Raw genomic sequence first — 72089 nt, 5'->3', positions numbered from 1 at the left:
AGTTGATCATTGCATATCTCTTGAAGCACAGCTGTAAAACATCTTTGACAAATGCCAAGTACTTTAAAATAAGCTTAGAAATAAACCAAAACAAGGTTCCTTGATTTCCCAGGGGCAGATATGGGTTGACATAACAACTAACCTTATTTATCCTAATAAACTGTTCAGAAAATCCTGCCCACTTATTGAAGAGCACCACTATAAATCCAGTTGCCTAAACCAGAAACTTGGTATTAGTTTCAACTTTTATTTTTTTTCAATTCCTTTGTCCAATCTCTTATAAAGCATTTTAGATTCTACTTTCATATGTAGTATGTTGAAATATATACATTTCTTTGCCCCACCAGTATACAATCTTATTTCAGGCTACTAATACTCTCCCAAATTATACAGTCTCAAAGTAATTTATCCTCTAACCCAACTCCTGATACCCAGTAATCCTTTTAATACATTTCAGCTCAACTGATCTTTTAAGGGTCCAGTCTGGTCATATAATTTCCCCACTTAGTATCTTTCAAGGAATTGCTATTGCCAGAGGGTACATTTCTAATTATTTAGACCACTTATCAAAACTCTTATGAATTAGCCTGTTTTCCTTATCAACCTCAATTCACTGTTTGCCCTTCAACTTTATGTAGTTTCTTGAATATGCCATCTTCTCCCATGTCGCTGAGCATTTGCATATTCTGCCTAAAGTTCTGTCCATGAGGTTACTCTCTCTTCCTACTTATTTTCACTTTATACTTTGATTTTCTTGGATAACTCCCATAAATTCCTAAAAGGTAGTTATGTGCCTTATGTTGCATCATCACAGAATATGGATCTGTTGACTAAAAAATTATAGTCACAACATGAAAATACAGAGTTACTTTATTTGATGGTAATGTTTAGGACTCCAAGCTCGGGAGACAGTATCTCAGTAGCGCTGAGAAAACTGCTCCAAGGAGGAGGGGGTGTGGGTGGGGGGGGGTGGTCAGGCTATACACAAGGTTGCAACAAAGGTACCAGGATGTCTGAACATCAAAGATCAGATGTCAAGTTAAGGAATTTCACATTCTATATGTGGGAAGATGCAAGCCTCTGGGCTCACTGAATTCTTTCCTTTGTGTGTATGTCAGCTGCCTGGGGCCAAATCCTGTTTCCTTGTTCACCTTAAGGAGTGGCAGATGGCTGCTTCTTGAATCCCTGCCCCCCCCCCCCCCACCCTGCTTGCAATCACCAATCACCTGATTTGGGGGACGTGGCAGGAGTGGCATCTGCTGGATTGCAGTTTTGGGACCTCTCATTCACATTTGGAGGCCAGAAATCACTGATGGCTGTGACATTTCTTATTTATTGATATGGTAGTAGATATTTTCATTTCACAGTCCTTCACCATGATCACAAATTCGACCGTATTTGGGAGACATTTGATGACCTTTCTTTTTTATTTTTTATTCCAAGGCACTGGGAGACTTATCCCAGATCAGGCAAGGTTCTCATTGATATGTCACTCCAGGTGTTAATTTTCAGATTAGGCCTATTGATAATAAAAGATTCTCTGAATCCTCAAGCTTCTAACTTAACACAATCCAGGAGAAATTTCCCTTGTTGCTTCTTCCCATATCTGGAATCACACTGTTACAATTATTCTACATTATATATACTACATTATATATATGATCTATTTTTCAAGATGTTTAGCTATCATTAATTTGACCAGAAGCCTGGTTATACATCATGTAATACAAAAGGCAACAATCTTATAAAATAAAAAGATTACAAATAATACAGCTAATAACAACATAATTAAGGTTACAAATAGGGATTTAAGCCATGAGCTTTCAGGACCAAACCATCTTTCTAAAAGATCACCAAGGCTGGGAAATGGATCATCAAAGGCAGCAATCTGATTTTTCATGTGACTCATTAAATGTGTTTCATCTGGTGTGTAAACACAATGTTCAGTTTGAATTATAGCACAAGTACCCCTTTGAGTTGCTGTAAGGATATCAAGGGCCATATGATTTTATAATACAGCTTTTCTCATCATAAAGACCACAAAATTTAGTAGGCTAATAACCTGGTTGCTATCACTTAACGCTTTTTAAGTGAATTTTGTTATGACTTCAGTGTGAGAAATAACATTTTCCAATCCTACTAAAGGTACAAAAATAGCTTCTAAGTAATCATACCAGTTAAATACAGATCTCTTGGTCCATCAGGCTTGTATTGATGGTAAATATGCTGGAGTCACTTCTAAATTTGTATGCAAGTGGCCTGGGGCCCAAGAAAATCTTAAAGTATACCTTCCAAGCCAGTCTGGTGGAAGTGAAGGCCATAAATTAAACCCACAAAGCCACTGAGTCCCGTTAGGTGCCTGTCATCCAATATATTTCTGGACATCTGACCCAATCTGTTTCAACCATCCCATGACTGAGGCAATATCCTTTCTAATAGTCTAGAGACATTTTTTTTTTTTTTTTTTTTTGTCTGAAATTTTTTTTGTTGTTCTGATTGAGCTTGAATAACCTTAAGTGAAAATTCATATTCATGGCCAGGGTCAGAATAAGTATGTTTGATAGGCCAAGTGGGTTCCATCTAGTGATATCAGGAGTAGCCCAGACAGCTATAATTCCTTTCTTTTAAAATAAACTTTCTCAGAACCAACCAATCAGAGCCTTGGAAGGGAGAAACCCACTAAGGTAAACCAGATACTGGATGCAGGTAATTGACCACAAACCCAATAATTTGATGAATTTCTAAAATTTGTATGAGATCACGCCCATGATAGGAAAACATTTGATTTGTATAAGAGTCCAAGAAACTAAGAAAATGTTATGAAAAATCATACGTGTTAGGTGCAGAATTTTGGGACTGCTGTGTACTTCTGCTGTCTGATTCTTATCCTGGTTTTGGTGTTTCCTTATTATCAGAGAGTTGCTTTAAGGTGAGTTTGAGCTCAGCAGTTCTCCCTATAGACCAGAATGGTACATGAGCCATTTTTAAGTGGGAAATATGAATCCGAGATTAAATTCCCTTCATTTTACTGCTCATGAGCTACTCAGAAGAATCTGATAAGACCCTTTCCATTTAGGTTGGAAGGAGTCCTTTAAATGATGTCTTTTCCAATGTACATTGTTAGTCATGGGAAATCTGATTTTCATTTGAGGATAGATTATTGTGATAATCTTCAGAAACAAGTTTAGAATGCCTTGTCAATAATTTGATTAAACACTTTCAATAAGATGATATAGCTCCCTTAAGTAATATCAGATCATATAGTGCTTCAACCAATCTCATTGGTCTCCCTGTAATAATATCAAAGGGAAATAAGTGATGTTTGCCCACGGAATGGATCTGAGATTTAAGAGAAGCAATGGAAGGGATTTAGGGCAAGGTAAGGAATAAGCATCCATAATTTTAGCCAATTTTATTTTAATTGTTCCATTCGTCCTTTCCACAAACTCAGAAGATTGGGGGTGATAGGCACAATGGAAATGTTGCATAATTGTCTAACATTTATAAATTTCCTAAATAATTTGTCCAGTAAAGTGGGACCTTTATCACTATGTAGATAGAAGGAGATTTCCCAGATGGAAATTACTCTTTCTAAAAGCAACTTCCCTATCTATTGTGCCATGATCCTTCTGCATGCTTAAAGATTTGAGTACAAAGTAATTAGGAAACTTGCATATTTCTGCAACATGTAACACTTTAGTATAATTGCTAGAATTATGACTGATAACATTAAATCAGGACATATCAGATGTTAGGGATTCCATATAAATTTTGGATATCTGTAATTATATTTATCTATATATTACAACCTAAAATTTGCTTTTAATCACTTGATAACATTTTTGAAGTAAAAATATTAAGCAAACTTAACTTAACATTTATTTCTGAGGTTCCTCAGAGATGTTTCTTCAAAGCATCCATCCCAGTGTCAGGTGGAGACTAAAAAACTTAGATTTTGATATTTGGAAATGTTATTAGAAATATCAAAAAGATTCTAAAACACAGGATCATAGATCGCTGAAGCAACACCTATTCACTTAACCAATGTCACAAAGAAAATAAATATAGATCATTTAAGGGCACAGAAACTCACAGAATCTGTTATTAAAAGGGGAACTTCAGTTCAGTTCAGTTGCTCAGTCATGTCTGACTCTTTGAGATCCCACAGACTGCAGCACGCCAGGCCTTCCTGTCCATCACCAACCTCTGGAGCTTGCTCAAACTCATATCCGTCAAGTTAGTGATGCCATCCAATCATCTCATCCTCAGTCAGGCCCTTCTCCTCCTGCCTTCATCCTTCCCAACATCAGTGTCTTTTCCAGTGAGTCAGTTCTTCGCATCAGGTGGGCAAAGGATTGGAGCTTCAGCATCAGCATCAGTCCTTCCAATGAACATCCAGGACTGATCTCCTTTAGGATTGACTTGTTTGATATCTTTTAAAGTCCAAGGGACTCCCAGGAATCTTATCCAACACCACAGTTCAAAAGCATCAATCCTTCAGTGCTCAGCTTTCTTTATGGTTCAGCTCTCACATCCGTACATGACTACAGGAAAAACCATAGATTTGATAGGATTGGACCTTTGTTGGCAAACTAATGTCTCTGCTTTTTAATATGTTGTCTAGGTTGGTCATAACTTCTCTTCCAGGTAGCAAGCATCTTTTAATTTCATGGCTCCAGTCACCATCTGCAGTGATTTTAGAGCCCAAGAAAATAGTTTCTCACTGTTTCCATTGTTTTCCCATCTATTTGCCATGAAGTGATGGCACCAGATGCCATGATCTTTGTTTTATGAAAGTTGAGTTCTAAGCCAGCTTTTTCACTCTCCTCTTTCACTTTCATCAAGAGGCTCTTCTGTTCTTCACTTTCTGTCATACGGGCGGTGTCTGAGCTTATTGATATTTCTCCTGGCAATCTTGATTCTAGCTTGTGATTCATCCAGCCCAGCATTCCTCATGATGTAAGTTAAATAATCAGAGTGACAATATACAGTAAATATACAAATTGATGTACTCCTTTCCCAAGTTGGAACCAGTCTGTTGTTCCATGTGCAGTTCTTACAGTTGCTTCTTGACCTGCATACAGATTTCCCAGGAAGCAGGTCAGGTGGTTTGATATTCCCATCTCTTGAAGAATTTTCCACAGTTTGTTGTGATCCACACTGTCAAAGGCTTTGGTGTAGTTAATAAAGCGAAAGTAGATGTTTTTCTGGAACTCTCTTGCTTTTTCAATGATCCAACACATGTTGGCAATTTGATCTCTGGTTCCTCTGCCTTTTCTAAATCCAGCTTGAACATTTGGAAGTTCTCAGTTCATGTGCTGTTGAATCCTTGCTTGGAGAATTTTGAGCATTACTTTGTTAGCATGTGAGATGAGTACAAATGTGCAGTAGTTTGAACATTCTTTGTCATTGCCTCTCTTTCAGATTGGAATGAAAACTGACCTTTTCCAGTCCTGTGGCCACTGTGAAGTTTTCCAAAACATGTATTTCTGCTTTATTGACTATGCCAAAGCCTTTGACTGTGTGGAACACAAAAAACTGTGGAAAATTCTGAAAGAGATGGGAATACCAGACCACCTGATCTGCCTCTTGAGAAATTTGTATGCAGGTCAGGAAGTAACAGTTAGAACTGGACATGGAACAACAGACTGGTTCCAAATAGGAAAAGGAGTTCTTCAAGGCTGTACATTGTCACCCTGTTTATTTAACTTATATGCAGAGCACATCATGAGAAACGCTGGACTGGAAGAAACACAAACTGGAATCAAGATTGCCGGGAGAGACGTCAATAACCTCAGATATGCAGATGACACCACCCTTATGGCAGAAAGTGAAGAGGAACTCAAAAACCTCTTGATGAAAGTGAAAGTGAGGAGTGAAAAAGTTGGCTTAAAGCTCAACATTCAGAAAACGAAGATCATGGCATCCTGTCCCACCACTTCATGGGAAATAGATGGGGAAACAGTGGAAACAGTGTCAGACTTTATTTTTCTGGGGTCCCAAATCACTGCAGATGGTGACTGCAGCCATGAAATTAAAAGACGCTTACTCCTTGGAAGGAAAGTTATGACCAACCTAGATAGCATATTCAAAAACAGAGACATTATTTTGCCAACAAAGGTTCGTCTAGTCAAGGCTATGGTTTTTCCTGTGGTCATGTATGGATGTGAGAGTTGGACTGTGAAGAAGGCTGAGCACCGAAGAATTGATGCTTTTGAACTGTGGTGTTGGAGAAGACTCTTGAGAGTCCCTTGGACTGCAAGGAGATCCAACCAGTCCATTCTGAAGGAGATCAGCCCTGGGATTTCTTTGGAAGGAATGATGCTAAAGCTGAAACTCCAGTACTTTGGCCACCTCATGCGAAGAGTTGACTCATTGGAAAAGACTCTGATGCTGGGAGGTATTGGGGGCAGGAGGAGAAGGGGACGACAGAGGATGAGATGGCTGAATGGCATCACTGACTGGATGAACGTGAGTCTCAGTGAACTCCAGGAGTTGGTGATGGACAGGGAGGCCTGGTGTGCTGCAATTCATGGGGTCGCAAAGAGTTGGACACGACTGAGCGGCTGATCTGATCTGATCTGAGTGCAGCATTTTAACAGCATCATCTTTGAGGACTTGAAATAGCTCAGCTGGAATTCCATCACCTCCACTAGCTTTGCTCATAGTGACACTTCCTAAGGCCCATCTGCCTTCAGACTCAAGGATGCCTGGCTCGAGGTGAGTGATCACACCATAGTGGTTTTCTGGGTTGTTAAGATCTTTTTTGTATAGCTGTTTTGTATATTCTTGCCACCTCTTCTTAACATCTTCTGCTTCTGTTAGGTCCATACCATTTCTGTCCTTTATTGTACCCATCTTTCCATGAAATATTCCCTTGGTAGCTCTAATTTTCATGAAGAGATCTCTAGTCTTTCCCATTCTATTGTTTTCCTCTATTTCTTTGCATTGGCCCCTTAGGAAGGCTTTCTTACCTCTCCTTGCTTTTCTTTGGAACTCTGCATTCAGATGGGTTTATCTTTCTTTTCTCCTTTACCTTTAGCATCCTTCTTTTCACAGTTATTTTTGTAAGGCTTCCTCAGACAACCATTTTGCCTTTTTGCAAAGGAGCATTTAGACAAAATAAAATTTCCAATCTTGCATTAGCTTACTTAACAAAGTTAACTTCAATCTAAATTTAGTTAATCCTGACTGTGTATTGCAGACCTAGAAAAATATGTGCAATCTAAAAGTTGAAAGTTTGATTTTATTTGGTGGAAATTTTAGGACTTGACCCCAGGAGACAGTATCTCAGGTGATCCCGAGAAAGCAGGGGTAGAGCAAGGCTATATACAAGATTTCAGTGAGGGACAGGTCATCTGAATATTAAAAGGTTTAGTGCTAATTAAGAGAAAACTAAATCTCTTTTATAAAGAGATTTAGCCATCTTCTATGTATGAGAAGATGCAAGCTTCTGGGCTTGCTGCAATCATTTCTTTCATATGCATCTAGTTATTTGGGGCCAATCCTGCTTTCTTTAATGTTCACATACTAATTTCTTATTTCCTTTAAGAGATGGAAAATGTGGCTGATGGCCCCTTCTCATATCACCCACCCCCCAGCATCTCAGCTCTTACTGGGGAGGAAGTAGGTGATGGCTTCCAAAGAGCTGACTTTGTTTCACCTGGGCTCAGAAATTTGCATTTGGAAAAGTCTTGTTTACTGGAAGACTTTAGAGCAGAACACATTTCATTTCATAGTATAAAACTTTTTCCTTAGTGTTCCTCTTCATAATCTCTCATTACTTTTTGTATCCAGCCTTTCATTTTTCCTCTAAATAAAATTAACCAACTTATTTGTTCTCACTAAAATGTAATTTCATTTCTCATATCTCCTTTACTAAAAACATACATTTTATTTCCTACGGTATCCTGAAAAGTTGCTGTATTATTTCTAATAGCTTTAATTGCATGTTTAAATTAGAATCCTCAACTGTTAAAACTTTAATTTTAATAAAACTAAGAAGCAAGCGATTATGAACTGTCTTTACATTGGCATTTTATAAATTAGTGAGCTTAAACATCAGTAATAATTTTTAAAATCATTTGTCATCTTATAGAGAACATTTTAGGTGATACCAAACAGTTTCATTGGGCTTCCCAGGTGGCACTAATGGTAAAGAACTCACCTGCCAATGCAGGAAATGTAAAAGTCACTTGTTTGATCCCTGTCAGGAAGAGCCCCTGGAGAAGGAAATGGCAATCTACTCCAGTATTCTTGTCTGGATAATTCCATGGACAGAGGAGCCTGGAAGGCTCCATGGGATCACAAAGACTCAGACATGATTGAAGCAACTGAGCATGCATTCAGACATTTTCATTAACATTCTCAAAATGCCCTTTTTTTTTTTTTTTTTTTTAGTAATTGATGTTTCAGTATCTTCTAAATAAACTTTCATCACTTAGTTTAAATGGGCACAGCTTTAGAATCCTAAATTTTCAAACATCTGGAAAGGTCATTTTGACAACTACAAAGTGCCACTTGCCAAGAGTGTTGCCAGCTCCTGAACAACAAAGGCATTTGCCATCAGCCTCTGCAGAGATTGAAACCTGTGCTACCGCAGCTGTTGACCTTCAACATGCCCTGAGGGAATTCAAGTGGAGTGAGTCACTCTGTGCTCCAGGGAATCTGGTGGTACAGGTCTTCAGATAGATATTTTCAGAAACTGATTTCATGATCTCAATCTTTGCATCTCTTCATACCTCGAAAAACACTAAGTCCTTTCATGATGACATCAGATCCTCATGACTAGCAGAAAACCTTTTATAAAGTAAACACTTGATTGCATTGAACCCCCGCTTCACCAAAATCTTATATATTGACTTTCTCCCCACCCCCTACCTCTTTGGTGCAATCTCTCAGAACTATCTGAGGTGCTGTCTCCCAGGTTACAGTCCTCATTTTGCTTCAAATAAAACTTAACTAGAAATTCTCAAGTTGTGCATCTCTTTTATTTGACAGTTGTGGTGACCCTGAAGGGACCCAGAGTGGACTTATCTCCTTTGCCTGAACCCTACAAGCAACCAGAGCTTTGGTACCAGCAGCAGCCCCTTGCACCCATCTGCCTCCTTGAAGAGTGTAGATTAATTTGTGTAAGTCTTTCCTGGTTCTCAAATCTCCCATATTCATTGAGATTCTGAGTTTTATTTGGCAGTGGAGCAGATTACCTGCTCCTTTCCAGTTGGAAAGACTCAGTGGGAGCAGGTGAAATATTAGGGGCATACCCACACATGGTCTAAACACTCAGTGGGACTTGATTGAAAGATACAAAGAAATTCCCACACAGTCAAAAGATACTTGGTAGGGGTGCTAGCTGAAGATAACCAGGGAAACACCCACACAGTGGAAATGTACTGAGGGGGGTTCAATTGAAAGAAACTGAGGGATACCCGTGGCTCAGTTGAAAAGATACTGTGGCTACTCCACTGTAGGGGACTGAGTAGTCTTGGTTGAGTGGTTAGGTAAGAGGCTGATCTGACACATTTTTCTTCAATTTGTCTGTCTTCATAGAATTTGTTAGGATAAAAGTGAGGAAAATACATGAGAGCTTTGCTCCAAAGAAAAGGAACAAGACTCCTTCCAGCCAGTTATGGCTTTCTCAGGTGATTGAGAAACCTATGGCAGTGGTGGAGGCCTGATTCTCCTACTTTGCAGTGGTCCCATAGGGAAACCCACTCAATTAAAACACTAGCTCATTTGGGGGTCACAGTATGAATTGGCCATTCAGCAACCTGAGCAGCCACAGAGGTCTTAGATTGCCAGAGGCAGAATTGGAGACATGTAAGAGGAGCTGAAATGATTCTGGGGTGACTCTTGGAGGAGTTAAGCTCACAAGCAGCACATAGGCCCACCAAACAGTTTCACTGGTGATTGCTAATCCCTGAAAAATTCAACTTAAAGTGGGAAACAGAATCTCAAAAACAGAAATGAAGGATGTCAGAAAGCCAACCTCTGACTAACACTCTAGCCGATCCAGTACAATACATATATAGCTCATACTTGCAAGTACTTTAATTAATTGGAGAAATTATACTAAATGAGATCTCAACAAAGTGCTCAAACTGAGGTTCTTTTGATATTCCAAAATTGATATTTTTTCACGCACAGTTAGAAAAAGCCTGCTGTAAGGTCAAACAGACTGAATGGAATGCTTACTTTGGTATCTAGAAAGTTCTAAAAGAGTAAACAGTAGAGTAACTTCTTTCAGGAAATCAACAAGAAATTGCTTGAAAGTATATCAAAACTAAAAAAAAGGCCACTAGCACTGACTCTGCCAGGCCATAGGTCTAGTGGAAATGGAAAGTCACATTTGCTATTTAGTCCATCTGGCATTTTATTTCTGGGTATCACTTTGCCATCTTTTGGGGGTGTTCTTGCCACTTGGCTTTTGATTTCTGGTCATCTCTTTGCCTTTTGTTTTATTTGGAGTATGATGCCCAGCTGGTGAGGTTCTGGTTTGGATTGGTATTGTTGGTTTGGTTTGCATGCACAGGCATCTGGTACAAAATGCTAGAGCTAATGTGGGAATTTTTCCCTCTGAGGTTCCAATGCCCCACCTGGGAACCCCTTGGAAAAAATTTTTTTTGACTGGTCAAACTGTAGCTATGATCCAATGCCAAGAAAAATGGCCTAAAAACTTTAGATCTTTATTGACATAGGATAGGAAAATGGACTAAAGTTCCCTTATGTTCAGGACTTCCTCCTGTAATTAACAGGCTGAGGCTAATCAAACTAAGACCCCCCACTTCCCAAGAGGGACAATCCCTGCTGGGACCAAACTGCCCTTGTTATCAGAGCCAGTTTGAGCACTATCTGGTCTAAATTTTGGCAATAAAACTAGGACCACAGAAAAATTTTGACAATGTGGTCACAATATTCTTTAGACTGCAGAGAGAGCTTGAAGAAAAAATTATCTCTTTAAGAATTCTTGCCCTGAGGAAATAACTCCCCCTATACCTTTACACCCGGAGAAGGTAATGGCAACCCACTCCAGTACTCTTGCCTTGAAAATACCATGGGCAGAGGAGCCTGGTAGGCTGCAGTCCATGGGGTCGCTAGGAGTCGGACACGACTGAGCGACTTCACTTTCACTTTTCACTTTCATGCATTAGAAAAGGAAACGGAAACCCACTCCAGTGTTCTTGCCTGGAAAATCCAAGGGACGCAGGAGCCTGATGGGCTGCTGTCTATGGGATCGCAGAGTCAGAAACAACTGAAGCGACTTAGCAGCAGCAGCAGCATACCTTTACACCAGCGCTCTCTGGATCACTTATCTAGACACATCTCTAATTCCTGGAAAAAAAAGAAAGAAAGAAAGAAAGAAAGGGAGAAGAGACAAAGCCTTTTGAAATCTTGTTCCAACCATTCTTTACTACTAGTGAGTTTTGTATTGTGACATCTGGTTTATAACTAAGTTTGGAAAACAAAGCTATAGGATTTCTTTTGTGTCTATGTATGTCTCAGTGTGTGACTTTGTTTTCTGGATAATATTGCTGATTGCTGAGATTAGTTTCTAATCTAATTGGCCTTAAAAAAAAAAAAGTAAGTGCTTACAAATCAAATAATTCTAAATACCAGAGAAATTAACCTAAATAATTTCAGGTTCATGTGAACTAGGAAATGTTCAGTATTAAGTATTAAATACGTGATATTAATGTTTGCTTGTTGACCTAACTAATATAGACCTAAGAGTAATTAACATTAAGAAAAATATTTTTATTGTACCTAGGCTTAATATGTTAAATATTATCATATCTGCTACAAGTTTGTGAGCAAGGAAATTATGTGTGTGAAGAAACTTCTAAAAATTTAAATGAGATATGAGTTTTTAGATAAATTCTATTAAGAATGCTTTAGGAATGTCTGTCTAAAATAGTCTCTCCATTTTGGGGTAACCTGAATTTCTAAGGGTTGTACTAAACTAAGTGTTGGAAGTCTATTGAATAGCTAAGTCATTTCCAAATAAGATTTTGAGACCTTTATTACTAATTGAACACTAATTTCCTCTTACAGAGAAACTAAAGAGATTTGGGACTAAAAAATAAATAATGTTTGGTGCCATTTTAAAATTTTCTCTCCAAGAAAGCAAAGGTTTTAGAAATTATCACTGGTATTTATGCTCACCAATCTATAAAATGTTAAAAGACAGTTCTTTGTTGCTTAAGGAAAGTAGGAAGTGCTTTTTTTTTTTTTTGGTAAGAAAAAAAAAAGTTATGAGGAATGGGATTGAATTTTGTAAAGGGAAAGGAGGTAAACTTGACTTATAGGTGACTTTTTAGGATGAAAAAACACAGTAATGGGTATAGAAGCTGAAAAGAAGTTTTGTGGATAATGAACCATGAGAAAAGAGTTCTGTATGTTAGATACAAAACTTAACATAAATTTAATTAAGTTTACCTTTTAAATAAAGTAAGTTGGTGCAAAAACTTGAATTTAGCTTTTCTCTCTGCTAAGGACACCTTTTCTTCAGAGGTTGAACTGCCTTTGATAATAGATTTAAGTTTCTCTATCTCTTAAAGGAATTGTTCTGAAATCCTTTGGCTTTCACTTTGGCTAAGTGAATAGCTGTTTCACAATGACCTATTATCCTATCTGACTGAGTGTTCTAAACCTTTTTGATATTTGTTGACAAAACTTCCCAAATCATTCTAATGAAGAGCTTGATTTCTAGCTAACTTTGGGATGCTTCAGAGGGTCCTTGAAACATCACAAAGAGATATTACACTAGTTAGGTTCATTTTGTATACAGAAATACATGGTAAGTATTATCAACTGAGTAGTAAGTCTTGGGTTATATTGTATGGTAAATGTTCCTAATATAGTTATCCTAGAAAATATGTGGAACTTCTGATATGTTTGGATAAAATGTTATCAGTCATAATTCTAGTTGCAATCTCAAAATATTGTCATAGCACTAACCAAATTTTGCAAAAATGCTTCCTCTTCAAGAAGGTTTATAGAAAGGATTTTTGGATAAATACCGGTTTCTGAACTGAGTGAGGATTCTAACGGAAAAGCTTATGGCTTCACAAAGGTTAACAAAAGGACTGAATGAACTGGTGAAATGCTTACCACTTTCATGTTTTCTATCTGAAAAATTGCCAGTTTGAATCTGTGTCTTCCAGGTGTAAGAAAAACCTTCCCCTCAAACTAATTATGACAGTAATTTTATAAAATTATATTTTATAAACAAATTGAAACATTTATCTTTTCTATCTGAACCCTCCAGAGATTGGAAACTCTTAGTTTCCAGTAACTGTATCAGATAAATTAGGAAAGTTATCTCACTAATAGGTATAGAAATCTCAAGGAATTTTGGAGACCTTGAGAAGGGAGGGATTCACATCTTAATTTGGTTATATTTGGTTAAAATGATGGTGATTTTAGGCAGAAAAAAAATGTTTCAATGAATGTTAAATCCTAGTTTGTTAATGGAGGCCTGTATCTACTGTGATGCATTCCCTTGATAGATCTTTGCTGTTAGAGTATATTATGTAAAATTTAATTAAATTTTTAATGACGCTCTAGGTTTATTTCTGAAGCTTATCTCAGTAATCTATCAGTGGATAAAGATCAAATGTTTCAATCTACAACCAAGACTGGAAAAAGACATAATTTAAGAAAATGTCTCCAATCTGGATGGAAGCACCTGTCAGCTACTCTTAACTGACACACGCACAGCGAAAATGAAAGGATATTGACTCTTGGACTAACTCCCACTTCCAAAGGCCCCCTAAGCTGGCCCCAAAGGCCCTTAAGCTGGCCCCAAAGGCCCCTAAGTCTATAGAGAGGCCTGCTGGCTCAAACTCAGATTAAAACAATGCTCAAACAGAGGAAACTGCACTATAGTAGGGTGAGAAAAAGATGACATCAGAAGTAAGACAGCTTGCCCAAGATGCTGATGTGATTTGTATGATCATTCATAATGTTTTCTTGAGTCCTTGGACCTATTCCTATCAATCAAATGTTTTCTATCATGAACATGATTCTAAGTTACTTTAAAACTCAATCCAATTGTTGAATTATGGCAAATTACCTGTGTTTAGTACTTCTGGTTCACCTTGATGGATTTCTGTCCTCCAGGGCTCTGATTGGATAACCCATAGGAAATTTATTTTAGATGAGAGTACAGTTCTGTTCTGTCTATTCCTGATATCACTAGATGGTATCCTCTCACCTGGCCAATTAATAATACCTGCTCTGATGCTGGCCATAGATTTAAGTTTTCTCTTAGGGTTATTCAAATTCAATCAGAGTGACAAACTAAGTCTTAGTCAAAAAAACTAACCTCTCATCTATTAAGAGGAAAACTCCCACAGTTATGGGATGGATCTTTATGGTTAGCACCAGGCTTTGGTTGTTAAAGTTTAAAAGCTCCTGTACGTTGAGAACAATTAAATCATATTAAAAATGATAAACCTGGTAATATTATAAGACAAGGTTGGGTTCTGTATGAACTATGCCTATTATTACCCTTAGAGAGAGTGATTGATATAGAACTCAGTGGATTTGTGGCACTAATATATGGCTTTGACATCTACAGGGGTGGATACTAAAGTGTAGCCTGGGATTCCCATGAATTTAAGGTCATACACACTAACAATTTAGAGGTAACCCCAACCAATCCACCACTGATATGATCCCAATGTGTCAAAACATCTGTACTCTACTAGTATGACAACTTAGCAGCTATTTTTTTTGTGTGCGCATATGCCTTCAATGGGATTGGAGGAGGTAATTGGCTACATTGAAGACTTAACAACTTTCATAAGCTTTAAATGATAATAACTGAGCTATTAGTCTATTGAATTCTAAGATCTCTTTGATGAGAAAGGCAGTGCTACACAACTACAAGGCCCTTGACAACTTGCAGCATCTCAGGGAGTTATCTGTGCTATAATTCAAACTGATTGCTATATTTTCATACCTGATAAATCCTTTAATGTAACACATTTGATGAACCGTATGAAAAATCAGACTTTTGCTTTAAGTGACCATTCCCTAGTCTTGACAATCTTTTAAAAAAACTGGTTTGGTGTGGGAGGCTCATGGATAAAATATTTACTTTTAATTCCACTAATGTTATTAACTATACTATTTGTATTTTGCCTGTTTCACAAGATTATTGTTTCTTGTATTACCAAGTGTATGATTGAGCCTCCAATGAAAATAATTATGACTAGACTTGAAGCAGTTGATCAAATGTATAGCTTGATATGGGATCAATTATTGTAATAGTGTAACTCTAGATATTGGAAGATGCAACAAGAGGGAATACTTTCCTGGACCATAACTAGAAGACAGGTGTCCAGAGATCTTTGATTATGAAGACCTAGCCCAGTAATATCACATTGAGTGGCCTATCAGCAAAAACCTTCTTAGAAATGGGAATGAGCCTTTCCAGCAACACGGGACAAAATGGTCATGAAAGTATGCCCCCAAAATATGGTCAGATTTATGACCACAAGGGGGCCATACTACAAATGGCACTTACCTAGAGCATTGCAAATGACTGAACAGCAAAGTCATTTGCCATCCACCTCCATTTGCCATCCACCTCCATTTGCCATCCACCTCTACGGAGATTGAACCCCATTCTGCTATAGCTATTAACCTTCAACAACCCCTGATGGAGTTCAGGGTGGAATGAGGAACTCTGTGCTCAACGGAATCTAGTGAGGCAGGATTTTAGATAATTGGATATTTTTAGGAACAGATTATATGATTTCAATCCTTGCATCTCCTCATATCTAGTTCAGTTCAGTTCAGTTCAGTCACTCAGTCATGTCCAACTCTTGGCAGCCCCATGAATTGCAGCACTCCAGACCTCCCTGTCCATCACAAACTCCCAGAGTTTACCCAAACTCATGTCCATCGAGTCGGTGATGCCATCCAGCCATCTCATCCTCTGTCGTCCCCTTCTCCTCCTGCCCCCAACCCCTCCCAGCATCAGAGTCTTTTCCAACGAGTCAACTCTTCACATGAGGTGGCCAAAGTATTGGAGTTTCAGCTTCAGCATCAGTCCTTCCAATGAACACCCAGGACTGATCTCCTTTAGGATGAACTGGTTGGATCTCCTTGCAGTCCAAGGGACTCTCAAGAGTCTTATTCAACACCACAGTTCAAAAGCATCAATTTTTCAGCACTCAGCTTTCTTCACAGTCCAACTCTCACATCCATACATGACCACGGGAAAAACCATAACCTTGACTAGACAGACTTTTGTTGGCAAAGTAATATCTCTGCTTTTTAATATGCTATGTAGGTTGGTCATAACTTTCCTTCCAAGAAGTAAGTGTCTTTTAATTTCATGGCTGCAATCACCATCTGCAGTCATTTTGGAGCCCATAAAAATAAAGTCTGACACTGTTTCCCCATCTATTTGCCATGAAGTGATGGGAACCAATGCGATGATCTTAGTTTTCTGATATTGAGCTTTAAGCCAACTTTTTCACTCTCCTCTTTCATCTTCATCAAGAGGCTTTTTAGTTCCTCTTCACTTTCTGCCATAAGGGTGGTGTCATCTGCATATCTGAGGTTATTGAGATTTCTCCCAGCAACCTTGATTCCATCTTGTGCTTCTTCCAGCCCAGTGTTTCTCATGATGTACTCTGCATAGAAGTTAATTAAGCAGGGTGACAATATACAGCCTTGACGAACTCCTTTTCCTATTTGGAACCAGTCTGTTGTTCCATGTCCAGTTCTAACTGTTGCTTCCTGACCTGAATATAGGTTTCTCAGGAGGCAGATCAGGTGGTCTGGTATTCCCATCTCTTTCAGAATTTTCCACAGAATTTTGTGATCCACACAGTCAAAGGCTCTGGCATAGTCAATAAAGCAGAAATATATTTTTCTGGAACTCTCTTGTTTTTTCGATGATCCAGTGGATGTTGGCAATTTGATCTCTGGTTCCTCTGCCTTTTTTAAAACCAGCTTGAACATCTGGAAGTTCATGGTTCACGTATTGCTGAAGCCTGGCTTGGAGAATTTTGAGCATTACTTTACTAGCGTGTGAGATGAGTGCAATTGTGCAGTACTTTGAACATTCTTTGGCATTGCCTTTCTTTGGGATTGGAACGAAAACTGACCTTTTCCAGTCCTGTGACCACTGCTGAGTTTTCCAAATTTGCTGGCATATTGAGTGCAGCAGTTTTATAGCATCATCCTTCAGGATTTGAAATAGCTCAACTGGAATCCCATCACCTCCACTAGCTTTGTTCATAGTGATGCTTTCTAAGGCCCGCTTGATTTCACATTCCAAGATGTCTGGCTCTAGGTGAGTGATCACACCATCGTGGTTATCTTGGTCATGAAGATCTTTTTTGTACAGTTTTTCTGTGTATTCTTGCCACCTTTCTTAATATCTTCTGCTTCTGTTAGGTCCATACCATTTCTGTCCTTTATTGAGCCCATCTTTGCATGAAATGTTCCCTTGGTATCTCTAATTTTCTTGAAGAGATCTCTAGTCTTTCCCATTCTGTTGTTTTCCTCTATTTCTTTGCATTGATCACTGAGGAAGGCTTTCTTATCTCTCTTTGCTCATATCTAGAGAAACACTAAATCCCTTCGTGGTGACATCAGATCCTCATGACTAACAAAAAACCTTTTGTAAAATGAGTGCTTAATGGCATTGAACTCCTCCTTCACCCAACCTTATATACTGACCTTCCCCCACTGTTCCTTTGGAGGAGTCTCTCAGAGCTATCTGAAATGTTGCCTCCCAGGCTGCAGTCTTCATTTTGCACTAAATATAACTTACAATTCTCAAATTGTGCATATTTATTAGTCAGCACAAATTTGTCAGCAAGGAAATTAACTCAAGTGAAGAAACTTTTAAGGGTGGAAAATGTAAATGATATTGGAGCTTTTAGATAAACTCTATTAAGAATAATTATGCTTTCAAAATGTCTGTCTAAAATAGTCTTTTCAGATTTTGGTAACCTGAATTTCTAGGGTTGTGCTTAGAACACTAAGTCAGATGGGATAATATGTCATTTTGAGACAGTAGCTATTCACTTAGCCAAAGTAACAATAGAGGATTTCAGAACAGATTAAGAGAAAAACAAACAAAAAAATAAACAAACCTTAAATCTATTATCAAAGGCAGTTCACCATCTGAAGATTCCTCTTAACAGAGAGAAAAGCAAGTGATGCAAGTTTATTCAAGAGCTAGGTCATTTCCAAATAAAATAAAATAAGATTCTGAAACACTGATTACTGGAAACTAATTTCCTCTTACAGAGAAACTAAAGAGATTTTAAGCTACTAATGAATAATGTTTGGTTCCATCCTGAGATGTTTCCTATAAGAAAGTAATTTTTTTTCTTTTAAGAAATTATTATTTCTTAAAATAATAAGAAATTATTATTTCTTAAAATAATAAGAAATTATTATTAGTATTTATGCTCACCAATCTATATAATGCTAAAATAAAGATCAACTCTTGTTTGCTTAAGGAAAGTAGGATGTGTGTTTTCCATAAAGGAAGTATGAGGAATGAAATTTTATTTTACAAAAGGAAAAAAAAGTAGGTCTGACTTAAAGATGGCTTTTTAGGAATGAAGAACACAGTAATGGCTACCTAAAGAAGCTGAAAAGAAGTTTTTTTTGGAAAGCTTACTCTAAAAGAAGAGTTTTGTGCATGGTCAGGACTAAGTTTGAAATTTAATTAAGTTTATTTTAAATGAATTTAAAAGTAAGCTAGTGCAAAAAAAAAAAAAAATGGGCTTTTCTCTCTGTTAAGAGGAATCTTCAGATGGTGAACTTCCTTTGATAATAGATTTAAGGTTTGTTTGTTTATTTTTTTGTTTGTTTTTCTCTTAATCTGTTCTGAAATCCTCTATTGTTACTTTGGCTAAGTGAATAGCTATTGTCTCAAAATGACATATTATCCCATCTGACTTAGTGTTCTAAACCCTTTTGATATTTATTCACAATACTTCCTAATCATTCTAATGAAACACTTTTGACTTCTAGCTAATGTTGGATGCTTCAGAGGGCCTTTGAAACATCCCAAAGAGAGATATTACACTAATTTGGTTCATTTTATGTGCTGAATTACATGGGAACTATTGTCAATTGGGTAATAAATCTTGATTTATATTGTATGGTAAATGTCACTAATATAGATATGCTAGAAATTATATGGAGTACCTAGAATTCTGATATGTCCAGGTATAATGTTATCAATCATAATTCTAGTTACTATCCTCAAGAATTGGAGAAGGCAATGGCACCCCACTCCAGTACTCTTGCCTGGAAAACCCCATGGACAGAGGAGCCTGGTGGGCTGCAGTCCATGGGGTCGCTGAGGGTCGGACACGACTGAGCGACTTCACTTTCACGCATTAGAGAAGGAAATGGCAGCCCACTCCAGTGTTCTTGCCTGGAGAATCCCAGGGGAGCCTGGTGGGCTGCCGTCTCTGGGGTCACACAGAGTTGGACACGACTGAAACGGCTTAGCAGCAGCATCCTCAAGAGTTGTCACAGCTCTAACCAAGTTTTTCACAAATACTTCCTCAAGAAGATTTATAGAAAGAGCTTTGGGATAAATATGATTCTGAACTGGGTGAGAAAGTAAAGGATTGGAAAACTGATGACTTCACAAAGGTTAACAAAAGGACTGAATGAACTGACAAATATGCTTATAAAGTTAATTTGTCTGAAAAATGACTGGTTTGAATCTGTTTTCTAGTTGTGAATACATTCCCCTCAAACTAATTATGACTTACAGTAATTTGTTAAAATTATGCTTTTGTAAACAAATTGAAAATATATATCTTTTCTCTGTATCTGACCCCTCAGGAGAATGGGAACTTCTAGGATTCTAGTAACTTTATCAAATAAGTTAGAAACGTAATCTCACTAACAGGTACAGAAATCTCAAGGAATTTTTGAGACCTTGAAACGGGAGGAATTCACCTCGATCTGTTAGGTGAAATCTGTGTTAAACCTTTAGCATGATTTTCTTAGCCCTGAGAGGTTTTATTTTAAAAGTTCAGTCTGAGACTCTTTTTATAAAAGTTTCAGCAAAGCAAAAATGTCTATAATAGATTATAGTTATAAATAATCAGGTCACGTTTATTGAGAGTAGCTCTATTTTGCAAATAAATTAGTCTTAATTTAGTTACATTTGGTCAAAATGAGGGTTATTTTAGGGAGAAAATGTGTTTGAATGAATGTTAAATTCCAGTTTGTTAATGGAAGTCTGGGTCTACTAACACTCATTTCCTAAATATTTCTTTGCTGCTATGTTCTATTAGTGTAAAATGTAACTGAATTATTAAAGACACTCTAAGTTTATTTCTGAAGCTGATCTTAGTAATCTATCTTTGGATGAAGGTCAGATGGCTCCCAACCTGAAACCAAGACAAGAGAAAGACATAATATAAGGGACTGACTCCAACCTGAATGGAAAAACCTTTTTATCAGGTACTTTTAACTAGCTCATGCACAGTGAAATTGATTCTTCAATTAATTCCCACTTTCAAAGGCTCCTACACTGGACTGGTCTATAGCGAAGACTGGTGACCTCAAACACACATTAAAATGAGACTCAAACAGAGAGGAGGAGAAGAGGAAGATGCTATTAGGAGGATGAGATGGCTGGATGGCATCACTGACTCGATGGACATGAGTCTTGGTGAACTCCGGGAGTTGGTGATGGACAGAGGCCTGGCGTGCTGCAATTCATGGGGTCGCAAAGAGTCAGACACGACTGAGCGACTGATCTGATCTGATGGTCTTTTAAGTTTAAAAGCTCCTCTATATTGGGAACAATTAAATTATACTAAAAATGATAAACCTAGTAATATTATGAAACAAGACTGGGTGCCTTATCAGTTCAGTTCAATTCAGTCACTCAGTCGTGTTTGATTCTTTGTGACCCCATGGACTGCAGCTCAGTAGGCTTCCCTGTCCATCACCAACTCCTGGGCCTTGCTCAAACTCATGTCCATCAAGTCAGTGATACCATCCAATCATCTCATTATCTGTCCGTTTCTTTTCCTGCCTTCAATCTTTCCCTCCATCAGTACTTTTCCAATGAGTTACTTAGCATCAGGTGGCCAAAGCATTGAGCTTCAGATTCAGTATCAATCCTTTCAGTGAATATTCAGGACTGATTTCCATTAGGATTGATTAGTTTGATCACCTTGTTGTCCAAGGGCATCTCAGGAGTCTTCTCCAGCGCCACAGCTTGAAAGCATCGATTCTTCAGTGCTCAGTTTTCTGTGTGGTCCAACTCCCACATCCACACAAGACTACTGGAAAAAAACATAGCTTTGACTAGCTGGACTTTTGTTGGCAAGGTAATGTCTCTGCTTTTTAATATGCTGTCTATGTTTGTCATAGCTTTTCTTCAAAGGAACAAGCATCTTTTAATTTCATGGCCTTTTTGCATTTCATTTTCTTAGGGATGGCTTTGATCACCACCTCCCGTACAATTTTATGCACCTCCAGCCCTACTTCTTCAGGCACTCTATCAGATGTAATCCCTTGAATCTATTTCTCACTTCCATTGTAAGGGATTTGATTAGATGGTACCTGAATGACCTAATGGTTTTTCCTACTTTCTTCAATTTAAGTCTGAATTTTGAAATAAGGAATTCATGATCTGAGCCAGAGTCAGCTCCCAGTTTTGTTTTTGTTGACTGTATAGAGCTTCTCCATCATTCTAGATATGAAGAGAGGCAAAGACTGGGATCATGAAATCAGTTCCTGAAAATATCTAACTATCTAAAACTTGTTCCACCAGATTCCCTGGAATACAGAGTGCCTCATTCCACCCTGAATTCCCCCAGTAGGTGTTGAAGGTCAACAGCTGCAAAAGTACAGAGTTCAATCTTTGCTAAGGCAGATGACAAATGCCATTGTTGTTCAGGTACTTGCAATGCTCTTGGCAATTGCCAATTTATAATCGACAGATCCCCCTCATGATAAGAAATTTAATCATACTTGGGGAGCTGGCATTTCACAACCATTTCATTCTATTTGCTAGGAAGGTTCACTCCTAGTTCTGGAGAAGGGTTTGCTAATAGGCCACTCAATGTGCTAGTACTGGTAACCTGAATTTCTAGGGTTGTGCTAAACTAAGTGATGCAAGTTTATTCGATAGCTAGGTCATTTCCAAATAAATAAAATAAGATTCTGAAACACTGATTACTGGAAACTGGTTTCCTCTTACAGAGAAACTAAAGAGATTTTGAACTACTAATGAATAATGTTTGGTTCCATTAATGTCTTAGTATTCAAAGATCCCTGGAAACCTGTCTTCTAGTTATGGTCCAGGAAAATACTCCCTCTTTTTGCATGCTCTCATATCTAGAGTTACACTATTATAGTCATTGATCATATATTGAGCTATACAATTGATCAACTTCTGCAAATGTAGCTCTCATTATTTTCATTGGAGGCACAGTCACACACTTGGTAGTAAAAGAAAAACAATCTTGAAAAACACAAATAATATAGGTAATAAGTAGTGGAATTATAAGTAAATATTTCAACCAGAAGCCTTCCACACCAAACCAATTATTTAAGATTGTCAAGATTAGGGAATGGGTCACTTAAGGCAGAAATACGATTATTCATATGGTTCAGCAAATGCATTACATTACCAGATTCATCATGTATGAAAACTAAGCCTTCAGTTTGAATATGGCACAGGTATCTCCCTGAGATGCTGTAAGGTGTCAAGGGCCTTGCAGTTTTGTAACATCACCTTTCCCATCATAGAGATCTCAGAATTCAATAGGCTAATAACCTGGTCACAAAGCTTGGTGAGTGAAAGTTGTTAAAGTTTCAATATGGCCAATTACATCCTACAATCCAATTAAAGGCACAAAAATAGCAGCTAAATTATCATAACTGTAGAATACAGATCTCTTGACTCATCAAAACTACACTGACTGGAGTTATCTCTAATTTGTTACATATATGATCTTGAGTTCATGAGCATCCTAGGCTATACCTTCTTATCCATCAGCCCCAAGGTACAGGGCAAGGCCATAAATAAGTACCACAAATCCACTGAATTACATACCAATCACTCTTTCTAAGGGTAAAAATAGGCATAGTTCACAATTGAAGTCTGTAAAATTCAGACTTAAATTGAACAAAGTTGGAAAAACCACTAGACCACTCAGGTATGAACCAAATCAAATCCCTTAAGATTATGCAGTTGAAGTGAAAAATAGATTCAAGGGATTAGATCTGATAGAGTGCTTCAAGAACTATGGGTGAAAGTTCATGACATTTACAGGAGGCAGTGTTCAAAATTATCCCAAAGCAAAAGCTTTGGTTGCTGAAGGAGGCCTTACAAATAGCTTAGAAAAGAAGAGAAGCAAAAGGCAAAGGAGAGATGGAAAGATATACCCATCTGAATGCAGAGTTCCAAAGAATAGCAAGGAAAGACAAGAAAGCCTTCCTAAGTGATCGATGCAATGAAATAGAGGAAAACAATAGAATGGGAAAGACTAGAAATATCTTCAAGAATATTAGTGATACCAAGGAAACATTTCATGCAAAGATGGGCAAATAAAGGACAGAAATTGTATGGACCTAACAGAAGCAGTAGATACTAAGAAGAGGTGGCAAAAATACACAGAAGCACTATACAAAGAATATCTTAGTGACCCAAATGACCATTAGGGTGTGATCACTCTCCTGGAGCCAGACATCTTGGAGTGGGAGGTCAAGTGGGTCTTAGGAAGCATCACTACAAACAAGCTAGTGGAAATGATGCAAATCCAGCCAAGCTATTTCATATTCTAAAAGATAATGCTGTGAAAGTTCTGCACTCAATATCCTAGCAAATTTGGAAAACTCAGCAGTGGCCACAGGATTGGAAAAGGTCAGTTTTCATTCTAATCTAAAGAAAGGCAATGCCAAAGCATGTTCAAACTACTGCACAATTCCACTCATCTCACACACTAGCAAAGTAATGCTCAAAATTCTCCAAGCTAGACTTCAACAGTACATGAACCAAGAACTTCCAGATGTTCAATGTGGATTTAGAAAAGGCAGAGGAAGCAGAAATCAAATTGCCAACATGTGTTGGATCATAGAAAAAGCAAAAGAATTCCAGAAAAACATCTACTTCCACTTCACTGACTATGCTAAAGCCTTTGAACCATGTGGATCACGATTTGTTGTGATCCACATGGTTCAAATTGGAAAACTCTTCAAGAGATGAGAATACTAGACCACTTTACCTGCCTCCTGTGAAATCTGTATGCAAATCAGAAGAAACAGTTAAAACTGAACATGGAACAACAACCAGTTTCAAACTGGAAAAGGAGGATATCAAGGCTGTACACTGTCACCCTGCTTATTTAACTTATATGCAGAATACATCATGTGAAATGCTGGGTTGGATGAATCACAAGCTAGAATCAAGAATTTGGGAGAAATATTTGTAGCCTCAGATATGCAGATAACACCATACTTATGGCAGAAAGTGAAGAGGAACTAATGAGCCTCTTGATGAAAGTGAAAGAGGAGAGTGAAAAAGTTGACTTAAAACTCAGCATTCAAGAAACTAATAACATGGCATCTGGTGCCATCACTTCATGGCAAATAGATGGGGATACAATGGAAACAGTGACAGACTATATCTTCTTGGGCTCCAAAATCACTGCAGATGGTGACTGCAGTGATGAAATTAAAAGACATTTACTCCTTGGAAGAAAAACTATGATAAACCAAGATGGTTTATTAAAATGAAGAGATATTAATTTGCCAACAAAAATCCTTCTAGTCAAAGCTATGGTTTTTCCAGTAGTCATGTATGGATGTGAAAGTTGGACCATAAAGAAGGCTGAGCACCGAAGAATTGATGCTTTTGAACTGAGGTGTTGGGAAAAACTCTTGAGAGTCCCTTGGACTGCAAGGAGATCAAACGAGTAAGTCCTAAAAGAAATCAGTCTTTAATATTCATTGGAAGGACTGAGCTGAGGTTGAAGTTCCAATACTTGGCCACCTAGTGGGAAGAACTGACACATTAGAAACAACTCTGATGCTGGGAAAAGTAGAAGGCAGCAGGAAAAGGGATGATAGAGGATGAGATGGTTGGATGGCATCATTGACTCAATGGACATGAGTTTTAGCAAACTCTGGGAGATCGCAAAGGACATGAAAGACTGACGTGCTGTGATCCATGGGATCGTGAAGAGTCAGACGTGACTGAGGCACTGAACAACAATATCTAGACAAGTACTAAATTTGTCACGATGACATCAACTCCTCAGGAGTAGCAGAAAAGCTTTTGCAAAATATGAGCTTGATTGCACTGTACCCTCCTTGTTTCTTTGGAGTAGTCTCTCAGAGCTATCTGAGGTGTTGTCTCCAGGGCTGCAGTCCTCATTTTGTCCCAAATAAAACATAACTCACAATTCTCAAGTTGTGGATCTTTTACAGTTGACACTTTTATCCAACAGTTCTTATCTCATTTACATTTACCTTAAGGTTTTATCACATTGAGTTATTTTCTTATAAGAGATTAGTAAGTTTTTATTTATTAACTTAGGAAGTGTCAGGCGAGTGTATGCTCCTCGGTTCTGTCTCATTACAACAAAGATTTGGAGTGACGGACATTAAAGCCCTCAGCATGTCACAGCTCTCGGGTCTTGGACAGACAGTGTTATAGCTCTTAGACAAATCAGTGTTACAGCTCCATGTTACAGCTGTATTTTATTTAGATAATAATAGGAAAATCCATCCTCCAGGCGTGAGGGCATGTCGACCCAAAGACATGAAGATAAGAGCGCCCCAGCGCGCAGGAGAGAGAGAGAGCCCTTTGGCTCCTCTTTTTATATGTTTTTCTTTTCCCCCTGGGCCTGCCCTATGTAAATTGGGTTAGCCAGGAGTGTTGTTTGTTTTACCTGAGGTCCTCACTCCTGTCCTCGGACCTTCCTTTGTTCTATTTTCACGGGCTTTTCTCTTCCTTATCTTTTAGCCGCTGCCATTCTGGACTCCTTTTCCGTATTCTAACTACCTAACAGAAGAATACAGTATTATACTCAATTTTCATGATTCAATGACATCTATATTATTTTAGATCAACAAACATTAATATCAGGTATCAACTTAAAATTGAATATTTCTCAGTTTACATGAACCTGAAAGTCATCTTTGCCAGTTTTCTCTAAATGTAAGTGTTACCAAATCCAACCTTGCTCTGCTCGCCCCACAACAGGCCAATGAATCTGAGAGACAAGATGTTGAGGCAAGGGAAAAGGACTTTATTTGGAAAGCAGGTGACTGAGAAGATGGCAGGATAGCACTTGAAAATAACCATCTTATCAGGGTCTGGATGTCAGATTCTTTTATAGATCAGAGATAGAGGGAGGTGAGGAAGCAAAGTAAAAGGGAATTAATCTTGCAAACATCTCCTAGAATGGCAAGCCTCAAGCAAGGGATGCATTAAATTCTCCCTTCCTGTCTATGGGTGGACAGGATTCTGAACAAGGGCATTTTGGTTTAGCATCAGGCAGAGGATCAGGATACCCTGAAGCAAGCCATTCTGTATGATCATAATAACAAACGCAATGAAAAACAAGTCAGAAAAACAGTTCTATCATGGAGTCAGAATTGGCTTCCTCTCTGCAACCATTCCGCATTGTCAAAGTACAGTACACAATCTTGTAGTAAAAGGGTTGACAACTGTTCTGCTCAGTCAGATGGATCTTTCTAGAAGTGTCTGCCATTTTTACCAGTGCTTCAAATGTTGAAATTTTTCTTTCGTTTTTCCATTTTTGGAAAGTATCTATCTTACAACAGTAGACTAAGAAATTCTGAACTTCAAATCCATGAGATAGCATCTCAAGTTAAGAAATTTAGTGCTTTTCTATGTATGGGAAGATGCGAGTTAGGGCTCATTAATATTATTTATTTGGTATTTACCTCAGCTATCTGGGCTTGTAATCCTGCATTTTCAGAGTTTGCTGAAGGCTAACCATAGGGATTGGTTAGAGTGGCTGAAGTCTAATGACTAGTAGGGGGCAGGTATTCCACTTCCTGAGGACTCACTGGCTCACATTGAAGGGCTGCAGTCACTGATTGCATTCCTCAGGTCTTCTTCTCTTGGTCATGAATGATCATTATCTGGGAAACACTACATGATCAACTCATGTCCCATGGCACTGGGAGGCTCATCCCAGTTAGGGCAAATATTCTTTTTACGCCGTTCCAGGTGTTAAGTTTTGGACCAGGCCCTGTCAATAATCAAAAATTCTCTAGATTCTAAGTTTAATCCAGGCAACATTTTCCCTTCTAGTGTGATACCTAGAATCACATTACTGCATTTATTTTATGTTGCAAATGTGATTTCCTCAAAATGTTTAGCCATAGAAGTTTTGTTTGAGGTCTATTTGCACATTGATTACTGCAAGAGATAGCAATCTTATAAATTAAACAGGATATAAGTAATGCAGACAGAGACATAGAGCAGCAGGGAGACACAAAGTGCAATTTGAAAACAAAGAACTATAATATTATATTATAGCTAGTTGTAATCCAGTTGTAATAATCAAGTGACCAAAGGAACCATAACTGATTTAATGAGCTATCTGAAGTTTCACTGCATTGGCCATGTACACTTATGTGTAGCCTAACCTTTGAGACCAGCATATGTTACTGGCAAGATCAACCAGGTAGAGAGAAAAAGATATATGTTCCAAAAGTCATAATCTAACAAATTATTGGAAGTCCTAATTAATTGAAGGAGAAGTTTTTCTTATACCTAGAAAACACAGATTTAAACCAATAATCCTTTCAGATAGAAACCATAAAAGCCATAAACCATAGTTATTAGTTTACTCAGTTTTATGTAAATAATCCTTTTGTTAACAGTTTTATGAAGTCATCAGATCTTTCAATAGAATTTTTCAGATTTTTTTCTCCCTTCAGGATTATGTTCTGAAAGTCAGAAACTTGTAAAGTCCTTTTTATAAATCTTGAAGAGGAGACATTTTGCAAAGGCATTAGAATGAAACCATAACTGTGTATGCTAACAAAAGATTTAAAGAAGGCAAGTTTAAATTTGGTTACTGTTGTGACATATAACACCTTTAGATAACTAAAAGTATGGCTGGTAATATTTTACCAATACATATCAGATTTTTAGGAACTCTGTATAATCTGTAAAATATCTGCACCGTTTACCATATAACTTAAAATTTTTATTCATTTGACAACTAGTTTAACATACCAAATAAAACTGATTAGTTTAATATCTCCCTTTGGGCTCCCTCAGAGACCCTTTGAAGCATCCCAAGGTTAGTTAGAGGTCAAAGGAACTTTATTATAATTTGATTTGGGAAACCGTGTCAAAGGAATACCAAAACATTTTAAAATACAGCAGAACCATAGATCACTGTGAAACTTAGCCAAAGTGACAATAGAAGATTTTGAAGGCAAATACAGATTATTTAAAATACAGATTATTAAAAAAAAAAAAAAAAACTTGATTTCTGTTATCAAAGGCAGTTTATCATCTTCAGAAAACTTGTCTGTTTTAACAGAGAAAAAATGAATTTACATTTCATACCAGCTTTATTTAAAAGTTCATTTACTGAATTAAACTTATATTAGGCTTAGTCAATCCTGACTGATCATGTACAAACCCTTTCTGGGGTCCATTTTTCACAAACCTTTCATCACTTATTTCAGAACAGTTTTAAATTTCAAGTTGTAGATTACCTGGAGAGAGCCTAAAACATATATTTCTAAGAGTTTACTCAAAACTCTTCTCATTTATATTTTCTTTCCTTAAATGTTCTTTGTTTAACAAAACCTAAAAAAAAATGTTTCTCTGAACAGAAAAAAAAAATCCAAATCCAAGTCTTAAGAAATCCTGATCATGCATAACTTTTCAGTATTTTTTATTTCTCACATCTTCTACTGAAAACACATATCTTAGTTTTCTTGAAGCTTTTTCCACTGTTAGTTACATTTTAGTTGACAAATTTGTAACAGATATAATACCTTATTTATGTTAAAACCTAGGCACAATGAAAGTATTATACTTAATAATATACTTAATATGTTGATGACTCAAGGCCTGTCTATATTATTATAATTAGATCAACAAACTTAACCATTAATACAAGATGCTAATTTAATATTAAATATTTCCCAGTTCACATGAACCTGAAACTTATTTAACTTGATTTTCTTGTAATGAGATTTTTTTTTTTTTTTGGTTTGTTTATAAGTACTTATTACTGTTATTTAAGCCAATTAAATAGAGCTATTTTTATAAATCAACCCTGGCAGTGCTATCCAAAAAAGGATATAAACATGTAAACAGCAAGGCCTCAGTTTACATCAAGATTTCAGTTCTGAGTCAAGTACAGCAATGTAAAACCCAACAAGAGTTTACAAAGAGATTGGATTATAATTGCGATTCTTACAGATGAAACAAGTCAGGCTCACTTGGCTTGATGGCTAAATATCAATATTTGTAGAAAAAGCAACTTTTATTACCTTGGACAAGCAAACTTCTAAATTACTTTACCCTTTCTAAAATTTGTATTAAAAAGACAGCAGAGATAAAGATTTCTGAGAAGACCAAGGAGGACATTTGCGTCTCAAAGACACTGGCAAGTTCTTTCTAAGATGACTTTGTTTCCCCTTTATTTAATATTTACAGGCTTTATAAGATGAGCAGAGATGGTTTGGGGAGTGGTAAAAGGATTTTTTGGAACCACTCTTCTGGTCCTATAAAGACTACCTTTGTAAGCCAAGGACAGTTTTGTTTTTTCTTTCCTTTACCCAAAGAATTGGGTGGCCTCCCCAGTAAGGATTGATGTACTTATCCACCCATGTTGGAAAGTCTTACCCTCCTCCTCTAGCTTAAGGGAGATGGCCTCTCAGGAAGCCTAGAGGCAACAGTCAGGCTCCCACAAGTCAATCTGGACTGAGGAAAGAAACAAAGGCAACAGGAAAGATAGGGAAGACTGACTGAGGAATCCTCCCTGTATTTCCACTGACCTGATCCTCAGCTTAAGGGAGGTGGAAGAAAGGAGGGCTCTCACCTGCTTGGGTGGGAGTGGGCTGTGGGCCTTTGGAACACACCAGAGAGAACCCTGGCCAGAATTTCTTAATTGCTTCCATAGTTACTAGCCTGTTTACAAAAGGTTCACAGAGAAAGAAATGAGAAAATGGTAGAGGAAGACATAGAGGACGCAGTTAGTACCAGATGTCTGTGCATTACCAAAGTAACCAGAATAAAACAAAACCTAATCAACCAGAAAGTCACATTAACATGACTTTTCAGTCCCATTAGGTTGGTGGCCTTTCTCGAAAGTGCCTTATAAAGAAAGCTTCATTTCAAAGGGAGAACACCCCAAGTAGTAGTCAGAGTCCCATGGATGGGAGCTGCTGTTGTTAAGTCGCTTCAATTGTGTCCGACTCTGTGCAACCCCATAGATGGCAGCCCACCAGGCTCCCCTGTACCTGGGATTCTCCAGGCAAGAACATTGGAGTGGGTTTGCCATTTCCTTCTCCAATGCATGAAAGTGAAAAGTGAAAGTGAAGTCACTCAGTCGTGTCCGACTCTTAGCGACCCCATGGACTGCAGCCTACCAGGCTCCTCCATCCATGGGATTTTCCAGGCAAGAGTACTGGAGTGGGGTGCCATGCTCCCCAGATTGGACAAGATTGAAAAGGCTCCAGTAGGACCCTGATGTCAAGCTGTTCAGGGGGAAAAGGTTATTTGAGTATTAAATTTACAAAGGAGAGTGGTATCTATCCGAGAGAGTCAATCAACTTGTTCCCCACTGTCAAAGTTACCTGGGGCTCCTGTAGAGGAAATTAGAATTGGTTGCTTCAAGTCCAAGGGAGCTCCCTGAGCATGTTCATTATCAGAGTGTTCCTCTCCTTTGTAAAACATTTCTGACTGTCAGATTGTTTAATTGTGAGCCATTCAGGGTCATTGCTCTTCTGATTTTAACATACTTGGCTCAGACGGTAAAGCGTCTGTCTACAATGTGGGAGACCTGGGTTCGATCCCTGGGTCAGGAAGATCCGCTAGAGAAGGAAATGGCAATCCATTCCAGTACTATTGCCTGGAAAATTCCATAGACAGAGGAGCCTTGTAGGCAACAGTCCATGGGGTTGCAAAGAGTCGGACACAACTGAGCGACTTCACTTCACTTCAATACACACTCCAAAGATCTTTTCTTTGGAATAGATGATATATTTTCCATTTTTATAAGCCTTAAAACCACAAAACACAAAAGGCACAGACAATTTCCAACAAAAATAGTACAAACAGATTCCAGCATTGATGCACACAGACAAACCAATTCCCCAATAGGGTAAATAAATTTACCGTATAAAGCAAATGAACTAACTCCAACTAGGCTACCCACTCCCACAAGAACTAGCTCCCAAAGGAACTGGTTCCATCTGGCCCATTCCCAAGTCAGGTAAATAAATTTACCTTACAAAAGAGCTAATTTCAACTAGGATGGGCTTGCCCCATGAGGGCTAGTTCCCAATGAACCAGTTCAGGGTAGGGTGCAACAATACCTCCCCTCTGCAAATTGGTATCCCAAGCATTTTTTGTGCTGTAAAGGAAAAGCCCCGATTGAGGGGAAAAAATGTTCCAAGTGTGTACAACGGAGTGACTTACACTCCAAAATCGAGCCCATCGGCTCTTCTTACAAAAGGACACTCAAAACAAGTAAACCGACTGAACCGGCTATCAAATTGGGTAGACTTACCCTACAAAAACATTTATTTCTGCTTTATTGACTATGTCAAAACTTTTGAATGTGTGGATCACAATAAACTGTGGAAAATTCTGAAAGAGATGGGAATACCAGACCACCTGACCTGCCTCTTGAGAAATCTGTATGCAGGTCAGGAAGCAACAGTTAGAACTGGACATGGCACAACAGACTGGTTTCAAATAGGAAAAGGAGTATGTCAAGGCTGAATATTGTCACCCTGCTTATTTAACTTATATGCAGAGTACATCATGAGAAATGTTGGACTGGAAGAAGCACAAGCTGGAATCAAGATTGCCGGGAGAAATATCAATAACCTCAGATATGCAGATGACACCACCCTTATGGCAGAAAGTGAAGAGGAACTCAAAAGCCTCTTGATGAAAGTGAAAGTGGAGAGTGAAAAAGTTGGCTTAAAGCTCAACATTCAGAAAACGAAGATCATGGCATCCGGTCCCATCACTTCATGGGAAATAGATGGGGAAACAGTGGAAACAGTGTCAGACTTTATTTTTTTGGGCTCCAAAATCACTGCAGATGGTGACTGCAGCCATGAAATTAAAAGACGCTTACTCCTTGGAAGGAAAGTTATGACCAACCTAGATAGCATATTCAAAAGCAGAGACATTACTTTGCCAACAAAGGTCCGTCTAGTCAAGGCTATGGTTTTTCCTGTGGTCATGTATGGATGTGAGAGTTGGACTGTGAAGAAGGCTGAGCGCTGAAGAATTGATGCTTTTGAACTGTGGTGTTGGAGAAGACTCTTAAGAGTCCCTTGGACTGCAAGGAGATCCAACCAGTCCATTCTGAAGATCAGCCCTGGGATTTCTTTAGAGGGAATGATGCTGAAGCTGAAACTCCAGTACTTTGGCCACCTCATGCGAAGAGTTGACTCATTGGAAAAGACTCTGATGCTGGGAGGGATTGGAGGCAGGAGGAGAAGGGGACAACAGAGGATGAGATGGCTGGATGGCATCACTGACTTGATGGACGTGAGTCTGAGTGAACTCCAGGAGTTGGTGATGGACAGGGAGGCCTGGTGTGCTGTGATTCATGGGGTCTTGAAGAGTGGGACACAACTGAGCGACTGAACTGAACTGAACTGACCCTACAAATGAAATTGAGTCTGTCGACTCTAGAAGTTTGTTGGTTCCTTATCTTAACTGCCAAGCACTGAGGTCAGCCAGTGCCACTTCAGGGAATCTTGAAGGAAAGTATTCAAATAGCCACGGTAGCTGCTAGGGTCTTGTCCCAATATTCCCTGATTGGGGCCAGTCAACTATAAGCAGCAAGTCTCCTGGCTGGTCCACCAGACTGTTACCAAGTCCAAGCTCCCTCTGCTCACTGCACAACAGGCCAATGAATCCGAGAGATGAGGTGTCGAGCAAAGAAAATGACTTCACTCAGAAAGCAACTGACAGAGAGGATGGCAGGCTAGCACCTCAAAATAAGCATCTTATCAGGGTCTGGATGTTAGGCTCTCTTATAGATCAGAGATAGAGGGAAGTGAGGAAGCAAAGTAAAAAGGACATTAATCTTGCAAACATCTGAAATGGCAAGCCTCAAGCAGGGGATATGTTAATTTCTCCATTCCTGCCATCCTCAGGTGGACAGGTTTCTTAACAAAGGCGTTTCAGTTTAACAGTCAGCCAGAGGGGTAGGCTTCTCTGAGGCAAGCCATTCTGTATGATTACAATAACAAAAACAATGAAAAGCAAGTCAAAGAAACAGTTCCATCATGGAGTCAGATTTGGCTTCCTCTTTTGACACTGTCAGCCATCTCTTTACTACCCAAACTGTCAATTACACAAAGGAAAGAGACCATTAAGGACTCAACAGCTTCACCACCACGTCTCTGGCTCCAGCCCAGCCTCTCACCCACCACCAGAGGCTTGGCTCCTCTTAGCCCCTCCGCGACTGGCCACCGGCTCCCACCCCCACCGGCTCCCACCCCGCCCTGCCAGGGTCAGACTCACTGAGCCCGCACTGAATCCTGATTATTTTAAGCTACCTGTGGAAATGGCTTTCCTTGCCAATATTTGATTTAGGAGTAGGCATGTCACTGGCTTTTGACCAAAGAGATACCTGGGAAAGTCTGCTGGGGGACTTCTAGGAAAAACTTCCCCACTGTTGACACTCAAGGTTTCTCTTCTTCTTCTAGACAGGCACTCTCTCATATGATAGCCACTAGGAACAGGTGGCTATTTAAAATTAAATCAATTAAAATTCAGTGAAATTAAAAATTCAGTTCCTCAGTCACACTAGTTACATGTCAAGCGCTCATTGGCTGCCATATGGGACAGTGCAGACATGGAGTATTTCCATTGTTGCAGAAAGTTCTATTGGATAATGCTGTGCCTGGATATTTTCAGTTTGGATTTAATGCTGAAAGAGTGGTAGCCATCTGAAAAACACTGAAAGGGGCTAGGGATTGCAAGTGAAAATGGAGATAACCTGAGGTTTTCAAAGGTTGGCTTCCCTGACAGCTCAGTTGATAAAGAATCGGCCTGCAATGCAGGAGACCCCGGTTCAATTCCTGGGGTGGGAAGATCCCCTGGAGAAGGGATAGGCTACCCACTCCAGTATTTTTGGGCTTCCCTTGTGGCTCAGCTGGTAAAGAATCCCCCTGCAATGTGGGAGACCTGGGTTAGATTCCTGGGTTGGGAAGATCCCTGAGAGAAGGGAAAGGCTATCCACTCCAGTATTCTGGCCTGGAGAATTCCATAGACTGTATGGGATCACAAAGAGTCAGATATGACTGACTTTCACTTCACTTCACTTCACTGCAACATAAGTACTTTTTATTAAAGTTCAATAGAGCTCTTATAAATCCAATTATAATAATACCTTTAAAAGTAGAAATATCTCCTTTGTATAATGTGTACACAGATGCAAACAAACTAGAGATGTCATGGCTTTACTAAAAGGTTAGATATGAGCCAGGTATTACAATATTTATGTAAACTTACTGGTTAACAAACAGTTTGAATACTCTAAAGTTTCTTGCTCAGATGACTAAGGCTTACTATCTGTATGTTTGGGCTTGTTATAGAAACTGTGGGAGCAGAAAGAGACAAGAAGCAGCACTCAGAGATGCAGAACAACAGGGTCTATTCAGCATTGGTGCAGGCTCAGTGGTGTCTCCTCCAGAGGCTGAGGGCCCAGGCATTGTTCTGGGTATTTTATATACAGCACAGACTTCCCTGTCTTCAGGACTTTCCTGCTCAAGCAGCTCAGATCCCCCTCCCCAGGCAGCTTAGGTTCCTGAAGATGGGATGAGAAAGCAAGATTGCAGAAACGGAGGTAGTGAGCGGTGAGCAAAAGCTGTTTAAGCAAGATAATGGAAGCAGAAGGCAGAAAGTTGTTATTCTAGATCTGGGTTGGTATTCTAGTTCGGGGTTCCCACCTCAGGCTGAAAGAACATCATTTTTCAGAAGTTTAGATTTAAAACTGCCACTTTTTTCCTATGGTCTTATAGATCCTGCCTATTTAATTAGGCTTAGTCTAGGTCATTGTAGCCCGTATTCATGTTCTGGTTTAGACATTTGTGACACAAAGACAGTTGGTTTAGGTTTTTTTGGTTTTTTTGTTTTTTGTTTTTTTTCTTTTTTTTTTTTGAGGAAATAGAAAGGTGGCTTTCATTCTCAGCAGGTAGAAAAGGGGACACAGCATGGTCATGCCTCAAGATCTGCACCCCCATTCATGAGGAGTCTAGGGGCTTCTATAATGTAAGGCCTCGAAGTCAGGAATCAGTGATGAAGAACAAAGGTAACAGGATCTTGATTTCTTCCTCTTGCACTGTTTCAAAGACAGCCATAAACTGGTATCAGTAACCCAGTAATTGAGTCTGGCAGTTCAGTGCTCTACAACCTTCTTTCTGATAACAAAGAACAAGGGAAAGGTAAGGGTAAACACCAAATAGGGAATGTATTTAGCATAGAGTCAAATAATGGTTTTTTTTGTTTTTGTTTTTTTTTTTTGGCCTAAAGTTGCAAAACTCAATGGCAAGATTCATATCAAACTGAAATTTAACTTATGAAGTTCTATGCTTTGGAGTTTTAACTTATGACTTCAAAGGTTTGTATAAGGCATTTAGCAAAGATCTTTCAGAGTTTTTAAAGTAAGCCAAAGCAAAACCACTATTTTTATTTTATTAGCCTTTGGATATTCAGTCTGGTTCAGTTCATTTGCTCAGTCGTGTCTGACTTTTTGCGACCCCATGAATCACAGCATGCCAGGCCTCCCTGTCCATCACCAACTCCCGGAGCTTACTCAAACTCACGTACACTGAGTTGGTGATGCCATCCAACCATCTCAGCCTCTGTCGTCCCCTTCTCCTTCCCCCTTCAATCTTTTCCAGCATCAGGGTCTTTTCAAGTGAGTCAGTTCTCTGCATCAGGTGGCCAAAGTATTGGAATTTCAGCTTTAGCATCAGTCCTACCAATGAATATTCAGGACTGATTTCCTTTCGGATGGACTGCTTGGATCTTTTTGCTGTCCAAGGGACTCTCAAAAGTCTTCTCCAACAACATAGTTCAATTATTAGTACTCAGTTTATATTTTATGGCTCTTGTAACTATTGGTTTCCTCAGTACATTTAGTTAATATTTCCTTAGTGGCAAACTATATGCCTTGTTTATCCCATAATATAAATTAGATAAGGCCTATAACCACCTTACATAAAGCCCATTTAGATATACCAATTTGTATACCTTTATCTAAATGCTACCAACTTCTATGCATTTAATTTTAGTTTTCATAAGTTTCTAATTTACAGGCTCTGTTCTTAGAGGAGAGTTTAGGGGACTTTTCCTTTTTGTTCACTGTCTATTTTGCCTATTTTTATGTAAATGGCTTTGGGATCCCTAGAGTCAGATAAAACTGATTAAGTCAGGCACTTTGGCCTAGCTGTCCCAAAATAATTGGCCAGATATCTCAATGTAAAATTTTCTAGTCCCTTAAATAGATAACTTCAAACTGCTGTAAATACAACAGACTTGTTTAGCTTTTAATGCTGGGGACCAGTAAGGGGTCCCTTTTGGCTCATTAACTTTAGGTAGTCTAATAATATCAAATCTTTAATCACTTAAATGGGCTTTATTTATCCCATTCTAGATAACTATCCAAATAATTTTTTATTCATTTGAGGTAACTCATTATTATTTTTTTTTACCTCTTTGAAATAACATTTTTTCCAAGTTTTTTTCTTTTTTTAATATTCTTAATTGCTCTTATTAGCATCTATAAGACCTATTGAGAAGAAGGCCTCAATGAAGCTTCCTAAACCTGTTTTTCTTATTCTAAAATAAAAAGTTCTTACCTGCCACTCCTTAAGGTGAATAAGGAAATAGGATTTGGCCTCAGACAGCTGAGGTGCATATGAAAGAAATGAATTCAATGGGCCCAGAGACTTGCATCTTTCCATATATAAAATGCTTAATTTCTCAACCTAATATCTGATTTTTGATGTTCAGACTGCCCACTCCCTATGTTGCAAACTTGTATAATTTGACTTTTGTTTTATAGATTCAAACAAAACAGTTATTTGCAATGAGAGGACTCTAGACTTAATGATTTGTTTCTCTAATTTTAAAAGGATTCATCTTTTGGCCACCAATAAATTACATCTCCACAGAGATGCAAATCATTAATAATGCAAAAAGACCTCTTATAGGGCTAACAGGAATAAAACCACAACAGACCAACCCAGGAAGATCAGATAGAACATTTACATCTCAAAGACACAGAGAAATCTGAGCTTCTCCCTACAAGGCCTTGTTTAAGGTTTTATCAAGCCAATTTTTAATTTTTAACTGCATATGCATTAAAGAGCCCACTCAATATTTAGGACAAGATTTAATTTCTCCAGTTAACTAGATATTTGCAATTATCAACTCTCTATGTCTTTCTACAATGGAGTCACTATCAGTCTTTCAACTGAGGCCCAGGTATTCTTCCTCTCCCACCCAGTGTCTTTCAACAGGACAGGCATTCCTCAGTATCTTTTCAACTGAGCACCACCCAGTATCTAGACCCTGAGTGGATATATCCCCAGTGTCTTTCAAATGTCTTCTCCCCCAGCACCTTAACTGAGAGGGGGCAGATACCTGCTATATCCCACCAAATAAAAAACTTAAAATCGCAGCCAATATGGGAAATCCAAAAACCAGGAGGGACTTACTCAAATCCGTCCTGAACTCCAGAGGAAGTGGATGGGTACAAGCGGCCTTGGTTAGTACCATGACTCTGGTTTCTCATAGAGTTCAGGTGGAGGAGAGAAATCTGCTCTGGGTCCCTTCATGTTGGTCACCAAAGCTGTTCATTAAAAAATATAGTCATAACTGATGGTAGAGTTGTTTTATTTGGTGGGAATGTTTAGGACTCTGAGCCTGGAAGGCAGAATCTCAGTAGCTCTGAGAAAACTGTTTCAAGGACATGGCAGGGGGTTGGTGGGGAAGAGGGTGTGGGGGAAGTCAGGCTATATACAAGTTTGCAACATAAGGAGCGGGCAGTCTGAACGTCAAAAATCAGATGTTAGGTTGAGAAATTAAGCATTCTATATATGGAAAGATGCAAGTCTCTGAGCTCACTGAATTCATTTCTTTCACATGTACCTCAGCTCTCTGGGGCCAAATCCTATTTCCTTGTTCACCTTAAGGAGTAGCAGGTATGGCAGATGGCTGCTTCTTGCATTCCCTTAGCTCCTCAGCAATCACTGTGGTGGGCGAAGACATTTGCTGGATTGCAGTTTGGGGAGCCCTCATTCACATTTGGAGGACAGCAACCTTGGGGCTCAGCTGGTAAAGAATCCGCTTGCAAAGCGGGAGACCTGAGTTCTTCCCTGGGTTGGGAAGATCCCCTGGAGAAGGGAAAGGCTACCCACTTCAGTATTCTGGCCTGGAGAATTCCATGGACTGTATAGTCCATGGGGTCGCAAAGAGTCAGACATGGCTGAGTGACTTTCACTTTCACTTTCAATTGCTGATGTCTATGATATTTCTTGTTTATTGATAAGGCAGGAGATATTTTCATTTCACATATCTTATCTGTAACCACTGCCGTCCTGTCAGTGTTTCCTTAAACCCTACATTCCTTATGGTCAAGGACTGAATCTTGGTCATCAATGCATTCTGAACACCTAACTTAGTACCTGGCTCAGAGTGTGTTCAATACATAATGAATAAGTGGACAATTAGTGGTTTTTTTTGTATAAATAATTACTTGTAGAACCCTTAGTGTAATTGTAGAACAGAGGCTATAAAATTTCCTGGGTTTATAAAGAGTCCTACATGCTGTTTTAAATTCAAAAGATTTCTACTATTCTGCACTTTTCTATAGATGTCAGGTGAGTGTATGCTCCTCGGTTCTGTCTCGTCACAACAAAGATTTGGAGTGACGGACATTAAAGCCCTTGGCATGTCACATCTCTTGGGTCGTGGACAGAACGTGTTATAGCTCTCAGATCTTGAACAGACCGTGTTACAGCTCTTAGACAAATCAGTGTTAAAGCTCTATTTTATTTAGAAAATAGCAGGAAAATCCATCCTTGAGACATGAGGGCATGCTGACCCAAAGACATGAAGAGAAGGGGAGAGAGAGAGAAGGAGAGAGGCTCCCAGACCTTTGGCTCCTCTTTTTATATGTTTTTTCTCCCCCTGGGCCTGCCCTATGTAAATTGGGCTAGCCAAGAATGTTGTTTGTTCTACCTAAGGTCTTCATTCCAGTCCTCAAAACTTCCTTTGTTCTATTTTCATGGGCTTTTCCCTTCCTTATCTTTTAGCCACCTCCATTCTGGACTCCTGCTTCCTATTCTAACTACCTAACAGTGCATTCTGATAGAATGTAGAAGTCGACTTGATCATATGGCTAGTGGCCACATGTCTAGGAAAAAAAAAAGCTAGAAATTTAATATAAACATTTATGTTCTTATTTCTATTCCATAAGCTAATGATCTTTTTAAAAACTTTGCCTTATTGCTAAACACACACCAAATATAACATACATACTTTTGCATTTTTCAAATATAGGTAAATTTCTTAAGGCCTGTATGCATATCTATCTATATCTATATCTATATCTATATCTATATATATATATTCACCAGCTATATCCATATAAGCACAATTCCAATCAAGGAAAAAAGATTTTGCTGGAACCAACAATAAGCCTTTAAAATAAAAATCAACAAGGAAATCCAGTTCAATCATATTTCAGAGTTTATCCTTTTCAGAGTTCAAATTTCTTCCTTGACAATGACCAATGCAATTTCTTATGGTTTTCTTTTTGTGATTAATCCCAAATACTGTAAATAAATTCATTTAAGTGGACTCATCTAAAAATACTGCATTCTGTTTAATAAATTCTGCTGCTGCTGCTGCTGCTAAGTCGCTTCAGTCATGTCCAACTCTGTGTGACCCCATAGACAGCAACCCATCAGACTCCCCCGTCCCTGGGATTCTCCAGGCAAGAACACTGGAGTGGGTTGCCATTTCCTTCTCCAATGCATGAAAGTGAAAAGTGAAAGTGAAGTCGCTCAGTCGTGTCCGACTCCTAACAACCCCATGGACTGCAGCTCACCAGGCCCCTCCATCCATGGGATTTTCCAGGCAAGAGTACTGAAGTGGGTTGCCATTGCCTTCTCCGTAATAAATTCTGTTTTACTATAAATAGATATAAATGGTATATATCAAAAGTGTAAAGCAACTAAACTGTGTAATTTTACTGTCATAGTCACCTAAATAAATAGTATTACTGCATCAAAATTTAAGCTTACTTTCTTTTCACTTACTTCCAAATAAAATGTAAAAAGAGCTACTTGCTCCTTTTGTTCTTGAAAGTTTACATTTTAGTAGATGTGATGGTTTCTCATTAACGAGAACTCCATTGCTACAGCCCTATAGATGTGACTTGCTTTTAAATTATATTCACATTTGTTGTCTTGTTTTTTTCATATTTAATAATTTTATTTATTTTTATAGTTATTGAAATTATTTAACAACTGTACTGCTCTATATCTGGGTTGCTGCATATGCCCTGAAATTCATTCTCTTGGTCTTTTTAGAGGCATGCATAGCTTTTAAATCACCTACACTTCAACTTAAATCTGCTAATCTTTTTGTGGGACGACCCAGAGGAATGGTACGGGGAGGGAGGAGGGAGGAGGGTTCAGGATGGGGAACACATGTATACCTGTGGTGGATTCATTTCGATATTTGGCAAAACCAATACAATATTGTAAAGTTTAAAAATAAAATAAAATAAAATTATTGACAGTAGAAAAGAAAAAAACTCAAACAGTGTCTAATTTTCGAGGTTTAGAAAAGGTCTTCCCTTTTACTCTAAACATTTTCTGTTTCTACTTGCAAATGGCTCAAATTCCTTTAATCAGGTACCAATCTTGTTTCTGTTCCTATATGAAAGTTGTTAATGTAAATAAATGTTCTCAAGGGGAGGAATTTGGTGATTTATAATGACTGGTATTTGAATAACTATCATCCGTTTCTAATGAATTTTCAACAAAAAAGCCATTGGATGTGGCAGAATTGGGAGGCAGGATCTTAAAGGCAAACTTCATCAGTTTCATAACTTTGAAGCCAGTAAGTCTTTCTCCACTCCTGACTCTAACTGATTAATGGTTGCTAAGGAAAGACTTCAGATCAAGTGCTTCATTCTTCACTCCTCAAAATGGAATGTCATTTTTTTTTTTTTTGCAATATCAGATAATCTTTGAAGTATCCCAAGTTATTCAGTAACAGCAAAAAAAAAAAAAAAAAGGAATAGTTCTTTGCCTTGACTTCTTTTAATATTTTTAATTTTGAGAAATCTTAGTTTAATCTAAGTGAAAATAAAAAAAGATGCTTTTTTATCTGTCTTCAAAATTAAAGACATTAGGAAGATGAAAAGCAAAACCAGAAGAACCACCATTGCTAAGCTTTGAGCATATATCAAGGAGAAAGAAATGGCAACCCACTCCAGTATTCTTGCCTGGAGAATCCCAGGGACGGAGGAGCCTGGTGGGCTGCCGTGTCCATACACTGAGTCGGATACGACTGAAGCGACTTAGCAGCAGCAGCAAGGTGGTTGTATTGCTCTTCATCCTGCCCACTATACCAGTTGAATTGCTGATCCCGTTTGTGACGCCAAAGTCTTGCTGTTCACTCTGTCTGCACTGTTCCTTACACCCAGGATAGGCAAAGTAGAGCTAAGAGGCTGGAAGGAGACTCAAAGAGCTTTAGCAACTGCAGACATGTTTTTTCTCTCCTGGCTGATGCAGCAGCCATAGCAGCAGCTATAGCATAACCTAACACAACGCAACCTTACTCCTGGCTGCCGTAGCAGCCATAGCAACAGACACGCTATACTCTCTCCTCTCCTGGCTGACCCATGGGATGCAGCCGTGATGCGGCAGTAAATGCCACTGCTTTCTATGTAGAGCTCACACATGTGTACATCACAAAGTAGTTCGTGACCAAGCAAGCACCTCGTGACATGCATATACAGTGCTATAAATGATCTCAGTTGTTACATAGTCATTATTTACAAAATGTGGGGTGAGAGAACCTGACCACACCATCTTGGCTAATTTGCTATTTCTCTATAGTAGTTGCTAAATTGGAGAAGGCAATGGCACCCCACTCCAGTACTCTTGCCTGGAAAATTCCACGGACGGAGGAGCCTGGTAGGCTGCAGTCCATGGGGTCGCTAGGAGTCGGACACGACTGAGCGACTTCACTTTCACTTTTCACTTTCATGCATTAGAGACGGAAATGGCAACCCACTCCAGTGTTCTTGCCTGGAGAATCCAAGGGACACAGGAGCCTGGTGGGCTGCCGTCTCTGGGGTCGCACAGAGTCGGACACGATTGAAGTGACTTAGCAGCAGCAGCAGCAGCAGTTGCTAAACATATTCTGTGAAAGAAAAAGAACAAATTTGCATAGCATTGGTAATTTAGTTACAAATAGCCTGAAGTCCTCAACTTAACTAGGATTTAGAGCACTTTAACTGAAAACACATACTATATACAAATCAGCACACTAGCTGTAAAGAGATTTCATGAACAAAATCCCCAGGATTATAGTGATTCTAAAATAGCATCCAAGGGAAGCCATCTACCAAGGGAAACAATTAGGGCAGAATCGCATTCCATCTCTGCTGCTTGTGTATTGCATATCAAAGGAGTTTACAGGTAATTTTCTATCAGTATGTACAGCTTGCATATTCTAGCACTCTGCACTGCAGTTTCCTCATCTATCAAGAAAGTTTTCAAACAGGGGCTGTGAATAAAGAACAACTGGGAACTGTTGACTCATATAATGAAACATATTTTGAGATCCTTTGTGAATAGAGATTAACTACATTTTTTTCTTCTTTTACAAGGTTCCTGATCTTCAGCAAAAGTTAGAGTATAATTAAAGCTACAATTGCTGTTTAGGTAATCAGGAACAATGAGAATAAAAGAGGGGGAACAAAAATGAGCTATTATGTTAATGCAATCTAACCAGATTTTAAATATAGTTTAATATATCTAAAAATAAAAGAAATGTCCTGTAAATTGTAGCTATGATTCCACATGGTTCTTCATTACAAAAAAACAAAGCAAACCCAACAAGCAAAACTGGAGCATATTTAAGTATCTGGTACATACCATGTTTTCAGTTCAGTTGCTCAGTCATGACCGACTCTTTGCGACCCCATGGACTGCAGCATGCCAGGCTTCCCTGTCCATCACCAACTCCCAGAGTTTACCCAAACTCATGTCCATTGAGTTGGTGATGCCATCCAACCATCTCATCCTCTGTTGTCCCATTCTCCTCCCACCTTCAATCTTTCCCAGCATCAGGGTCTTGTTTTAAGGGAGGAGAAATATAAGTAACACCTATGTGGAAACAAGACCAACAAAATGGGAAAAGCAAAGGCTATTTATTCAGAGCTTGCTATAGTAAGGGAGTCAGCTACCATCACATATGTTTGGCAGAAACTCCAACATAGGAGTGGGGAAACTTAATAGTAGAGTAAGTAGAGGCTTCAGAAATGCCTTGTAGACTGTTGACCTAGAGAAACTGTGGTTGAGATAATCAAAAGTGGGGCATCTATGGTATTGGTATTGGTATTGGTTAGGCAAGAATAACTGGCTTTCTTTGGTCAGTCCTAAGCTGAAAAAGGGAACAAAAATTAGGGAAGGCCTCAGTTACTTATCAGGTCCTGGATATTTCAGACTGATTGTTAAGAAGTTATTACTTTGCTTCCTGGATTATTATTAGAAATATCAATCTGCTTTCCTACAAGTATGACTCACAGAAGGATGGCTTCCTGGGTTGTCTATTTTAATAAGGGGATGGTTTCCAGGCCAGGTTGCAACAGGTTGTGGTTTAGAGTTCTATTTTTATATATGGCCTGGGTATTATCCATTTACAAGTTCAGTCTGTCATATACATTTGAACTATCAAAAATAAAATCTTTTAATTTCTATAGAACTTTGAAGAGATGATTATATTTTATCAAAGAACATATAGAAATACAGTAGTATTGATACAGAAGATAGATGAGCCTCTAAGCTGAGCAGCTGGAGTTTGTCCCCTGCTTCAAAATAGCAGGAACAAGGGAAAAGCTGAGCCTTGCCCTGATGAAAAATAGAGACCACATATTTCTTTCTTATTTTCAAGGTCAAGAAGGCCTTTCCAGTCAACTATATATGCACAGAAAGGCTCCTTGGAGGTAAAAAAGCAAGTGATATCAATCAACCCATATGCCTCTTCACTAGAATCCATCCTGACCAAGAGATGTGCACACACAAGGGAGAATCTGGAGATAAACCAAATATGGACTCAGAATCAGGCAAAGGAGGATGACTGGCCAAAGGAAATCAGAAGAAATGCCCCATATAAGTGATTCAAAATACCACAAGGATGAGACCCTCTCTCTCTCAGTCTGCCTGTGTGTCTATCCACTTGTGATCTTTTTCCTCTGAATAAATAGTTGCCTCACTACATTAGATCTTTATGGGAATTTATTTCTTTAAAACCAAAAGGCCAGGGGCCTTGTTGCTGTCCACTGGTGTCTGGTGGTCCAGTGGCTAGAATTCAGTGCCCTCACTGCAGAGATCTGACTTCAGTTTCTGGCCAGGAACTGAAATCGTGCTTCAATCTGCTGTAGGCTGAGGCCATCCAAGATCAAGATGGACATAGAGACTGTAATACCTAGTAGAAAATGGACTAAACCCTTTGAGATACTCTGCAAACATTGTTCAATTATTTAGAAATAGACACCAGAATTCTATCTTGAAGAAACAAAAGATTGTTCTTTCTAATATTCTCAATAGTCCATTATATGCTGTGGAATACTGTGTTTAAAGAAATATATTCACTTCTACCATTTATTCCTTTTCAAATAAAACTTCTTTAATACCTATATTGAGCCTTCTCAAAGGAGATCAATCCTTATATTCTGAGTGGGTTTGATTTTTATTTTATTTATTCTAGTATGTTTTATTTTCAATAACCTAAAGTTATATAAAAGCAAGAACTTTCTCTTGTATGGTTCTAAAATAGCTCAGAGTTTCGAAACAAGATATCCCTAAAGTGTTTGTTACTCAGCCATGTCCAACTCTTTGCTACCACATGGGCTGTAGCCTGCCAGGCTCCTCTGTCCATGGGATTTACCAGGTAAGGAAACTGGAGTGGGAAATCATTCTCTTCCCCAGGGAATCTTCCTGATACAGGGATTAAACTTGCATCTCTTGCATCTCCTTCATTGGTAGGTGAGTTCTTTACCATTTTACCCAAGAGCTTGGAGTTTGGGCACTGGAAAATTAGCAGAATCATGGTTAGGACAATTCAGTTTCTCAGTCGTGTCTGACATTTCGTGACCCCATGGATTGCAGCACACCAGGCTTCCCTGTCTATCACCAACTCCCAGAGCTTGCTCAAACTCATGTCCATCGAATCAGGGATGCCATCCAACCATCTCATCCTCTGTCATTCCCTTCTCCTTTGGCCTTCAATCTTTCCCAGCATCAGGGATTTTACAACGAGTCAGTTCTTATCAGGTGGTCAAAGTATTGGAGCTTTAGCTTTAGCATCAGTGCTTCCAATGAATATTCAGAACTGATTTCTTTTAGGATTGGCTGGTTTGATATCCTTGCAGTCCAAGGGACTCTCAAGAGCCTTCTCCAACATCACAGTTCAAAATCATCAATTCTTCAGTGCTCAGCTTTCTTTATAGTCCAACTCTCACATGCATACATGACTACTGGAAAAACCATAGCTTTGACTACATAGACCTTTGTTGGCAAAGTGATATCTGTGTTTTTTAATATGCTGTCTAGGTTGATCATGGCTTTTCTTTCAAGGAGCAAGTGTCTTTTAATTTCATGGCTGTGGTCACTATCTGCAGTGATTTTGGAGCCCCCCCTGCCCCTGCAAAACCACAAAAAAAGTCTGTCAATATTTCCATCCTTTCCTCATCTATTTGCCACGAAGTAATGAGACTGGAAGCCATAATTTTAGTTTTTTGAATGTTGAGTTTTAAGCCAATTTTTTCACTCTCCTCTTTCACTTTCATCAAGAGACTCTTTAGTTCTTGCTTGTTTTCTGCCATAAGGGTGGTGTCATCTGCGTATCTGAGGTTATTGATATTTCTCCTGGAAATCTTGATTCCAGTTTGTGTTTCATACAACCTGACATTTCGTATGATAAGTACTCTGCATATAAGTTATATAATCAGGGTGACAATATACAGCATTATAATGTACTCCTTCGCCAATTTGTAAACAATCTGTAGTTCATGTGTGGTTCTAGTTGTTGCTTTTGGACCTGCATACAGATTTCTCAGGAGATAGGTAAGGTGGTCTGGTATTCCCATCTCTTGAAGTATTTTCCACAGTCTGTTGTGATCCACATAGTCAAAGGCTTTGACATAGTCAATAAAGCAGAAGTAGATTTTTTCTGGAAATCTCTTGCTTCCTCGATGATCCAACTGATGTTGGCTATTTGATCTCTGGTTACTCTGGCTTTTCTAAATCCAGGATGAACATCCGGAAGTTCATGGTTCACATACTGTTGAACTTGGAGAACTTTGAGCATTACTTTGCTAGTGTGTGAGATGAGTACAATTGTGCGGTAGTTTCAACATTCTTTGGCATTGCCTTTCTTTGAGATTGGAATGAAAACTGACCTTTTCCAGTCCTATGGCTGCTGCTGAGTTTTCCACATTTGATGACATATCGAGTGCAGCACTTTCACAGCATCATCTTTTAGGATTTGAAATAGCTCAACTGGAATTCCATCACCTCCACTAGCTTTGTTCTTAGTGATGCTTAGTAAGGCCTATTTCACTTCGCCTTCCAGGATGTCTGACTCTAGGTGAGTGATCATACAATCGTGGTTAACCTGGTCATGAGGATCCTTTTTGTATAGTTCTTCTGTGTATTCTTGCCACCTCTTCTTAAAGTCTTCTGATAGATCTGTACTATTTCTGTCCTGTATTGTGCCCATCTTCACATGAAATATTTCCTTGGTATCTCTAATTTTCTTGAAGAGATCTCTCGTCTTTCCCATTCTATTGCTTTCCTCTATTTCTTTGCATTGATCACTAAGGAAGGCTTTCTTATATATCCTTGCTACTCTCTGGAACTCTCTAGAACTGTGCATTCACACATTCATATTCATATATTTCGTTTTCTCCTTTACTTTCAGTTCTTCTTCTTTTTTCAGCTCTTTGTAAGCTATCCTCAGACAACCATTTCATTTTGCCTTTTTCCATTTCTTTTCCTTAGGGATGGTCTTGATCACTACCTCCTCTAGTCACACACCTCCATCCATAGTTCTTCAAGCACCCTGTCTATTAGATCTAATCCCTTGAACCTATTTGTTACTTCCACTGTATAATCATAAGGCATTTGATTTAGATCATACCTGAATGGTCCAGTGGTTTTCCCTACTGTCTTCAATTTACGTCTGAATTTGACAATAAGGAGTTCATGATCTGAGCCACAGTCAGCTCCCAGTCTTGTTTTTGCTGACTGTATAGAGCTCCTCCATCTTTGGCTGCAAAGAATATAATCAATCTAATTTCAGTCAGTTGTTGGTGTTGTCCATGTGTAGCATCTTCTCTTGTGTTGTTGCAAGAGGGTGTTTGCTATGACCAGTCCATTCTCTTGGCAAAATTCTGTTAGCCTTTGCCTTGCTTAATTTTGTGCTCCAAGATCAAATTTGCCTGTTACTCCAGGTATCTCTTGACTTCCTACTTTTGCATTTCATTCCCCTGATAAAAAAGACATCTTTGGGGAGTGTTAGTTCTAGAAGATCTTTTAGGTCAAGCTTTAGGTTCTTTCAGCATTACTGGTTAAGGCATAGACTTGGATTACTGTGATATTGAATGGTTTGCCTTGGAAAGGAGCAGAGATCATTCTCGTTTTTAGATTGCACCCAAGTACCACATTTCAGAATCTTTTGTTGACTATGAGGGCTACTCCATTTCTTCTAAGGGATTCTTGACCATAGTAGTAGATATAATGTTCATCTGAATTAAATTCATCCATTCCAGTTCATTTTAGTTCACAGATTCCTAAAATATCAATGCTCACTCATGCCATCTCCTGTTTGACCACTTTCTATTTACCTTGATTCATGGACCTAATATTCCAGGTTCCTATTCAGTATTGTTCTTTACAGCATCAGACTTTACTTCCATCACCAGTCACATCCACAGTTGTGTGTTTTTTTCACTTTGGCTCCATCTCTTCATTCTTTCTGGAGCTAATTCTCCACTCTTCTCCAGTAGAATATTGGAGAGTAATCTGGGGAGGTCATTTTTCAGTGTCATTTATTTTTGCCTCTTCATACTCTTCATGGGGTTCTCAAGGCAAGAATACTGAAGTGGTTTGCCATTCCTTTCTCCAGCAGATTACATTTTGTCAGATCTCTCCATCATGACCCATCTGTCTTGGATGGCCCTACATGGCATGGCTCATAGTTTCATTGAGTTAGACAAGGCTGTGGTCCATGTGATCAATTTGATTAGTTTCTGTGATTGTGGTTTTCATTTTGTCTTCCCTCAAATGGATAAGGATAAGAGGCTTATGGAAGCTTCTTGATTGGAGAGACTGACTTTGGGGGAAACTGGATCTTGTTCTGATGGGCAGTGCCATGCTCAGTAAATTTTGAATCCAATTTTCTGTTGATGGGTGTTACTGTGTTCCCTCCCTGTTGTTTGACCTGAGACCAAGCTATGGTTGAGGTAATGAAGATAATGGTGACCTCCTTCAAAAGGTCCCATGCATGCCCTGCTGCACTCAGTGCCCCGACCCTGTAGCAGGTCACCGCTAACCCACACCTCCTCCATAGGCTCCTAAAGACACTCATAGGCAAATGTGAGTCAGTTTATTGTGGGGTCAGTGCTCCTTTCTCCTGGGTCCTAGTGTGCACAAGGTTTGTTTGTGCCCTCCAAGAGTCTGTTTCCCCAGTTCTGTGTAAGTTCTGTAATCGAAACCCAGTGGCCTCCAAAGTCAAATTCCCTGAGAGTTCTCAGTCCCTTTGCCAGATACCCAGGTTAGGAAATCTCTTGGGGGTCCTAGAGCTTTCTTAACAGTGTGAGAATTTATTTGATATAATTGTTCTACAATTTGTGTGTTGTCTGCTTGATGATTCTATGGTGATGTTGATAGTGACCTCCTATAAGAGGGCTTATGCCACATGCTGTGTAAACCATGTCTGCTGCACCCAGAGCCCCTGCACCTGTGGCAAGCTACTACTAACCCATACCCCCACAGGAGACTCTCAAACCCTCAAAGGCAAGTCTGGCTTAGTCTCTGTTGGATCTCTGGGTCCTGGTGCACACAAGGTTTTGTTTGAGCCCTCTGAGCATCTCTGGTGGGTATGGGGTTTGATTCTAAATGCAATTTCACTCCTCCTACCATCTTGCTGGGGCTTCTCCTTTGCCCTTGGACATGGGATATCTTTTCCTGGTGGGATTCAACATTCTCCTGTCAATGGTTGTTGACAGGAGTTGTAATTTTGGAGTTCTTGCAGGAGAAGATGAGTGCACATCCTTATACTCCACCATCTTGTGATAGAATCATAGTATTTCATCCCAAAGTAGATGTATATAAGGGGATCCCACACACCATTCATTCACTCTCTAAACAACACATGCCATGAGAAAAATACTGAGCTAGCTGCTAGGGTTGGAGAGGAAAAAAAAAAAAAAAAAATGATATAGATTCTGCCTCAAAAACTTAAGGTCTGGTAGAGAGAGGCAGACTTTTAATCAAAGCAGACTAACTAAAAATCATTCTTCTCTAAAGTCATTCTAGAAGTGTTTGTAAACATACTGAAGATGACAGAGAAGGATGTTTCAGTTCTTGGAACAGGGGACAATGGAAGCTCAATAAAGCCTGTTAAGAACACATGATTTTGGGGATTTGTATCTTCCTTCACTATGTGGGCAAAATCAAGGCATTTAAGGGCTTCTTTTGTGACTCAGACAGTAAAGAATTTGCTTGCAATGTGGGAAACCCAGATTCAATCCCTTTTTTTGGGAAGATCCCCTGAAGAAGGGAATGGCAATCCACTCCAGTATTCTTGCCTGAAGAAGTCCATGGACAGAGGATCTTGGTAGGCTATAGTCCATGGGGTCACAAAGAGTTGTGTGGTCACATGACTTAGTGACTAACATATACAAGGCATTTAAGATCAGGAAACAGAGTTAGCAAAGGCATGGGGCATAAAGTAGCCTAATTAATTTGGAAAATTTTAAGAAATTTACAGTGGCCAAAAAGAGGGTACATGGTGAAGCAGGCTAAAGGAAACATGAGAGGGCTAATAAGAAGCAAATTATAGAGTGCAAGAATTTCCTACTGAGAATTTTGTTCTTGATCTTGTAGGCAGTGAGGGGCTTTGGAGAATTTTAAGGAAGGTTATATTTTTACAAAATGTTTTTCAAAAAGCTGTACCCACTGGCATTATATGTATTCTTGTATATTTTAAAAATAATTGTTTTTCTTTGTAGCTCTTATAACTATACTCATGTAAGAATGCTAATGTTCTAATAAGAGCATTTACAAAGAAACTTCAAGATCAGAACTAATTTGTATAGTAGAAATGAGATATTTCACATCCTAGGGGACAAAATTGACTTACAACTGGAGAGAAGAAATTTTAGGGATCATCTTCTCCAAATTCTCTTTTTACATAGTGTATGCGTGCATGCTCAGTTGCTCAGTTGTGTCCAATTCTTTGCAACCCTATGGACTATAGCCCACCAGACTCCTGTGTCCATGGGTTTATCCAGGCAAGAATACTGGAGTGGGTTGCCATTTCCTCCTCCAGGGGATCTTTCTGACACAGGGATCAGACCTATGAATACTGTGTCTCCTGCATTGGCAGGTAGATCCTTTCCCACCTGGGAAGCCCTCTTTTACATAGACAGGATGTTAAATTAGAAATTTTGTTGGAAGATGCAGCAGATAACTATGACCAAAGTGCACCTTGTCAAATTGTCAAAGGAAAGCATAGAGAACCAATTGTAAGACTCAAGGGAATAAGATCTGGTCACTGGAGATTAGTGTGGGTTATCTTAGATCTTATCTGGCAAAGCACCTACAGAAGCAAATAGGTGCAACCCTCAAGCTATCCAGGGTATTTTTGTCAGAATAGAAAGATCACACATATCAAAGGAATTATAGTTAAATGTCCCCAGTAATCATGGGGAGTCCCTAAAAATATAGGGTTGTCATATTTAGCAAATTAAAATTCAAAAACACAAGATAAATTTGAAGTTTAGAAAAACAACATGTCTCAAATCTTGCGTGGAGGTAAGTACACACAAAACACACACACACACACACACACAACTACTGTTTATTTGAAATTCAATTTTTCTTTTTTGGCCATGCTGCATAGCATGTGGAATCTTATTTATCCAACCAGTGATCAACCCCGTGCCCCATGCAGTGGAAGCAATGGAGTCTTAACCAATGTACTGCCAGGGAAGTTCCAAAATTCAAGTTCAATTGTATTTTACTTGGAAATCCTGTTGAGGAGCCCACATGAGCACTGAACACTGACCAGATTCAAAAGCATAAAGCCGGGGTGTGACTGTAAAAGCCAAGTGAAAATTTTTCTGATTCCTTTACCATACCTCTTTCACTAAGATTCAACCCTGGAGGACTGATTAACTGTAAGTTTGTGGGAAAGGATCAAGGGAATAAGGAATAATCTGCCCACATTTCTATCACCCACTGCAGCAACCTCCAGCTGGAGAAGGAGGTAAAATAGCTGAAACTGTGAATGTGTTTATTCCATTATATTGAACATTCTGAGTGCTGAGATAAGTCTGTTTTGACTCAAATTGACTGTAGAACATTGGATTAATTGAGAGAATAGAAAAGTTGTGAGCCTGCATAAGTTTTCTTCTAGATTAAGGGAGAAAAGTATCTACCTACCTCCTAAGCAAAGTGACTGAGGCAATGAGAGAAAAAAATAAGCTTGTGCTCTCATTGCACTCATAAGCCTTGTTTGTTCAATATACCAGTGATATGCTAATTAGTGACCAGAGGCCTAAAGACAGTTAGTCTAAAGATAGAACTAGTCTAAAGGTAGCCTAAAGATGGAACTAGTGATAGTTCTGTCAGCAGATTGCTGGAGATGGACAAAGGAATCTCTTCCATGTATGCTCTGCAACTCTTTCCATGGCAATTCTGTCATCCTTCTGCCAATAATGGGCCTTCTCTCCACACATTCCCCTGGAACTAGAGAAATGACAACTGAAAAACTGACCCCAAAATGCTCAAATAACTCTCATTTGCAATATCTTCAGAAAGACTTGAATGAAAATTCAAAAGAAAGTTAGCTATCCTAGTTGTATCTGGGAATATAAAAGTATCTACTACCTGCCTTTAACTTGGGCACTGCCTAGATGAGTTCACCAAAATGCAAAAAGGCCCATTGCTCCTGGGTGTGGAAAGTGAAATTGCACAAGAGCTTATTCTCCTGAGCACTCAGTGATCAGTTACTGTTCAAAGACGTGGCCCCACTTTTAGGGGAAAATGAGCTAATGAATGAAAAATCCTTTTGCTGGGGAAGACTTAGCACTGAGGAGGGTGACAGGGAAGGAGAGAGAGCAGGAGAAGAAACAGACGTTAGAAGAGTGAGCTGATGCTGTATTAGTTTCCTATGGCTGCTATAACAAATTATAACAAATTTAGTGGTTTAAAATGATAAAAAAATTATCTTATAGTTATGAAGATCAGATGTCTTAAATGATACCACAGGGGTAAAATAAAGGTGTGGACAGGACTGAACTCCTCTGGGGACTCTGAGGGGAGATTGTTTCGTTGCCTTTTCTAGATTCTAGGTTCCACATACATTTCTTGGCTTCTGGTCCCTTCCTCCATTTTGATACCAGCAATGGATTACTCCTACTTCTACTTTTATCATCATGTCTTCATTACTGACTCTAACTTCCTGCTGTCCTCTCAATTATAAAGACTCTCACAATTACATTGGTCTTATACAGATATTCCAGGATAATCTTTCCATCTCAGGAGCTTTAATTTTAATCACTGCAAAGTCCCTTTTGTAGAGTATTAATAAGATGATATAACTCCTGTTGTGAGAATTTGGGGCATAGACATCTTTGGAGGCCATTATTCTGTCTACCACAGATGTGTTCTTTTATCCTTGTTTTGGAGTCAAATTTTAAATTGTGAAATGAGAGGCAGAAATGGTGGCACTGGGTGGGATTTCTCCCTTTACCCCTTCCCCTTCTATTGAAGTCATTTATCATTTCAATTTTGGAGTCAAGAGCTCTCAAAGTTTATGATTATTTTATGTCATAACAGAAGTTTGACATCTATTTAACATTCACCTTTGGTAACACTTTATATCACTTCTTAATCTGGTTTCTTTCTTCTCCTTATGGCTATACTTCTGCTCCTCCTGGAGGGAACTATTCTTTCCCTACTTTGACTGTGTGGTTCCATGAGGGATATCAGTCTAAATCCCCCCACCTCATAGCTACAATTGTGGAGTTGTGGACCAAGACAAGACAAACAAAATCCTTTGGAGACTTCTATATTGCTAAGGTAGAGACGTGAAACTCACTTCTGGCCATTGATATTGAAAGGTAAGGTGAAGTCTAGAAGAAGTTGTCATGTCTTCCAACAAACAGAAAAAAAAAAAAACAAAAACCTAGCCTGCAATAGAAAAGAAGCTGAGACAGTGAAGCAAGTTGAGTCTGATGAAGAGGCAGTTCTATTGGAAAACTGATTCCCTGAATTACTCAATTTGATGATTAGTGTTACCTCTATCCCTTCTTGCTATGAAAGTAAAAAATTCTTTTGTTTGCTTATTTAAGCTATTTTACATTGGATTTCAATAATTTGCATTAGTTATATTTTTTAGTAGTGTAGTCCTATTCTGAGCTAAATGCTATAGTTAAAATATTCTATTAAATTCTTAAAACAAGCTTTCAATTGTATAATACTTATTTTTGTTTTACAAACAAAGTAACTGAGGCAAGGCTGGTTAAGTAACCTCCAAAGTTCATACTGGTAGAATGAGGAGTCAGAATATAAGCCAGTTCCCTGAATCAAAAGTTCAGTCTCTGAACCGCAACACCAACTGCCTCCTTTTCTCCCTTTTAGTGAGACAGCACATCATGTCAGCCAGGTGAGTCTCTTTGCCATGTTTTGAATATGTTGTGCTCAACCTTGTATTTTGCATATGCTGTTTCTTCAATCATGTTGTGAAACCATACAGAGCTGAGGACAGAAAATGCTTACTGAAAAAAAGAAAAAAAAAAAAAAAACCTGTCCAAAGAGGAAATACTCAGCATTCACTATTGATTACATTAGCTCCAAAGTAAATATTACTTTCTTACTTTAAAGAAAGTAAATATTTAGACCACAAACATGATTATGACTTATGATGTCCAGTTTACCATATCTCAAATCTTCCTGTGTTGTTTAAAATTTTAATTTGTTTTGAACAAACCATTTTTACTTTAGCATGGTATGATACATTTGAGAGCCTAAAATAAATGAATTTGTTTTAAAAATGACTGAGATGTATAGCTTTACAATTTGTTTAGTGTACTAAGAGTGGTCAACCATTCAGACACTCACTAGATTACTTCCATGGTGAACCAACAGATAAAGTCCAGATATGGCAAAGGACAAAATGTGTTGTGGGAGACATGGGAAAGTGAATGTAATTTTGGATGTCATGAGAGTTTTAAGCTAGTCTAATTTAAGCACAAGTATCACTATCTCATAGATGCTTTCTAGATTATTTGTACCCTGTTATACAAATAGGAAAAGGAGTACATCAAAGCTGCATATTGTCACCCTGCTTATTTAACTTATATGCAGAGTACACCATGAGCAACACCGGGCTGGAGGAAGCACAAGCTGGAATCAAGACTGCCGGGAAAAATATCAATAACCTCAGATATGCAGATGACACCACCCTTATGGCAGAAAGTGAAGAGGAACTAAAAAGGCTCTTGATGAAAGTGAAAGAGGAGAGTGAAAAAGTTGGCTTAAAGCACAACATTCAGAAAACAAAGGTCATGGCATCTGGTCCCATCACTCCATGGGAAATAGATGGGGAAACAGTGGAAACAGTGTCAGACTTTATTTTGGGGGGCTCCAAAATCACTGCAGATGGTGACTGCAGCCATGAAATTAAAAGATGCTTACTCCTTGGGAGGAAAGTTATGAGCAACATAGACAGCATATTCAAAAGCAGAGACATTACTTTGCCAACAAAGGTCTGTCTAGTCAAGGCTATAGTTTTTCCAGTGGTCATGTATGGATGTGAGAGTTGGACTGTGAAGAAGGCTGAGTGCCAAAGATTTGATGCTTTTGAACTGTGGTGTTGGAGAAGACTCTTGAGAGTCCCTAGGACTGCAAGGAGATCCAACCAGCCCATCCTAAAGGAGATCATTCCTGGGTGTTCATTGGAAAGACTGATGCTGAAGCTGAAACTCCAATACTTTGGCCACCTCATGTGAAGAGTTGACTCATTGGAAAAGACCCTGATGCTGGGAGGGATTGGGGGCAGGAGGAGAAGGGGACGACAGAGGATGAGATGGCTGGATGGCATCACCGACTCAAGGGACATGGGTTTGGGTGGATTCCAGGAGTTGGTGATGGACAGGAAGGCCTGGCGTTCTGCGATTCATGGGGTCGCAAAGAGTAGGACACAACTGAGCTACTGAATTGAACTGAACTGATACACTTATCAATCTGCACTTCTTTCTAGTACTTATTTATTTAATTAATTGATCAATTATTTGTTTTCTGTGTCACCACGAGACCTGCAAGCAAAAGTTGTTTATATCTCCAGTACCTAAAGGAAATTAACCCTGAATATTCATTGGAAGAACTAATGCTAAAGCTAGAGCTACCATACTTTGGTCACTTCATGCAAAGAGCTGACTCATTGGAAAAGACCCTGATGCTAGGAAAAATTGAGGGTAGGAGAAGAAGGGAGTAACATGCGGTGAGATTGTTAGATGGCATCATTGACTCAACAGACATGAGTTTGAGCAAACTCTAGGAAATAGTTGGAGAAGGAAATGACAATCCACTCCAGTATTCTTGCCTAGAGAATTACATAGACAGAGGAGCCTGGTGGATTTTATATACTCCAGGGGGTCTCAAAGAGTCAGACACAGTTGAGCAACAAAGGCTGGGAAATAGTGAAGGACAGGGAAGCCTGGAATTCTACAGTCCATGGGGTCATAGTCAAGACACCAGTGAGTGACTGACTCAAGGGAACATTAATAAGTGAGAGCCCTCATGAAGTCCTCCATCTTAACATCCAAACAAAGCTCACCCAAAGGCCAGCAAGCTCCAGTGCCTAAATGCCCCACACCAATCCTTCAAAAAAAAAACAGAAGCACAATGCTGCACATTAGCATACAGGTTGCCCAAAGCCATATCAAACACATAGATATTGCAAAACTCACTACTGAACATGGCACTGCCTTTCAGACAGATGAGATGCAGGCCCATTGACCAGAACACAGGCACAAGTCCCCCCTAACTAGAAACCTTCAAAAGTCACTGATTCAACCCCACCCATGGGGCCAGACTCCACAATTATGAGAATCTATGACCTTGAGAATTTTTTGGTTTAAACACTGAGGAAGTTAAAGCTTAGGCAGTCCAGGCCCCTTTAAGGAGATGAACATTCTAGCTCACTATATACTTAAGCCTTGTGCAACAATGTATCTTACCTGAGAACTGGTGCCTTCTCCAAGTCCAAAGCTGATAATTACACGGGGAGACAATATCTTACTCATGAAAATATTTTTCTTAGACTCTATTGCTATAATTGCAAGAAATCTTGCCTGGGGACCTGTTTCTCAAGACTTGTATCCCTGAGTGTAGCAATACTATATCTCATCTAGAGACATTGCTCCTTACCACCTGTCTCCCTGGCTAATCTTGTGCTGAAGTTATCTCAGGAAATACACCTTGGGAAAGGGTCTGGTAGAACTCTTACAACATTTAGGTATTCTTTTTATCTATTCTCAGCAGCTGGTTGAAAAGTACACAATGCCCTGCTTAAAACAGTGAGGCAGGTACTGTCCGGCCCCCTTCCAGTGCCTCTCATTGGAAACTCTCTCTATCTCTTTACACTTTAATAAAACTTAGTTGTGAAAATCTCTCAATGACTGAGACTGGGTCTTTTGGGTCCTGGACTGAAATTTTCTAATTTGGAGACCACAAATACTGGCACCGTTCACCACTAAACTATCAACAATTTTTATTTCCTTTATATAATTCTACCTCTACATTGGCATTTTGCAGTACTGTGAGGGTATTTTGTTTGTTTGTTTTGTTTATTTGTTTTTCATATTGTTCTTTTCCTGCTGTGGTTATTCTTTAATACATAGAAATCTTTTTTATATTCCTCTACATAACTTGGCTTTTCTATTTTTTCAGCCATGTTTCTTAGTCCATTTTGTTTTCTTTGTTTTACTCCTCAGTTGTCACATAGCTTTGGTTTTATTTTCAAGTTTATGTTTCAGCTAATTTTATTTTTAATTGATCTATACCATTTTTGTCTCCTTTGCTCACAGGTCACTCTTTTGTACTTGTTTTCTTTGGACTGTTTTGGTTTTGTCTGTGTGTGTGTGTATTCCATTATTTTTGGTTATTATGTGTCTGATTCTGTATTTACAATTTGTCTGCATTTGTTTCTTTTGTTTCTTGTTCTGTTCAGTGTTTTGTTTTTCTGTGTTTGTTTTAATACCCCCTGGTGGCCCTCAGATGGTAAAGAATCTACCTGCAATGCAGGAGACCCAGGTTTGATCCCAGGTTGGGAAGATGCCCTGGAGAAGGGAATGACAACCCACTCTAGTGTTCTTGCCTAGAAAATCCCATGAATAGAGAAGCGTGGCAGGCTATAGTCCATGGGATCACAAAGAGTCGGACATGACTGAACAAATAAGCAACAGCAGAATGATGTAATAAATGACTTGTAGAATCTCAGTCCTCTGGCCAGAGTTCAAGCATGTACTTTTGGAATGAGTGTGCTGAGTCCAGGACCCTAGACTGCAAGAGAACTCCTTACCTCAAGGATTATTAATTAGAGAGAACTATCACTAAAGATTCCACCTATATACAAGACCTGGCTTCACACAAGTACTGGCAGTACCCAGTGCAGGACACTTCATGCACACAGCAAAAAGACAAAAACACAAACTCAATCATCAGTAGGAAGGATTCCACAGACACTCTAAAACATATCACCTCATACAGCCTTGCCCATCAGAAGAGGGGGTAGGGGGAAACACATATTTCCACCAGAATGCAGGCCACAATTCACTCTCAACACAAAGCCTACACAAATCAAATCACTAGACCAGACTTATCCACTGAGTGAAAGTGAAAGGCCCTCAGTCATCTCCAACTCTTTGTCACCTCTTGGACTACACAGTCCATGGAATTCATCAGGCCAAAATACTGGAATGGGGTAGCCTTTCCCTTCTCCAGGGGATATTCCCAACCCAGGGATCCAACCCAGGTCTCCCACATTGCAGGTGGATTCTTTACCAGCTGAGCCACACAGAAGCCCAAGAATGCTGGAGTGGGTAACCTATCCCTTCTCCAGCAGATCTTCCTGACCCAGGAATTGAACAGGGTCTCCTGCATTGCAGGTGGATTCTTCCCCAACTGAGCTATCAGGAAAGCCCAAGGAAGAAGTCCACTGAGGGCACAAACCAAATGGAAGAAGGAATACTATTCTAAAGTCTGGGAAAAGGAGATCTCAAACTCAGTAAGTTAGAAAAAATGAAGTACAGAGATATACTGTGCAAGTGAAGGAACAAGTTAGGTACTCACAACACCAAATAAATGAAGAGGAAATAAGAAGTATCTAAAAAAGAATTCAGAGTAATGATAGTAAAACAGATTAAAAAAAAAACTCAAAAATAGAATGGGGAAAATGCAAGAATGAATGAACATATTTTAAAAGGACCTAGAAGAAATAAAGAATAAACAAACCAAGATGAACAACACAATCACTTAAATTAAAAATATTATATTAAATTAAAAATATTATAGAAAGAATCAATAATATAATTACTGAGGCAAAAGAACAGATAGGTGAGCTGGAAGACAGAATGGTGGAAATAACTGCTGAAGAGCAGAATAAAGGGAAAAGAATGAAAAGAATTGAGGGTAGTCTCATAAACCTATGGGACAATATTAAATAAAACAACATTTGAATTATAGGGGTACCAGAAGAAGAAGAGAAAAAGAAAGAGCTGAGAAATTTTTTGAATTTTAGTTGAAAACTTCCCCAACATATGGAAGGAAATAGTCAATCAAGTCCAAGAAGTGCAGAGAGTCCCATACAGGGTAAACCCAAGAAGGAACATGCTGAGACATATTGGTCAAACTAACAAAGATTAAACACAAAGAAAGAATAACAAAATCAGCAAAGGAAAAGCAAGTAACAATGGAAACCCCATATGGTTAACAGCTGATCTTCCAACAGGAGACTCTGTAGGCAAGAAGGGAATGGTAGGGTATATTTAAAGTACTGAAAGGGAAAAATCTACAGTGAAGATTACTCTACCTAGCAAGGATCTCATTTAGAATTGATGGAGAAATCAGAAGCTTTACAGACAAGAAAAAGTTAAGAGAATGTAACACCAGCAAATGAGCTTTACAACAAATGTTAAAGGGACTTCTGTAGACAGGAAGCACAAAGAAAGAAAAAGATCTGCAAAAACAAACTCAAAACAACTAAGAAAATGTCAATAGGAAACTATATATCAATAATTATTTTAAATGTAAATGGATTAAATAGTCCAACCAAAAACTGCCTGGCTGAATGGATACAAAAGCAAGACATATATATATCTTGTTGTCTACAAAACATATATAGTATATACTATATATACTACACACACACACACACACACACACACACACACACATATGTATGCTGTCTACAAGAGACAGCAAACATTATTCTCAATGATGAAAAACTGAAAGCATTCCCTCTAAGATCTGGACCAAGACAAGGGTGCCCACACTCACAACTATTACTCAACACAGTTTTGGAAGTTCAAGTTATGGCAAGCAGAGAAGAAAAAGAAATAAAAGCAATCCAGACTGGAAAAGAAGTAAACCTGTCACTGTTTGCAGATGACATGAATCTGTACATAGAAAATGCTAAAGATACTATCACAAAATTACTAGAGCTAATCAATTAATTTAGTAAAGTCACAGGATACAAAATCAAAACACAGAAATCAATTGCATTCCTATACACTAACAATGAAAAAATCCGAAAGAAAAATTAACAAATCAATCCTGTTTGTCACTGCAACAAAAAGAATAAAATATCTAGGAATTAAGCTACCTAAGGAACCAAAAGGGCTCTTCACAGAAAACTATAAAACACTGATGAAAGAAATCAAAGATGACATAAACAGATAGAGAGGTATTCCATGCTACTGGGATGGAAGAATCAATATTGTGAAAATGACTATACTACCAAATGCAATCTACAGACTCAGTGCAATTCCTATCAAATTACCAAAGACAGTTTTCACAGAACTAGAACAAAATATTTCACAATTCACATAGAAACATAAAAGGCCCTGAATAGCCAAAGCAATTTTGAGAGGGAAGAATGGAGCTGGAGAAATCAACCTTCCTGACTTCAGGCTGTACTACGAAGCTATAGTCATCAAGGCAGTATGGTACTGCACAAAAACAGAACTATAGACCAATGGAACAAGATAGAAAACCCAGATGTAAACCCACACATCTATCTTTTATCTTTTATAAAGGAGGCAAGAATATACAATAGGGAAATCACAGTCTCTTCAATAAGTGCTGCTGGGAGAACTGGACAGTTATGTGTAAAACAGAGAAATTAGAAGACTTCTTCACACAATACACAAAGATAACCTCAAAAAGGATTAAAGATCTAAATGTAAGACCAGTAACTATAAAACTCTTAAAGGAAAACACAAGCAGAACACTGTATGATATAAATCATTGCAAGATCCTCTATGACCCACCTCCTAGAATAATAGAAATTTAAATTAAAAAGTGGGACCTAATTAAATGTAAATGCTTTTGCACAACAAAGGAAACCATAAACAATGTGAAAAGACAACACTCTGAATGGGAGAAAATAATAGCAAAGGAAACAACTGACAAAGGATTAATTTCCAAAATATGCAAGCAGCTCATACAACTCAATGCCAGAAAAACAAACAGCCTAATCAAAAAGTGGGGGAAAGACCTAAACAGAAGACATACAGATGGCTAACAAACACATGGAAAGATGCTCAACATCACTCATTATTAGAGAATGCAAATCAAAAATACAATGAGCTATCACCTCACACCAGTCAGAATGGCCATCATAAAAAAATCCACAAACAAGTGCTGAAGAGGGTGTGGAGAAACCCTCAGTAAATAATGCCAAATAGTTTTTTATAAGTGGTGATACTGGCTAATACTTCCACCAGCAGTGTATAAAAAAAACTCGGTGCTCTTTTTCCTCTCCAGTGAACTTTAACCAAGCTGATGTGCATATAGTTGCATCTGATTTGAGTTTTAACTTCAGGGGTTTCGATTCTTTGTTTGTTTTGGTATTGGGATATCTTCTTTTGTGAAGTACCCATTCTAGGCTATGGTCCAATTTTTATTATGCTGTCTCTTCCTTATTGATTTGCAGATTTTTTTTTTTTTTTCATTCTGGATTCATGCCCTGTTCAACAGTTACACATATTTTTACAATTTGGTGGATTATGCTTTAATTTTAAGAGGGGTCCTTAATGTTAATGCAGTTATACTTAATCTTTTCCTTTATGTATCACATTTTCTATAGACTATAAAAAGTTTTTTTCTGCCTAAAAATCTTGACTGTACATATTAATATTTTCTAATGTAACTTCTTGAAGCTTTGTTTTAAAACTTTGATATTTAAAACTATGATACATCTCATACTGATTTTTGTACTTATAAGAGGTAAGGATTAACATCTATTTTAAAAAATGTATTTCTAATTGTTCTAGTGATGGGTATTAGAGGATTATCCTTTTCCCCACAAATTGGTGGCACTAATTTGATTTTAAATCAAACATTCAATACACAAGCATTGGTCAATAAATGGCAAAATTAATCAAAGAAAAATATATTTGTATATTATGATCTAGCAATTTTATATATATATATATAAAAGACATGTATAAAAATATTTCAAAGCAATATTGCTTATAACAGACCAAAAGTAAAAAACTGCTAATTAATTATGAAAGGTGGAATAGATACATACATTCTGCAAATTTATTTAGCACACATATTCTATAATAAAGACAAAAATGATGAACTATAGTTACATATTTCAGAAAGAAATCATAAGAATATGATGTCAGACCAAAAAAAGTCTGAAAAATATATTTATGTCTATGTATTCAATGGTGGGTTCTTTTTCTAAAGTACAAAAGCAAGTAAAATTAATCTGTTCCTAAAATTTAAAATAGATACTTTTAAATAGTTATCTATTAAAAGAATAAATAGTGATGAATGGGAAAGAAGAGAGGGAGGAGATTTTCATTGCTGGTATTTTTATTTCCTTACTGCATTGTTTTTATGTGGTTGGTTCTCAGAATGCTTATAATATATACATTATTTTTCAGTATATATAGTATGTGTTAGTAAAAGGTTTACTTGAAATCGATAAAGTAAAAGAAATCTTTATGTTGACATGATATACATTAATTTCGAAGACAGGCGCAATGCTTTGTGATGCAGATGAAAGGACACAAGGAAATCCTCAGACGATCAGACATTTATTGTAGCTTTGTCATTATTTTCCTAGATAAATAGAGACAGTTTATCACCATTATACTTGTTCATATGAGAACTCTAATTTTTTTTTTTTTAATTTTATTTTATTTTAAACTTTACATAACTGTATTAGATTTGCCCGATCTCGTCTGATCTCGGAAGCTAAGCAGGGTCGGGCCTGGTTAGTACTTGGATGGGAGAACTCTAATTTTTATTTCTTACTCTTCTTCTGTTGATTTTATTTTGTTCTATCTCTATGGTCTTTTCCCATAATAGCTTTCATCTTGGAATAATCAAAAGCTAGTTTGAAAAAAAAAAAAATGAAACAAAACTTTGTCAGTGTTTCTCATTGGCATGTGTGACTGACCATCTGGTCACATTCACAAAATTATGGCAAGATGATGCTTTCTCAATCTTATTAATTCAGTGCATGTTTTTATTTGAGATGTTGGATGATCATATTCAATTCCAACTATCCTGTCAACACTCATGGGAACATTTGGCTCTTAAGTTATAGCACATGTCCATAGCTTTCCTATTTCTTAATGATGGAGCATGTATACTAGAGGATACCTTTTAAGCACATCAAAATAAACCTTTGTACCGAGACCTTTTCAATTAATTACCATGATTTAGAGGTATATATCCATCCAAACTCTATGATTAATATCTGTTTTTGCATCTTTACACCTGCTACAGAAGTGCAATAACTTTCTGTCTTATAGCCCCCAATTTCTCCTCTATCCAAGCCAACTTATACTATACTAACACATTAATCTTCGCAAAACACAACTTTCAAAATTCCTCACTAACCTCAGATTTTTTTGCTTTATATTAGACCTCCTAAATTTTTATCAAGCCAAAGAAATATTCACTATGTGATAGTTTTAAAAAAGCAGATTCTGTGTCCCTACTTGAGATCTAGAGTAAGGCTGAGAAATCTATGCTTATTTGCCTGTCCAATGTGAATTAAAATTGGAAACTCAGAACTAATTTAGACATTGTTACATATATGTCTCTGCTCTATTACACGGAGAAATAACTATGCAAAAATTAAATTTGTACTTTAGCCAAATATTCACAACACTGAAATAGTGCACTGTCAAGAAGTCATCCCCCTCAGCAGGCTCCTGTAGATAACTTTACAACTTTCTCTTAGCTACTGTAGTAAAATTTGACCCAAATTGGAGCATAGGAAAAATAAGATGAATCAAGGCAAATTGGAAGTGGTCAAACAGGAGATGGCAAGAGTGAACATCGACATTCTAGGAATCAGCAAACTAAAATGGACTGGAATGGGTGAATTTAAATCAGATGACCATTATATCTACTATTGTGGGCAGGGGTCCCTTAGAAGAAATGCAGTAGCCATCATGGTCAACAAAAGAGTCCAAGATGCAGTACTTGGATGCAATCTCAAAAACAACAGAATGATCACTGTTTGTTTCCAAGGCAAACCATTCAATATCACAGTAATCCAAGCCTATGCCCCAAAGGGTAACACTGAAGAAGCTGAAGTTGAACGGTTCTATGAAGACCTCTTGATGAAAGTGAAAGTGGAGAGTGAAAAAGTTGGCTTAAAGCTCAACATTCAGAAAACGAAGATCATGGCATCTGGTCCCATCACTTCATGGGAAATAGATGGAGAAACAGTGGAAAGTGTCAGACTTTATTTTGGGGGGCTCCAAAATCACTACAGATGGTGATTGCAGCCATGAAATTAAAAGACGCTTACTCTTTGGAAGAAAAGTTACAACCAACCTAGATAGCATATTCAATTGCAGAGACATTACTTTGCCCACAAAGGTCCGTCTAGTCAAGGCTATGGTTTTTCCAGTGGTCATGTATGGATGTTAGAGTTGGACTGTGAAGAAAGCTGAGTGCCAAAGAATTGATGCTTTTGAACTGTGGTGTTGGAGAAGACTCTTGAGAGTCCCTTGGACTGCAAGGAGATCCAACCAGTCCATTCTGAAGGAGATCAGCCCCAGGATTTCTTTGGAAGGAATGATGCTAAAGCTGAAACTCCAATACTTTGGCCACCTAATGCAAAGTGTTGACTCATTGGAAAAGACTCTGATGCTGGGAGGGATTGTGGGCAGGAGGAGAAGGGGATGACAGAGGATGAGATGGCTGGATGGTATCACTGACTCAATGGACATGAGTTTGTGTGAACTCTGGGAGTTGGTGATGGACAGGGAGGCCTGGCATGCTGCTCTTCATGGGGTCACAAAGAGTCATACACGACTGAGCGACTGAACTGAACTGAACTGATGCATTTCCCTCACATATAATCATATATATGTTTTATTTATTTATTTATTGCAAGGAACCTGGTTACACAGTTATGGGGCCTGGTTTAATAAGAAAAAAATCCACAGGGCAGCGTACTGGGAAAAGCAGGCTGGCATTTTGAACACGGACTGAAAGGCTGTCCACAGTTGAGATTTTCTTTTTTTCCTCCTTTTTATTTTTTTTTTTAAATTTTTATACTGAATTATACACACACACACACACACACACACACACATACACACACACACACACATATACAACAGTGTAGGAATTTTCTTGTCTCTCCAAACCCTTTCCAGCATTTATTATTTGCAGACATTTTGATGATAGTCATTCTGAATGGTGTGAGGTAATAACTCATTGTAGTTTTCATTCACATTTCTCTAATGATTAGCATCTTTTCATGTGCCTTTGACCATCCTTACATATGGTCACCTAAAATTCGTCCTACAAAATGTTATCATGGTGATTTCTTGCCTTTTACATTCTATTGTTTTCCTCTATTTGGTTGCACTGATCACTGAGGAAGGCTTTCTTATCTCTCCTTGCTATTCTTTGGAACTCTGCATTCAAATAGATATATCTTTTGTTTTCTCCTTTGCTTTTCACTTCTCTTATTTTCACAGCTATTTTTAAGGTCTCCTCAGACAGCCAGATTGCTTATTTCTATTTCTTTTTCTGGGGATGGTCCTAATCACTGTCTCCTGTACAATGTCATGAACCTCCATCCATAGTTCTTTTGGCACTCTATCAGATCTAGTCCCTTAAATATACTTCCACTGTATAATCGTAAGGGATTTGATTTAGGTCATACCTGAATGGTCTCGTGGTTTTCCCTACTTCATTCAATTTAAGTCTGAATTTGGCAATAAGGAGTTCATGATTTGAGTCACAGTCAGCTCCCAATCTTGTTTTTGCTAACTGTATAGAGCTTCTCCACCTTTGGCTGCAAAGAATATAATCAGTCTGATTTCAGTGTTGACTATCTGGTGATGTCCATGTGTAGAGTCTTCTCTTGTGTTGTTGGGAGAGGGTGTTTGCTATGATCAGTGCGTTGTCTTGGCAAAACTCTATTAACTTTTGCCCTGCTTCATTCTGTATTCCAAGGCCAAATTTGCCTGTTACTCCAGGTGTTTCTAGACTTCCTACTTTTGCATTCCAGTCCCCTATAATGGAAAGGACATCTTTTTTGGGTGTTAGTTCTAGAAGGTCTTGTAGATCTTCATAGAACAATTCAACTTCAGCTTCTTCAGCATTATTGGTCAGGGTATAGACTTGGATTACTGTGATATTGAATGGTTTGCCTTGGAAATGAACAGAGATCATTCTGTCATTTTTGAGATTGCATCCAAGTACTGCATCTCAAACTCTTTTGTTGACCATGATGGCTACTCCATTGTTTCTTAGGTATTCTTGCCTGCAGTAGTAGGTATAATGATCATCTGAGTTAAATTCACTCATTCTAGTCCATTTTAGTTCCTAAAATATCGACGTTCATCTTGCCATCTCCTGTTTGACCACTTCCAATTTGCCTCAATTCATGGACCTAATGTTCCAAGTTCCTATGCAATATTGCTCTTTACAGCATCAGATTTTGCTTCTATCACCAGTCACATCCACCACTGGGTGTTGTTTTTGCTCTGGCTCCATCCCTTCATTCTTTCTGGACTTATTTCTCCACTGATCTCCAGTAGCATATTGGGCACCTACTGACCTGGGGAGTTCATCTTTCAATGTCCTATTTTTTTGTCTCTTTATATTGTTCATGGGGTTCTCACAACAAGAATACTGAAGTGGTTTGCCATTCCCTTCTCCAGTGGACCACATTTTGCCAGAACTCTCCACTAGGACCCGTCCTTCTTCGGTGGCTCTACAGGGCATAGCTCATAGTTTCATTGAATTAGACAAGGCTGTGGTTCATGTGATTAGATCAGTTAGTTTTCTGTCATTGTGGTTTTCAGTCTATGTGCCCTCTGATGGATTAGGATAAGAGGCTTAAGGAAGCTTCCTGATGGGAGAGACTGATTGAGGGGGAAACTGGGTCTTGTACTGATGGGCAGGGCCAAGCTCAGTAAATCTTTAGTCCAATTTTTTGTTGATGGGTGGGACTGTGTTTCCTCTCTGTTATTTACCTGGGACCAAACTATGGTGGAGGTAATGAAGATAATGGTGACCTCCTTCAAAAGATCCCATGCACAAACTGCTATACTCAGTACCCCCAACCCTGCAGAAGGCCACCACCAACCCACACCTCCGCTGGAGACTCCTGGACACTCACAGGCAAGTCTGGGTCAGTCTCTTGTTTCTCCCCAAATCAGTTTATATATGCAGATGTAATTTCAGTCTGATTTCTCAACTCTTTGTGATCTTAGGCTTTGAATGTGAGTAAAAACTGAGGACATTCCACACTGAGAGTTCCCATTTTATAGAACACAGTTGAATGCAGGTATGATTTGTGTTTTTAACATTCTTTTTTCACTCCCAGCCTTGTAAGCTTAAAATGACTATAGTGAAAGTGTTAGTCCTGTCCAACTGTTTGCAACCCCATGAACTGTAGCCTGCCAGGTTCCTCTGTCCATGGAATTCTCCAGGCAAGAATACTGGAGTGGGTTGCCATTCCCTTCTCAAGGGGATCTTCCTCACCCAGTAACTGAATCTGGGTCTCCTGCATTGCAGGTAATTTCTTTACCATCTTAGCCACTATAGTAAGTAGTAATTCAACATTTCTATTGACATTTGTTTGGCTTTCTGAACAAAATTCTAGGAACTAAAGGGTTAGCCGAAATGTATCCAATATGAAATTGTTGTAGGCTGACAAATTCTTTCACAGTCTTATCAGTGTCTCCCAGAATGTTGGAATTTAATTCTTTAACTCCTTCAGAAATGAATTGTCTACAAGGTGATTTGGGAAACAGAGTTCCTTGGGAACAAGGGAGGTTAACAGAAATTGAAATATCAAAGTTCTTAGAGAGCTTAAATTGGACCTAGGAAGTTAGGGGTCGAATGGGCTTTAATTCTTCAAGATAAGCTGACACATTTTATGTAAATTGAGTTCTTGGGAAGAGAAAGGACTTAAGAGTTAGGAACTAAGACTGCCAAATTCATTCTGTAACTCTGGGTTAATATTCACCATGCTCCCTATGGTGGCATCTCTGCTATGCCTAGGGCTTTATAAAAGAATTTCACCCTGATAAAGGGAAGGGCAAGATGTAAGATATAAGATTTTCCTAATTCTTTTTTTCTTTACCACACTAAATCCTATCATGATTAAGACTAGTGTTAGTCACTCAGTCTTGTTTGATTCTTTGTAATCCTGTGCACTGTGGTCTGCCATACTTAAGGCTAAGAAATAATAGTTAAATATGACTTGTAATTTAAAAATTAACTAATTGCTCATATCAATAAGGCTAAGTGTTTTTGGTGTCAGGTCTATTATCTCTCTTCTGTGTCTTCATTGATCAAAAGTCCATTTATAAAAATAAAATATATAATGTTTTCTTTCTCTGAGTGATAGAATTAAAGGATAATTTTATTTCCTGATATATACACTTTCTGCATTTTTCCAGTCTTCTGCAGTAAGAATGTGTTATTGTATTAAAAAAAATAAATTTGAAAGCAGTAAAGGAACTACCACTTAAGGGATATGTTTAATAGGATCCCATATTAGTTTCCTATTGGGGCTGAAACTTAGTGACTTAAAACAACACAAACTTGTAGTTCTGAGGTCAGAAGTCTAAGAGCGGTTGACAAGGTCACATTGCTTCTGGAGGCTCTAAAGGAGAACAGACTTCCTTTTCCATTCTAGCTTTTACAGTTTACCTGTATTCCTTGACTCATGGTCCCTTTCTCCATCTTCAAAGCCAGCAGTATAACACCTTCAACTTTTCCTATATCTCTTGTCCTCTCTATCTCTCACCTCTGCTTCCATCATTATCTTCTGTGATTCTCTTTTAATTCTCTCTTATAAGGACTTTTGTGAGCACATTGGCCCATCTGATAATCCAAAATAATCTTTCCCTTTCAATATTCTTAACTTAATTACAGTTGCAGAATCCCTTGTGCCATGGAAGGTAACATATTCCTGGGTTTCAAGGATAAGAGATGGACAGTTCAGCTCAGTCATGTCTGACTCTTTGCCACCCTATACACCGTAGCATGCCAGGCTTACCTGTCCATCTCCAGGATATGGACATCTGGTATATGGACATCCTGGGTGCATTTATGCAGCCTATGGTAGACTCTTTTTATTCAGCTTTTTTAGTTTTTCCAAACATTTTCAAGCTCTCTTTCATCTACTACCTTATGACTGACATGTGCACATACACACACACACACACACACACACACACACAGAGGGTACATATTTTATGTCTCTACAGAGTATATAAATATTCTGGTAAATATTATGACAATTAACATTCTTGATCCTTTTACTTCTGGACTTTAAACACTATTGCTTTTCTCTCTTTCCATCTCATTCTCTCTAATTTTATTCAGTGTTCAAAAATGAATTGAGTACCTACATGGCCCCAGGCTCTAAGTTGTAAAGATAGAGTGGTGAACACCGCAGATATGGATTCTGCTCAGGGAACTTTCATAATGGTAGGAAGACTGAAATAAGCCTGCAGACAAATATATAAGCAAAATAATCAGAGAGTTGTATAAATGTTAGGAGTAAAATATACAGCTAGTAGTGAATGACTACAGAGAAGGCAATGGCACTCCACTCCAGTACTCTTGCCTGGAAAATCCCATGGATGGAGGAGCCTGGTAGGCTGCAGTCCATGGGGTCACTAAGAGTCAGACACAACTGAGCAACTTCACTTTGACTTCTCACTTTCCTGTGTTGGAGAAGGAAATGGCAACCCACTCCAGTGTTCTTGCCTGGAGAATCCAAGGGACGCAGGAGCCTGGTGGGCTGCCATCTATGGGGTCGTACAGAGTCGGACATGACTGAAGCGACTTAGCAGCCGCAGCAGCAGTGAATGACTAATGGAGAGATGAATGACAGGGTCATCACTGAATGTCTTTCTAAAGGGTAAAATTGATGCTGAGACCTGAAATGAAAAAACACACACACTGTGGACTAAAACCAAACCAAATTGAAATATTGTGGATAAAGTCTGTCCTAAGTCATTTCCTAGAATATCTGCAACAGATATTGTTTAGTGGCATGAATATTGATTTGGGACCTGGGAGACACAGAGAAATAATAGAGAAATAACCCTCAATTTTCTCATCATGATGTTAGGAAATTGAATAATAAAATCAAATATTCTATGTGTTTTGATAAATATGCACAAAATTTATTTTTACACAGTGTTAGATGCATTGTCCTTTGGGTTATTGAAAGTCAAGTAATTTGGCACTAATATAGCACTTTATTTTGGTTGTAGGTGTGTGTTTATGTGTTTGTGTGTCTTGATAAATGTTGAATCAGTAGAGTATTTCATGCCAGGAATCACCAAAGAGGCCAAATGACTGAAAAATAATTGCTAGTTTATTATGGCAATCTAAGTCCACATCATTTGTGAAATGAGGCTTCTAGTTCCTCTGTTCATCTAATAAAAGTGGAGGCACAGCCAGTTTATTGCTTTGATCAGACATGTTGTCCACAAGCTGTATTCATCTTTTCAACACTGAGTAATTGTCTAACACTGCTGACCCCAAAATGGTTTGGATTCTATTCAGTACCCAGGAAAACATTATAGATGATTCTTATTTGATCATATCAAAGCAGCTTAATGTGTTTTTATAATGGTAATAAGTAAAAGTAAATAACCAACTTTGTCTGAATGAAATAAAAAATCAACACTTCTCCCTTGCAATATGATTTTCAGGAAGAAAATCCACAGATTTGTCTCATTTCTAAAGGTCTAGTTGCAAAGCATTGAGGTATATGTTTTACAAATCTATATGAAATGGGGCAAAACACGCTATTCAGATTTTGAATGTACCCAACAAGCTCTTAGTAGCTCAACTTTATATCATTTTTACAGATGATTATAATGGATATATTAGTATATCCTCATCCCTTGGAAAAACACAGTCTCTGTTTTTTTCTTTTTTGTAACCAAGCATAACATATTAGGAGCTTCCCCATAGCCCAAACGGTAAAGAATTTTTCTGCAATGCAGGAGACCAGGGTTTGATCCCTGGGTCGGGAAGATCCTCTGGAGAAATGAATGGCAATCCACTCCAGTATTCTTGCTTGGAGAATCCCATGGACAGAGAAGCCTGGTGGGCTAGAGTCTGTGGGGTCACAGAGTCGGACACGACTGAGCGACTAACACACACACACATAACATAAAAAGAGATTTATCTGTGTTCTGCTGCTGCTGCTAAGTTGCTTCAGTCGTGTCCGACTCTGTGAGACTCCATAGACGGCAGCTATGTGCACACATCTAATAAATATTTTGTAGAGAGAAATTGGGTGAGTTGTTTATTCAGTAAGATATTATTACTGATAATATTCTGACACTTATGATGGCCATAAAAGTTATTCCTATGATTTTCCTCCTTATTAAAACTCCCAAGTTTATGGTGGTAGTTATCAAGAAAATATATGAACATTTCTCTCACAGGTATTCATCAACTTTTATGAATTTTTAATTAAAATCTAAAAAGTATAAAGAACATAAATATAATTGAGTACCTAACTTTCTTAAGGAATAGATAAGAAATAAAAGTCA

The sequence above is a fragment of the Bubalus bubalis genome, chromosome 22, assembly GCF_019923935.1.
Source record: "Bubalus bubalis isolate 160015118507 breed Murrah chromosome 22, NDDB_SH_1, whole genome shotgun sequence".
NCBI lineage: Eukaryota > Metazoa > Chordata > Mammalia > Artiodactyla > Bovidae > Bubalus > Bubalus bubalis.
The sequence above is the reverse complement of the archived record's forward strand: the minus strand, read 5'-3'. Positions refer to the sequence as shown.